At 43.7% G+C, this 72,089-nt stretch overlaps 2 protein-coding genes and 3 pseudogenes across 4 annotated transcripts; 1 reads left to right on the plus strand and 4 right to left on the minus strand.

The window, feature by feature from the left end:
• The first annotated feature begins 9,840 nt into the window (after positions 1-9,840).
• LOC127776957 (uncharacterized) lies at positions 9,841-15,838 on the plus strand (annotated as a pseudogene).
• A 6,626-nt stretch (positions 15,839-22,464) lies between these two features.
• Positions 22,465-35,860, minus strand: LOC127776074 (uncharacterized). 3 transcript variants are annotated; one of them, XM_052302396.1, is made up of 10 exons: positions 33,026-35,860; positions 32,849-32,952; positions 31,678-31,747; positions 29,053-29,859; positions 28,300-28,502; positions 27,639-27,762; positions 25,770-25,976; positions 24,157-24,415; positions 23,888-24,063; positions 22,465-22,910 (listed from the first exon to the last, which is right to left on the minus strand). In XM_052302396.1, exons 1-8 carry the CDS (start codon positions 35,834-35,836, stop codon positions 24,272-24,274), a joined length of 4,470 nt encoding a protein of 1,489 aa, XP_052158356.1. In that variant the 5' UTR covers positions 35,837-35,860; the 3' UTR covers positions 22,465-22,910; positions 23,888-24,063; positions 24,157-24,271. The 3 variants fall into 3 exon arrangements, with proteins under 3 accessions (XP_052158356.1, XP_052158354.1, XP_052158355.1); XM_052302394.1 differs by having other exon boundaries at positions 23,888-24,034; positions 33,026-35,859; XM_052302395.1 differs by having other exon boundaries at positions 22,465-22,915; positions 23,888-24,034; positions 33,026-35,859.
• Positions 35,861-38,707: 2,847 nt separating this feature from the next.
• Positions 38,708-46,030, minus strand: LOC127778024 (phosphoribosylglycinamide formyltransferase, chloroplastic-like; annotated as a pseudogene).
• Positions 46,031-53,552: 7,522 nt separating this feature from the next.
• LOC127776958 (agamous-like MADS-box protein AGL61) lies at positions 53,553-54,185 on the minus strand. Its single transcript, XM_052303502.1, has one exon. The coding sequence runs from the start codon at positions 54,183-54,185 to the stop codon at positions 53,553-53,555; it is 633 nt and encodes a 210-aa protein (XP_052159462.1).
• An 11,323-nt stretch (positions 54,186-65,508) lies between these two features.
• Positions 65,509-66,711, minus strand: LOC127777735 (agamous-like MADS-box protein AGL61; annotated as a pseudogene).
• Between the last annotated feature and the right edge of the window lie 5,378 nt (positions 66,712-72,089).

Genomic DNA, 72,089 nt, shown 5'->3' on the forward strand with positions numbered 1-72,089 from the left:
ACAAACTCTAAGATACCATAAGTCTTTGCGGCAGACTTTTACCCAAACGTATCTCTAAGAAAATTACATAAAACATCCTAATTAATAGATACAATTGCCTCCTCAGGACTCTATCCATGTGCGGCAATCACCTTGAAGCACCTCGATCCAACCCGACATCACACATCAAGTTGTCTTGTCGGGATCGGCTACATCGGCTTACCTAGCCCGACTCAGACTCAGCCGATCTTATCATAGCCGATCTGGACTCCAGCCGATTCCTGCTCTGTTATCGAATTCGATCTCCGCCTCCGACTTTGCTTCGATCTGATCTTCTTTCCCAATGCCGATGTTACCAAATTTGGTTGTTAACACATGCCCCCCAAGTCAAGTCTGGAATATTTGATAATGTTTCGGATTTTCTGTAAATCGACTCCGAGCAAGTTTCGCACTTTGTCGTTTTCCGACCATTATTGCCATGCTTTAAATACTAACCGTCACCCTCGAGAAATCTCACACCGTGACTTCCGTTTTCACCGCTCAAGCGAAACTTTATCCTCTCTCTCTCCGGCGATTCCTCCGACGCAAAAGCGACTACCGGGCGACTTCGTCTCCGGCGATACCTTCGCCTGCAGCGATGTCGTCTTCCACCAATCCATCTGATGCGCCATCAGCTGAGTATGCTGAGGTAAGTCCCCATCCGCTATATCCCCTTTCTTAGCAGCAGATCGATTTTCTCCTATATTATACCGCTCTCTTTCTCTCGATTGTCTTGGATTTGTAGCATCTCTCCAACCAAGTCGCGATTCACAGCCTTTCGCACAAAAACCACTATTTTCTTGGCCCGATCGGCAATCTCGACCCCACTGATTTCATAATTGGTGAAACCAACCGGATCCCCTTTAGGCTAGCCAACCATAACCTGGGTCACTGGAAGAATACCTTCAAATCTTGGCCATCTCTTGAAAAACCTATACCTGATAAGAGCTGGATCACTTGGTACCAACGTGTATCGGCTAGTAAGAAAGTTCACTGGGATAAGATTGGAATCGGCCAAGCGCTTGCTCTCACCACAGCCAATTCTGCTAAGGATGAACATCTGATGACTGCGCCACCTACTTCTGGTCAAATACCATCAATGCTTTCTTATTCAACTAAGGACCGATGACTCCAACTTTAATCGACATCACCATGATTACTGGATTAGATGTGACTTCATCGACTAACCCCATGAGCATGAACACCAAGAACCAATTTGACTTTAAGACCAAAAGCATAGGTGGCTGGTCTGGCTACGTGGCAGCATATATGGGCCAAGGATCTGTTACCCCTCGAGAGCATGTAGCTTTCTTGCTCATGTGGCTAGAAAAATTCCTCTTCTGTGGATCCAGTTGTGGCCCTACAACCAACTGGCAATTTGTAGCTGAAGCCCTAGAATCAAAGAAAGAATTCCCTTTGGGAAAAATTCTTCTCGGCTATCTGTATCAAATGTTGAATAATGCATCGACTAAAATAGCCGTCGGCTCAATAGTCGGAGCAGGTGGACCATGGTGGCTACTGCAAACTTGGTTAAATCTGATAGTCATGAAGGTTGTCAATCGGCCCTCTGTAACAGAAGCTGAGTTCTCATTGCCAAAGCCAATTGTAGAAGATGACGGAGAAGAGCGCACCCATCGCAGATGTATGTCATATGGAGAATATGCATCCACACCAACTGATGCTGGAGCAAACTTATCAGCCAAGCTGCTCAAGGACTGGTTCTCTAGCTTCTACGAAGGTTTTAAGAAAGATGCACGAATCTGGTTTCCTTATGAAGACTCAGTAGATCTTGAACTTCCATCGGATTTTAGATTTGAAGATATTAATCATGAGAAATTCCAAAAATCCAGAGAAGTTCTTACAGCTGCAATCAGCCCATGTATCCTTCCTATCGGCATTGATCAAGGGAGAAATATCCAAGTCTCCTATGAGTTCTATCACCCAATGAGCTCGACCAGGCAACTTGGATTGGGCCAACTCCCAATCGGCTTATTCTTTGCCGACAAAATTCAGTGCCGAGGACAAATCACGTCCACTTTAATGATGGATCGGCTACTTAACCTACCAGGACCTTCTCTGGGTAGCATTGAAAATATTGAGTTGGCAGGATTTAGAAGCAAAAACTTTGACAAATGGTGGGGTGAATGGAAGCTGCATCTATTTCATCAATCGGCTACTATGTATATGACAAATCTATTCCCTGACATCATACCTCAGGTAAACTTTGTCATTACTAGACTGCTAATCAGTTAGCCGATTCATTACTTGAATAATCTTTTGCTCCTGTTTTGCAGACAACAGAGTCCTCCCCTCCTCATCAAAGTAACAGTGGCAAGAATATTGAATATGCTTCAGGTTTAATCCCGAATAGAGGTGGATTATCTCCCCCTGTCATCGGCTACCATGCCCCCAAGACTTCAACTCTCCTTCACGGCTTAACTAGGGAACCAGCCAATGCAGGCAAGAAAAGGAAAACCAGATCATTAGCTGTGAGTACCTTGGTCTTAGCTCCAAAGAAAAAAGCCAAATTCAAGAAAACCAAGCCGACTGATAAGCCGGCTGATGATCTGCCCACCTTGGATCCATCTATTGAACAAGCCTTAGATGAAGAGGAAATTGGTGAAGATGTTGACTAGGCTGTAGCCGAGATGAGTGACACAGAAAGAACTCCATCGGCTTCACCCAATCAAACGCCTCCAACTCCTTCTGCCCCCGTTCATTTTACAAGAGTAAGCACCTCTTTTGACTTCTACTAAAAGTTCTTCCCTCTTCGGCTAATTGCCCATAGACTTTGCGGTTGTAGAAAAAGAAGACTGTTGTGAAGAAAAAGCCAGCAGCAACGATTGCCAAGTCGGCTCCACTAGTAAGATATCTTTAATTCTTTTACTTAATCAAACTCAACCGGCTCTATATAACACTTGTCTATTCTACAGCCCCCTCCTTCTTCTCCTCCTGTACAACAATCATCAAGTGACCAGACTCTATCGGCTGCGGGAAGTCATCACATCGAGGAGGAAGAACAACCAGTTGCTCCTGCTATCCCAGTAAGTTTTCCTTTGTTTCAACAATTAGATCGGCTATAATTTACCCAACTCTTACTCCTTCTGAAATCTTTTCTGCAGGTTCTAGCCGATCTCTTCTCTTTTGATATCAGAGATTACCTTGATGAAGCAGAAGAAGATATTTCAAGCAAAGCCTTAGCTTCCCTATCCGATGATGTGAGAAAAACACTAGAAGATATCTCTCATCGGCTAGAAGCATCACTAGATAACTTGGTGACCAACTGCGGCTCGATCCGGGCGAGGTTCACAGACATCCAAGCTCTACTCCCGGATGACCTAGCCGATGCTCTTACTCCAGCTGTTTACCTCGAGCAACATCGATTCAAGCTGGAGAAGACTAGGCAGAGATTAGCCGATCGCCGGGAACGCAAAGACATTGAAGCTAAAATCCAGCACAATCGGCAGCTTGTGCATGTAGAGAAGTCCAAGCTTGATCAGTTGTCTAAAGGCCCGATCAAATCAAATATCGATTGGCTTGAAGCTCGTAAGATTGATCTCATGGCACAGCTTCAAGAATGCAACACTGAGTTGGATACGGAGCACAAAAAGCTAGCCGATCTCCCGCAAGATATTGAAGAACAGAAGGCAAAGCTAAAATCGGCTATCAAGAATGTCGCTGATATGACCAAGTCCTTGAAAGTTATCCCTGGAATTGACGCTCAAGATGCCCAAGCCATAGAAGATGTAGAACATATTAGGCAGAAGGCTATATCGGCTATTAAGCAATACTTATCCCAATAACTTTTGTGTAATAGAACTTAGAAATTTTTGTAATCGGCTAAGACATTCTAGTACTTTATTATCTTGACAACCATTTCGCCGATTAATATGACTTCAAAATTCGCTCAAAAAATGTGAGCATTTTAATATATATGTGCCCCCCCTAATTTTACAATGTCAAAGAGCATTGATAAAATTATAAAAACAACTAAGGGCGATATAACAATATCGACCATTGTACATCGGTGAATCACAACCGATTACATCAAAAACCACTAAGGGCGATATAACAATATCGGCCATTGTACATCGGTGAATCACAACCGATTACACCATGAAAAACAACTAAGGGCGATATAACAATATCAGCCATTGTACATCGGCAAACCACAACCGATTACATCATGAAAAACAACTAAGGGCGATATAACCATATCGGCCATCTCAAGGCGATGTAAACACATCGGCTGTCATGCATCGGCAATACGAGCCGATCATGCGTTAACCCAAACGCTTGGGTAATATTTCTCCAAATATTTGCCATTGAGCGCTCGCCCATAGACTTCACCATCAAGCCCTTGCAACATATATGCTCCCTTAGACATAACCTTATAAATTTGGAACGGTCCTTCCCAGTTCGGCGACCACTTGCCGAATTTACTATCACGAGTACCAATTGGCAAAATCAACTTCCATACAAGTTCTCCTTCCGAAAAATCTTTAGGTACCACTTTCTTATTATAATGCCGAGCAACACGTTCCTTATCCTTGGTAACCTTCGCAAGGGCTCGCAATCGTGACTGAACCAGATCCGCCTTCTCATCAGCCATAAGGTTGTAATACTCATCGACTGTTAAATCGTTTTGTAACTCCGTTCGACGAGAGCCGATTCTAACCTCCCATGGCAAAACAGCCTCATGCCCATAAACAAGTTTGTGAGGAACTTGAATCGATCCATGACAAGCCATCCTATAAGACCACAATGCTTCGGCCAACCGAGTATGCCATTGCCGAGGATAATCAGAAATTTTCCGCTTAATCAATTTGATCAAACTTGTATTAGACGCCTCGGCTTGCCCATTAGCTTGTGCATAATAAGGTGAAGAATTCAACAATTTGATACCCACGCTATCGGCAAACTGAACAAACTCATCGGACACGAAGATTGAACCCTGATCGGTAGTAATAGTTTGAGGAAGACCAAATCGGTAGATTATATACTCTTGAACGAATTGAATGGCATCCCAGAATCAACTTTCTTCAAAGGAATTGCCTCTACCCACTTGGTGAAATAATCAGTTGCCACCAATATAAACTTATGTCCTTTACTCGACGGTTGGTTTATCATACCAATCATATCAATTCCCCAGTCTCTGAACGGCCATGGCTTAATAATAGGATTCATAGCCGACGTCGGCGCTCGCTGAATTGCTCCAAACTTCTGACAATCTTGACACCCCTTATAATATCTGAAACAATCCTCCAGCATTGTCGACCAAAAGTACCCTGCACGCCGAAGCAACCACTTTATATTATGAGCCGATTGATGAGTACCACAGATTCCTTCATGAACTTCACTGATTGCAACCTTAGCCTGATCGGCACTCAAGCACTTAAGTAATACTCCATCAATCGTCCGATAATAAAGCTCATCATCCAACAGTGTATACTTTAATGCCTTATATCATAATTTCCTAGAAGCCGATTGAGATGGATTATTCAAATATTGATGCACATCGTGCCTCCAATCATCGGCTGTCATCCCTGCAATTTCAACTTTAACATCTTTGATCATCGGCTTATACCCCGACGCCCCTTGTGCTAAATCATTAGCTTCAATATTTTGTTCTCGAGATACATGCTTTAAAGTAACCAGCCAAAACTCTTTCATTAGTTCCTGGCACTTCTTATTATAAACCATCAATGTATCATTCTTGCATTCATATTCTCCTGCCAATTGACTGATTACTAGCAAAGAATCCCCCATAATTTCAATGGTATCGGCTTCAACTTCCTTGAGTAATTGCAACCCCTTGAGCACCGCCTCATAATCAGCTTGATTTTTAGTCGCATATGGTTTAATAGTATAAGCAAACTCGAAACATGCCCCCCTAGGGGAAATTATAACTAGGCCGATACCACAACCATGAGTACATACCGATCCATCAAAGAATAAAGTCCATGGCACTATTTCAACCGAGCCGATTGAATCATCACGATGCTCTACAATAAAATCGGCTATAGCTTGTCCCTTAATCGCCTTCGGCGATTCATACCGAAGATCAAACTCGGTTAAGGAGAATATCCACTTTCCAACTCTTCCCTTTAATATTGGAGCCGATAGCATATACCTGACTACGTCGGCTTTGCATATAACAGTGCACTCGTTAGATAATAGATAATGACTCAGCCTTGTACATGAAAAATACAGACACAAGCATAACTTTTCCACAGGGGAATACCGAGTTTCAGCATCCAAGAGCCGTCGACTGAGATAGAATACAACTCGTTCCTTCCCTTCCAACTCTTGAATCAAAACTGAGCCGATTGACTTCTCACCAGCCGATAAATATAACATAAACGGTATTCCTTTCTGTGGAGGAATCAAAACAGGAGGAGAGCTAAGATATTCATTAATATTATCCAAAGCCATTTGCTGCTCTGCCCCCCAAGTAAACTGCTGATCGGCTTTCAACCTCAATAATGGTGTAAAAGGCTCTAACCTTCCAGACAAATTAGAAATAAACCTTCTAACAAAATTTATCTTGTCGATCATCTCTTGTAGTTCCGTCTTATTCTCCGGAGGCTGAATCTTCTTGATCACATTAACGCTCCTTTGAGTTACCTCGATCCCCCTTTCATGAACAAGAAATCCCAAAAACTGGCTGGCCGACACACCAAAAGCACATTTTGTCGGATTCATCTTCAAGCCATATTTTTTGGTTCTCTCGAAAACTTTCCTTAAATCGGCTATGTGGTCCTCTACTTCTCTAGACTTAACAACCACGTCATCAATATAAACTTCAACTAACCAGCCGATTAAATCATGATATATATAATTCATGGCCCTTTCATATGTTGCTCCAGCACTCTTCAAACCGAAAGTCATGACGACTCACTCAAATAAGCCGATTGCACCAGGGCATCTAAAAGCTGTCTTATGGATATCTTCTTCAGCCATAAAGATCTGATTATATCCTGCGTTCCCATCCATAAAACTCAAAATTTTGTTCCCTGATGCAGCATCAACCAGCTGATCGGCTACTGGCATTGGATATTCGTCCTTTGGTGTAGCTTTATTCAGATCTCGAAAATCAATGCACACCCTGACCTTGCCATTCTTTTTAATAACTGGAACTATGCATATCGGCAAGGACGGATAAAACCAGCATCATAAAATCATTTAATCTCAGCTTTGATAGGTTCGAGCATGTCGGCTTTACATCTCCTCGGAGGTTGCTGGCGTGGTCTAACCCCTGGTTTGATAGGTAGCCGATGTTCAATAATCGATCGGCTGAGTCCAGGCATCTCATAATACTCCCAAGCGAAGCAATCTCTAAACTCTTTTAAGAAATCTATCAGCTTGGTTCTAAACTCTGGAGATAAATTCTTGCTAATAAATGTCGGCCTTGACCGATCGCCTGGACCTATGTCTATTTCTTCCAACTCATCGGCCGACATGAAACCTTGACCTTGCTTGTCATCGAGATCATCTACTGTATCCTTGGTGTAGACATTTGAACCCTCCACGACGCCCTCAAAGTAATAGCTTGGGTTCTCCATCTTCAATTGGCTGTATATCAGAATCGGATACTTTTAGAAAATTTCCATCCCAGACTTTTCCAGATAAACAATCAAGGCCATCCATCTCCCAAAGGGCTAAATCGGCACTGGCAACATTAACTGACCTGTCGACTGGCACGATCTCTATCTTGTCGCCTTGCCATTGAATCAAGCATTGATGCATAGTTGAAGGAATGCAACAATTGGCGTGAATCCAATCCCTTCCAAGCAACAAGCTGTACGAACCCTTCCCATCATTGACAAAAAACGTAGTAGGAATAGTCTTACTGCCGACTGTCAGCTCCACATTTAGGACACATTTGGTTTCCGATGGATTACCACCAAAGTCTTTGAGCACCATATTTGTCTTGATGAGATCCTCGGCGTTCCTACCCAACTTCCTGAATGTAGCATAAGGCATCAAATTTACCGCGGTCCCACCATCGACCATCATCTTAGACATCGGCTTCCCATTGACGTAGCCATTTACATACAATGGTTTAAGATGCCGATTCTCTGTCCCCTCGGGTTTCTCGAATATTGCCTGTTCTGGTGACAGAACCAATTTAGCCGATTTCTCTTCCACTTCATCGACATCGGCTTGATCGATCCTGAATTCAGCTGGCAATGTAAAGACCATGTTAATTGGTGCCGCTACAACACTCTTCCCTTTGGCAACCTTTTTGCCTCATCAGCTGCAACATCATCGGCTACAGGAACCTGATTCTTAACACACCACTCCAGTCTTGGCTTTGGTTTCCTCAGCCGATGGTTAATTTCTTGTTCAACCTCCTGGAGGCGCTCCCTGTTCCTCAATCTTTGAACCCTTTTCTTCTGATTCTTCGTGAAAATACCAGAAGGACACCATTGATTCTTCCTGATTACCTCATCCTCTTGGCCACGATCTTGATTCATCGGACCCAATCTTTGATGAATAGAAAGTCTTGCCTGCCTCAGCGGATTAACCCTATTATATGACCGGTTCGAGCTCTCGACGATATCACTGACCCAGGGCAGTTTTCGATAGATGGCAATCTCATCCCTTCATTCCAGCAGAATCTAAAGAACTCACAACCCCAATGAGGATCAAAACCATCATCGTATTCTTCATAATGCTTCTCCTGCTGCTTGTCATACTTCCTCTGATATTTGTTGATAATCTTAGCCGAATTTACTTGAAAACCCTTTGCACGGACCCTATCGGCTGTTTGACCAGTATGCACCATATTAACAGGAAAAGGACTACCATCGACTTTCATCGGCTTTTTGGAATCATCAAACCTAATCTTTCCCCCCTCAATGGCAACTTGAATTTGCTGTCTAAAAACCTTGCAATCATTAGTAGAATGAGATCCAGAATTAGGCCATTTGCAATATCTCTTTTTGCCTAATTCCTCAGCCGATGGGATTGTATGGCCAGCAGGAAGTTGAATTTGCTTCTCTCGGAGTAGTAGATCAAAGATCTTGTCAGCTTTGGTAATATCAAAGTCATACTTCCCCTCTTTTCCAGGACTTTTTACCCATTGGCACGGTATGACCTTTTTACTCCTCACCCATTCGGCTGTAGCTATTTCAGAATCATCTTCCTCATCATCCGACCCATACATGTATGGACAAACTTGATTAACCTTCTTAGAGCTTTTCCTGACTTCCGCCGACCTATGCTCATGCAAGGTTACCTTCTGTATCAGATGTGATAAGCTATCAAAGTCTTCAGACGAGAATTTCTCCCTGATTGGAGCAATCATACCCTGGAAGGCCAAATCGGCTAACTGAGCATCAGTTAAACTCAAGCTAAAGCATTTGTTCCTCATCTCCCTGAACCTCTGAACATACTCATGCACGGGTTCATCATGTCGCTGCTTAATCGCTGTCAAGTCCGATAACATCATCTCATGAACCCCACTGTAGAAGTAGCTGTGGAATTGCTTCTCCAAATCGGCCCAACTATTGATCGACCCATATGGCAAAAAGGAAAACCAAGTAAAAGCCGATCCAGATAAAAATAACCTGAATAACCTAACCTTTAGAGCATATACAGCTGATGCTTCACCACACTGAGCTAAGAATCGGCTAATATGCTCATAAGTTGACACACCATCTTGTCCCGAAAATTTGGAGAAATCCGGGACTTTGAACCGACTGGGAAGAGGAACTCTCTCAAACCACTCAGGGTAAGGCTGCTGATACAAGCTTCCAGTATCTTTTGGTTTAAGCCCAAACTGTTCCCTCATTACGTCGGCAATCACATCGGCCCATGGTCGCTGCTGAGCTGCTCCTTGTGGCTGTTGCTGCATGGGGTCAAACTGACCATACTGAGATGCGAACTGAGGTTGAGCCAATCCCCCTGGCTGATATTGGGCTTGCGGGGAAGGAGGCTGATATTGATAACTCAAGTTACCCCCTTGGTAATTATGAAGTTTTGGCTGGATATTGCGCACCAAGTGCTCAGGAACAACCTGAGGCATTACTGTGCCATCCGGCTGTAAATGGTGAACCAAATGCTCTGGGACGACTCGGTTTACAAAATGTTGTACAGGCTGACCTCCAGGCGCTGCGAACCCGGCCGATGCGCTTACTGACCCTGGGTGCTGAATCGGCTGAACGATTTGCTGCCTCAACGGAGTCTGTTGGATCGGCTGCAGAAGCTGCTGCCTTGGTGGTGTTTGCTGAACTGGTTGCACGACCTGTTGCTGGATTGGTTGCATAGCCTATTGCTGGATTGGTTGCACAACCTGCTGAATTGGGGGTGTTTGCTGAATCAGCTACTGTTGTTCTGGATCAACCGCATGTTGACACGGCAAAAACATAGCAGCAACCTGATCTTGAGTCGGCCGATTCGCAACATGCCCACTATGCTGTGGATGCTCCCTCGTTAACAACCGAGGGTTCATCGGCTGGCCTGGCGCCATGGCTGATGTAGCAGGTAAGGGAGTTGATGCTGGCGCCGTCGGCTGAGTTGTGGGTGCAACGGAGGGAACTGCTTGAAAAGATGGCTGAACATCGGTGATCAAAGATCAATAATTTGGGAAGACACTTCCTTGCAAATAAACTGGGCCTGCAGCCTGATGCTCAGCTATTGAACCATCGGCTATTGTCTTCATCATGTTTGACAAGGTATTGACTAATACCTCGGACTGATTGATCAAAGCATGATGCACAGCGTAATCAACCCGATCTTGGAAGTTATTGAAAAAATCTTGTGCCACTTCACTATTCTGATTAAGATTTCCTCCTTGTGGCCCCTGAGCACCATCACCTTGAACGCCATGAACTCCTTGAGAATTGTCGCCTTGATCGCCTAGAGAGCCGTCGGTAGCACCTTTAATACTCGGCTGAGCCGAGCCGCCTGGAGCTTGTTTCACTTCTCCATCTTTAGAAGAACCGGTCCCGGGACTATCAGCAACCACTTTTATTTTATACTTCTGAACAAGTGTCCCCTTGCGGGTCTGCATGAATGAGTTCAAGAACTGATCCCGTGCTTGCTGCAACGTTGCTTCAAACTCTTCCTTCTGCTCAGGTGTGAATTTCTCTGGATCGATCGGCATGACGTTTTCTTCAATGATGTCAGTCAATCCCAACTTTAGCGCCTTGCCTTTAACGAAACTTGGGCTAGATGGTGGTGGTGGTTGTTTCTCGGCCATGAAGAAGAATTGTCGGCTGACTTCTTACGAGTCCCACCAGGCATGCCAAAAGCGTGTTGACAGAAAACAAGTGGCCTGGGAGATCTGCTTAACTCCAGTGCAAGTCCAAAGCTCGCCTTCGAATGTATAAGCATGCCAGTTGATTTGATCCTGTAATCAACAAGAAATAGAAGCAAAGAAACCGCGGTTAAATCTATAAATGATAGCTGATCGGCTAGGTGCCGATGACATATCATTTATCTTTGAGCCGATGTCATATGTATATCGATCGGCAGTCATGAATAAGTAAGAAGGAATTAAATCTACTCGATCGGCTGTAGATATTAACAATATATACTCCTTATATCGATATATACTTAAATCAAGTGATTGGGATAGATCGGTCGCCATGCCGAGACAGTATAAATCACTTAGATCAAAATATATATCAATAACAGGACTATATATGTTTATAGCATAGCCGATCAGATAGATCTAACATGTATCGGCAAATACTCCGATACTACTCTATATCAGGATATTAAAACAGGTTTAATATATCAAATAAAGGCCTAATATACTTAGATACAGCAATATCTTGACATAAAGGGCAGATTTAACATGTCAATGAAGCATATAGAGCAAATATAGTTAAATCAGATAAGATCGGCTGAAACTCCGATGCTACCCTAATCAGCAACTAGAAAGCAGGCTAGAGATTGATATTCTAAGCACAACTTAACATATCAAACTCAACTGATGTAGCATTAAGTATGAAAAGAAGAACAATATCTAGACAATCAAGCTGCAGGAAGTCTCATAGAGTGGTAGATATCTTACATAATCTGAATCAACGTCAAAATCTAACCTAATCGGCTGCCCTCTTCGATAGATGTTAGCCGATTGTAGGTTAGATAGCGATATTGCCAGAGATTATGTAAGATATATGATAACTCGACGAATTACATAAACAATATTAGAGTGTCATAAAGATGGAAGCACTAATTCCGAGAATACAAGTCGTCATAACAAGTTTTTCCTCTTGTTGAAGATCGAAACCGATGCAGCTCAACCCGAAAGCAAGAACTCGTCGAAACAAAACTAAAGCAAAAGGGTGGCGATGCGCCGAAATTGTATTGAACGTGTGTGTTAAAAGTTACATAGGACTCGGGTCTATTTATACCCAAGAATTAAAAGATACGTCCATAACAGACATGACTACTATCTCTAACAAACTCAAAGATACCATAAGTCTTTGCGGCAGACTTTTGCCCAAACATATCTCTAAGGAAATTACATAAAACATCCTAATTAATAGATACAATTGCCTCCTCAGGACTCTATCCATGTGCGGCAATCACCTTGAAGCACCTTGATCCAACCCGACATCACACATCAAGTTGTATTGTCGGGATCGGCTACATCGGCTTACCTAGCCCGAGTCAGACTCAGCCGATCTTATCGTAGCCGATCTGGACTCCAGCCGATTCCTGCTCTGTTTTCGAACTCGATCTCCACCTCCGACTTTACTTCGATCTGATCTTCTTTCTCAATGCCGATGTTACCAAATTTGGTTGTCAACAACAGCCTCGAGTTAACAAGGCGTGTATCTATTATGGGCGTAGGATATATGCACGTACGGGACTCGCTGCTTTGGCTTCCCACACGTAGGTAGCTGTCTACGGATTCAAGTGAACGACCAGCGAAACTATTTCTATACCTAATCTTAACTAATTAAAAGATTAGTATTTTTCCAATCGTCACCAAAATTAGTATTAGTATTTTTTTCGTCCGTATGCGCGATTTTTTTTCACTCATCCATGTGCGATCTCCTCCCAAAATTTTGGTTCATCAGTCCACGCGAGATCGAGAGACCGCATCGCTCCCGTCCCGTACGCGCGTACAAGCCCAGAACTATGCACGGAAACAAGAGAAACTGAATCACAAATCCAACAACAATAAAGCAAAACCATCCCAAAATATAAATCACCGGGGCCAAAAAAAGGAAAAAACTGCACAAAAAAAATCAAGCATTGGCCGGCTCGGCGAGGCAATGGGGAGGAGACAACCATCGGCGGCTCGGACGCAGCCCAGTGCGCACGGTCCACCCCTCACCACGGACCACCAAATCCATGGACCCGCGCGAGCGTGGGGGCGAAGAGACGACGGATCCGTGCGGGAAGGGAAGAGGTCGCTGGATCCACCCCTCCCATCGCCGCTGACGGCGGATCCGCGCGAGAGGAGGCTGGAGAGATGACGGGATCCGTCCAGGAGGGGAAGAGTCGCCGGATCCGCCCCTCCCGTCGCCGCCGATGGTTGATCCATGCGAGAGGGAGACGAAGAGACGACGGGATCCAGGAATCGGTGGTGGATCCGCACGGACAGCATCAACGGCTTGGAACGTTGCATGAGGAGGCCTTGCCGTCGCCTCCAGTCAGCCACTGCGCTTCTTCATCTTCTCGCTGTCGCGCTTCTCCATCTTTTGCCGGATCAAGGAGAGGAGGCGCCACTGGCCGCTGCTGCAGCCGGTAGGCAGAAGGAGGCGCCACTACTACAGGAAGGAGGCGCAAGGGCTGAGTATGGGAGGATGTGAGGGCGCACGCTGGTGGAGGCGCTGGATGCCTGGATGACGGCGTGCGATGTGAATGGGGAACCAGTGAGGAGGGAGAGAGACGGAGAGACTGGGATAGAGAAGAGCCTAGAGAGTAAACGAAGAGCCTAGAGCTCTCGCAGCAAAAGAGCTCTTGGAGCTGGCAACCTCCTCGGTAATGAAGTACGAGCTTCAGTTTTTTCATTAAAAAAACTACGACCGGTCAAAGTTCCTTTCTTTATTGTGCTATTGATTTTCGCTGAAAAAAGTTTTTTTTAATACACGTAAAAGTACTTCACAACTAATGATGATTTTTCTTTATTACTTTTATTGTTGACATCAAAATCACTTAAAAATCTCTTAAAGTTTCAGTTTAATACAAATATTTGTTTGAGACTAAAAAAAATATCGACTGAAGAAAAAATAAAAAATTTCCACGAGATAAGCCAAATTAGAATATTTGCGCTATCATCCACATGTCACATGACCTGTCTCCACGTGAGTCCACGTATAATTTTGAGTTGACAGATCGAGAAAGCACGCATGACCACTAGAGACTATGAGTAAATATGCAAAAGTGACTATGAGTAAATATGCAAAACTATTTTTTATCTGCGACACTACTACATGATATATTTTCCTGGACACCGCACCCTTTTGTTTCCATGCAGTCTGTAAGTAGAACCGCATGGAAAAATAAGGGGACAGGCGCCGGGCTATCGCCCGCACAGGAAAACACAGTATCCCGCGTGGGCGGCTTAAGCCAACCGCACCCGAATTTTCACCCGCACGGGCCCACCGCTTTTAACCGCGCCCACACACATCTCCCCCTCCGCCCGCTCCTCTCCTCCCACCTCCCTCTCCCCCACTCCACTCCTCTCCTCCCACTCTCCTCTCCTCTCCTCTTTTCCCCTCTCTCCCAGCCGGCCGGCGGCGCGACAGCATGTGGCGGCGCACGGCCCCTCCCTCCCTCTCCCTTGACTGCGGGTGGGAAGAAGGGCGGCGAGAGCCAGCGGCAGCGGACGACCACGGCAGACCCTCCCTTCCGTCCCCTTGCAGATCCGGTAGAGGGGGCGGCAGATCCGGCGGCGCGTAGATCCGGTGGAGGGGGTGGCAGATCCAGCGGCGCGCAGCCCCTCCCCTCCCTCCCCTTGCAGATCCCGCGGAAGGGAGGCATGGGGGCCTGGCGGAGCGGCAGCATGCGTCAGTGGCCGGCGTGGAGGTGGGGCAACGGCGTCGGCGACCGGCGAATCTATCTCTCCCTCTCCTTCTCTCTTTGTTATTTGTGATTCTTTGTGATTTGTGAGATGCGTTTTTGAGTTCATTTGTTGCTGTGAGATGTGTTTTTGTGATTTGAGAGTTCATTTTTGTTGATGTGAGATGCGTTCTTGTGATGTGAAATTATTGTGTGTCGATGTGCGACTACGGATCCGGCGCCGTCGACCAGAAGGGAGGTTGTCCTCTGCATCGGCAACAATGACGATGACCTCGCCCTCATCGACGTCACCTACCCCAAGCGTGACGTGGACAACATGCAGTGGTTCCGGGAAATCACGCTGCTATACCGTGGCCACCGCCTTTCCGCACCCTTCGTCCTCGGCCTCAGCGTGCTCTGTGGCCACGCACCGCCCAACAACTAGTGCCCATGGGGACGAGAAGGGCGTGCGCGGCCATCCTCGGGACCCCAGCACCCCGATCCGCTACGTCGTGATCTACATCAGCGGCTCCCATGCCTTGTGTACTAGCCCGACTGCAACCAGTCCAAGTACACCGTCAGCGTGCTTCCTTTCCACAAGGACGGCGGAAGGATGGCGCGGCTCCTCGCATTCCTGCACAACAGGCGTGTCACGGTGGCCTGCGCCGGTACGCGCGATGTGATGGAGAAGCTCGCAGACGAGTGGAAATTGGACGTGGCATGGCCGGCGGAGTTGACGAATCTGTTCGTGCACGCGTTCGGCAAGGTGGCCGAGGTGGACGCGGCAAATATCCAACTTTTAACAGTATCATCCCAAAAGTTACTATGTGTAGTGTCCTACAGCTAATTAAAACCATGAAGTCACGATGTCCTGTAGCAAAATTTTCCTATTTGGTTTTGTTACACAGAGGATCTCCTTATCTTCACAATGTTCAGCTCATGTTTTATGAAGGGAGCAATATTTTTCAACTCCACGAATTTTCTTCACATATCAACGCACGGGTATATTCCTATAGTTCTCTCATTTTTTTAGGCTTATCTACTTAGAAATATATATCCCGCAAATATAAAGAAGATTAATGGTCAAGAACAACACGGCTTTGATCAAACTTCAAACACCCACTATCATCCGTCATCCGTGCAACACACGGGCACTATGCTAGTATATATAATTAAAAAATACACAAGGTTTCCGTAAAAAAAATTTCGTCCGTCTTTTTTTTTTCTTTTTCGGTGTTTTTTTCCTTTTTTTGGGTCAGTTTTCCTTTTTTTCACTCCGTCGTAAAAAAACGGCTGCGAAAAAAACTGATCAGACGGGAAAAACCGCATGAAAAAAACCGGGGAAAAAATCCGCGTGCAGAAAAGACGAAAAAACAAATCGGACGGAGAAAACCTGTAAAAAAACCGCGTATTGGGCTTTTTTTTATTTCCGTCCTTTTCACCCTTTTTCTTTTTTCTTTTTTTTCTGTTTTTTTGTCCATCTTTTTTTCTGCTTTTTTTCATCTGCTTTTCACTTTTTTTTCTGGGCCTTTTTTCCAGGCTCTTTCATATATTTTTTCTTCGTTGTTGTTTTTAAGTTGCATTTTTCCGCACGCAGTAAGGATTTGTGCCATGCTTTTTTCATCGCGCGGCCGAACACTAGCGTTGCCGCCACGTTGATCTACCTCTCCATGTGTTCCCTCCTCCAATTGATTGCAAAAAATCAGTTCCCCATTACTCCTCACCATTTTCCTTACGATTTTCCCTTTTAACTCCGCTTTAATTCATTGAATTTAATCTCCTTTTAAAAATTATGGTTTTTATCCTGAGTTTTGTCGCTCCTATTTTAATAAAAATGAAAAGGGGAACTAGTGTATCAAAAACCCTCAACCAATTTTAAAGATTGAGAAAGATTTGATTGGATTTGATGCGGAGGATTTGACCAGATTTGATGGGGAGGATCGGGGACCTACAGCTCCACTTGAAGAAGGAATGAAATGAGCTTTTGGTCCAAAACCAAAAAGTAAATGTATAGCATTCCAAAAATATTTCTACTCGTTGCAACGCATGGGCATTTTTTCTATATATATAAAAAATTAGTGGGTAAGTCATGGATTGATTCATTGGTTACTTATTAATTTGACCTATAAGTGAATTCACGGGTTGACTCACTTACATCCTTAGGTGCAGCAAGCTGAGCCATGACGCGGGAACTCATCGGTTACCTACTTATTTAACATATAAATGAATTTGCGGGTCCGCCCACTTGAATTCCTTTTACTGTCTCTAACATCCTGCAGGCCGCATGGACTTAGCAAACTTCCACAAAGAGTATACTTCACGGCGCGATCAAAGCTCTTCTGTCCACATTTCTTCACAGTATGTGACGATGTGGAATGGAAGCTACCCGTTTAAGAAATCCTGGTGCCTCCATCTCCTAGCACAGTGAACTGCTTTAATTTTTGCATCATGACCTACCTCTCGGATTATTTTTGCCCATTCCCTCGTACCTCTATCTCAGATATATTTGGCGAGTTTTGTACGTATCATGGTTTCTCAGATTTCAACCGTTGGCAATTTGACTTTTTATTTCGTTATCTCTCGTTTTTTCTTTGAGCTACCCCTAGAGTTCCTGGAACTAGCAACTATCTAGGCTTAATTTGGTTGTAGCCTCCATGGAGACTACAGAAGAAGATGCTTGATATTTATCACCAGAACAACACGGTAAGATATGAGCGCGTTGAACGATGAATAGCGATCTGACCGAGCCATCCACCAACTGTCCTTCAGAAGTAGCTTGCGTAGGAAAAGTTGTTGTTACTATGTACTCCTATGTACTGCTCCATGTTAGTACAAAATTAGAACATATTTGGATCTAGCATACATAATTCCCACCATAATTAAAATATAAAAATATCAAGGGGGTTTGAGGTCTGGAGTTAATCTCCCTCCAACCACTTATATATGGGATTAAGCGAACAAACCCTTACTAGGATATAGGAGAGAGATATTGGACGAAAGATATATGGACGATCAATTTTTACATTTAAGACAAAGATTTTGATTGCCATGGTATAAAGTTTATAATCCTGTCTGTAATTTCAGCTAAGAAAATATCGATACTCTGCTGTACGTGAACTAATGGTAGGAAGAGCGATGAAAAGGATCAGTCAGGTCAGACAATGACGAGCGATTATGACACAGCAAATGTGGTTGAAATCAAACATCCTTTCCATGATCCAAACTTTCTTGAAGATATCGGTTATATTAATTCCTTCCAAAATGCCATAAGCAAATCTACAAAACCTGTCAAATGAAAATACGTACATGATCTCTTCTTCCACTGCTGTTCTACGATCAGAGACATCAACTGAAACAAAACTAATATATATACATTCAAATGAGGAAGAAACTGGGTACAAACGAGATCGACGAGAAGCAATTAGTAGCACCAGTGACATGATTAATTCACTGGGTGATGACCTCGTGATTGATTGATTAACCGGGCGATGAGCGTGTGATTAGGCACGTAATTAGAAGAAGAAGCTAGCGTGTGTGTGCATTGATTGCGTCTTCTTCCTCCGATGCTACGGCTGCTTAATTCGGCAGCTGCGCGGAGAGCATCGCGTCAGAGCGCGTGGCGGCGCACGACGGCGGCCCTGACCCTCCCAAGCGCCCTGGCGAACTCCGGCAGCTCCGCCTCCCCGAGCGCTCGACGTTGGTGGCCTCCCACCACCACCAGAACCGCCTCCCCGCGACGTCGCGCAACCGCGCCACCTCCACCTTGGCCTCGTCCGCCGCCCGCCTCAACGCCTCGGGCTCGCAGTCGTTGACACGGGGGCGGGCGCGTAGCAGCGGCTGCGGAGGACGGCGTCGTCGACGAGGGATGACGACGGGTCGGTGAGGGTGTACGGGCGGTTGGCCTCGGAGAAGACGAGGACGGCGACGGCCGCACCGGTGAGGATGGAGAGCTCCGAGGCCTTCCTGAACAGCCCGGCCCGCCTCTTGGTGAAGGTGACGTGCCGCCGGGCTTGTCCTCGATGCGGCGGATCTCGATCGCCTGCCGCCCCTTGCTCGGCCTCCCGCGCGGATGAACCATCGCTCGCCGGCGCGCGGCGGCGCTGCTTCTTCCCTAAACTGAAGGATGCGGCGCGGCGGTGCGGTGATAGCGGCGGCGGCGGCGCGCAAGGAGTTTATGAAGTGGAAAGTGTTGCAAAAAAAAAAAAAAAGGCGGGAGGGAGGGAGGGAGAGGCGGTGAAAACGGACACGGAGAAGATTTGAATTGAGGGGGTGAAAACGAATCCTCCTCGTCAAGGAGAGGTTAGATTTTGGAAAGTTTTCCTAGTCATCCGTAATTCCGTACGGCCTTGTTAGTTTTGGGCGGGGTCGGGCACTCGGCTCGGCTTGGATTAAAGCCCGGCCAACAAAAAAATTGCGTTCAGTTAAGCCTGGGAAGGATTGGATCCAGGCCTACCCCGGCCTTTCCCCTCATTCTGGGCCGGGAAAAACATGTGGAAAATATCCACGAGATGGCGCAGGATGCAGCGCGTGCGGCGGCGGGCGACTCAAAGGCGACGGCGACGGTGAGGTGGCGCTCTCCCCTCCGGTGGCCACCTTATCACCGGTGAGTCTCTCTTCCTTCCCCTCTCCTCTTCCATGTGGGTGGCCATGACCTAGGGTTTTCTTCGAGCTTGTGTTCCTGGCTCACCCCGACAACCATCCTCGCTGCTCGGTACTGAGGATGGGCCAGTGCCGCTACCTGAGCCTGTGTTGATTAGTGAAAAATCAAAAGTGGGAGAAGATAATTTAATTCTAAACATATTGCAATTTAATTCTGCTTCGTTCTCCTTAGAAAATCATTTGGACGATTACTGAAAGTATAGTAGCAATATAGTGGGAGAAGATTTTTAATTAGTATTTGCTGCAGATTTCTTTTAATACTATGGTGAGACATCCTCAAGGTATGTCTCTGAACTTTGGCCACATTTGCTGACAGTAAAAGTGCAATCACTATACAATTTGGGCAAATACTCTTTTTTATGTAATTAAACTGGGTATATACTAGGAGTGGCAAAATAAGAATTTAATTAGATAATTATACTAAATTTACCAGATTGTGTATGAGTGGAAATAAGGACATTATGCATGTTTATAACTTGTGAGGGCTGATGTGTTCCAAGCAACTTCCTAGGATGTCAGTGTGGAATAGAACATTTTTTTTGTTTTGATCTGTCTGATCTTGGATGTTTTATTTTATTGGCTGTTTCCTAGGTCACTTAATTGAAGCATGGGTTTTTCTTGCTCAAGCACAATTTTATCCAACTGTTTGTGGTAAGCATCTAGCTGACCTTGACAACTAATAAGATCTTTGTTCATGATCCAGATGAAACGGGCTATTGTGAAGGTGATGGGGTGAGTGTACTGGCTTGAGGGGTTTGTGAGGCTTATGTTCTTGGATGACCAGACATTCTAATTATGAGAAACGTCAAGGGCCTAATTGTGAGGGTGGCATCCTCACCCTGTGGCATTAATTGATGCTTCTGCTATATTTTTGCATGAATTCAGACATGTTTGTGAAATCATTATCTTTGAGCTCTAGGCCTTGATGATACTACAATATCATTGTTTTAATGATTAATCCATAGTGCAATTCTTGCACTGAGACATCAGACGTGGTTATGTTAGCTGAATTGATGCATGTGTGAAATTGATGCATGTGCGAAATCCCTGCTAAAACGAACGCATGGTTTTAAGTGAGGGGTTTGAAAAATGCAATGGATTCAAACCCCACAGATTGGTTAATATGGGAGGGATTCACCTAATTCCTCCCCAGATAGGTTCTCCTTGGGATTATTTCCCAAGCAACCGAACAAGGCCTCCATGGAAATTGCTCTAGCTAGTCACGGTAATTTTTTATTTTTATGTTTTTACGCGTGGAACGAAACGGTGATGTGAGTGAGCTGCCATACACGTACGTACTAGTGTTCTACTCCCTCCATCCTTAAAAAATACCCTTTTATATCTTTTAATTTACTAGAAAAAATACCCGTGCGTTGCAACGGGTGAAGTCTATTTTATTCTTATTATTGTTTCGTTAAGATAAAATTCACTGTGAGAGTTCACTTAGATATTCCTAGAAAATCATATGATGTAGTTAGGAGTCCGATCGTCTCAAGTTAGCATTCGAGTTTTTTTAAACAGATTTCTTATATGATTCCTTCTGTATTACCAAAAATGAACGATCTTAAAAACCGACTGAAATACGGATATGTATTTCCAAAAGCAAACAAACTTAAAAACCGACTCATACACGGATGACGTATCAAAATACCGGCAAAAACATCTTCAATTTTTATAATAGTAGAGATCTCACAGAGAGTATTTTATAAGTTATAAGGTCTAATATCTTAATACTACTACTTAATATTTTTCTTCTTATTTTAGCCATCCAACCATTTACCCTCTTCTCCCTCTCTCTCCTCCTCAACCATTTACTCTCTTCTCGTGTCGTTACCCTCCTTGTTTTTTCTCTCTGTATTAATGGAGAGTATGTTTTTTATTTCTCGTACTTAATTGCCTTTAACTTTCTAAAACTACTTCTTTTTGAGGGAATATAAATTCTACAATGTTGCTCATATTATTATGTATTTTCTACTTATTATATTTTTTGATAAATACGATATATTATACAGGTTTAAGAAAATTATAACGTGTAAACTTGTAAGAAAAAAATGTAATTTTAAGACATGTTCCTTATAACGTGTTTTTTTCCCCACTAACTACCGCAATCCACAGAATGTAAAAGCAATGCACGACGATTGGATACCCAAACGTGCGCGAGAATGGACGGATGTAAGCGACGACATACCAAATTATACCATGAAAACAACTTTGGTAGAGATACAATTTTTCTAATAGTAAAGATATATTATGTATCAGCCTATTTTATTACTAGGTCCGAACATATTTTGAAATTTATAGTTAATTTTAGAGGATTTCTTCATCGTTATTGTTGCCAACATCTTTCATGATTGTTAAAAGAAGTTAATAATCTACCTAAAATCATTCTTCAAAATTCGAACTAACAACTTCAAAGCCACTTTGAATTATAATCCACATTTGAACCAAGCACAGCCATAAATGATGCACATTAGCTCAATTAAAAGTACATTAAAATAAAATATTTACCGTTTAAGATAAGATTTTATCAAACTATAAAACTTTGGCAACCTATAATTTCTCAAATAATTAGCATAAAAAAGTATCCATATATTTGCTTGCTTGAGAAGTACTATTATAATATCATAAACTTGTTCTCATATAAAGTTAACAGTTAACGGTCAAAGTTTTCAAAATTTTAATTAAATACTATCCAGCCTAAAATCAAATATTTATGCCCAGATGGAATAGTTTATAATCTACTTTTAGTTCGTTTACTTAAGCGTTAGTACTTGTGGACAAACTCCCATGCCTTGGGAGTAACATTCAAAATAATGGACACTAATAAGATCATTAATTTATTGCGAGCCTCTGAAAATTTGCTAAAAACACCTTACTCCTAATGGACACTAATGTAGCATCCCTTGAGATAGATCACGTGATACATTATATCTTACAGAGGTCATGCTACCCATCGATAATAATAGGAGATGTCAACAGTTCATAAATCCTTTTGTTAAAGCTCAAAATCAAAGCCACTAGGTCTATCTACTATATATAACCTCTTTGGGGAAATGTATACAGCCTGTCCCAGCCTGTCCCTAAACTACATCAGGGTTAGCTTCTCTAGGACGTGCAGGTTGAAGAAAGGTCCATGCCCGCCCCAGCGACTTTATGAACAAGTGACTCCTGTAATTCAAATGCCTTTCCAATTTCAACTCTTCAAAGTATAATCTGTCAGCTGATCATGAACTCGTGGAAACTCCGGATGGTTCCAGGAACTGCACTGCAGAACAATTTGCATCATGAGCAGTCTTTTAAATGGGTCAAAAGAGCAGAGCATACACAACTTGATGTTCACTTTATTGCCAAACTTAACCTTACCAAGTTTTGGCTTCACCAAAATTTGGCAAGGTAAAAATCTAAAACATTGCCAAAACTTGCCTCCATTACCAAATTTTGATAACTCTAGAATCTTCCTCTCACAATGGGGCATTTAACTTTTTGTCACTTTAAGATGTGGTAATTAAGGATATGCGTGACATGTGGGCCCTCATGTGTCTATGACATGTGGGTTCAATGGCAAATCCTTAATTGCCACTTGTAAGAGTGGCAAATAGTTAAATATGTCATGTTTTATAGTGATTGTGCTCGTGATACTTCATGGCTACACAACGAACTAAACCTACAAAACATAATTATTGATTGTATGCACAATACAAGTAGCAGAATAAAATAGCAGCTCTACCACCAGCCAAGTGGCACACATAACTCAAAATACGCTTGGAACTTTTCTGGACCAGGGATCTCGTGCTACTACTTTTTTTGAAATTCTAATCTACAAAAAGTAGTACTTCAAATTTTGCACTTAACAGAAAGCAAAAAGGTAAATTGAATCATTGAAAACTAAGCGAAGAAAAAATATCAAGAATGCTTAAAATTTTACTACCTCCGTCCCAGAATACTTGTCATTCTAGATTGTTTAGCATGTGCTAAGGTTAGAAGAAAAAGACTATAATACCCTTAATAAAATATTACATAGTTAGATGTGGAATGGTGGTTGGTGTGACAAGTGGTACTTCTAAGTGGAGAGAAATTTGAATTGGAAGTGGTTGATGTGACAAGTGGTACTTCTAAGTGATAACTATTTTGGGACAATTTTTGAATGCTAGAGAGACAAGTATTGTGGGATGGAGGAAGTACTATTCAAACACCACCGTAGACTTCTAAAAGAAAATACTGTAACTAGAAACTCCACCTTTGGTTGGTACTACTCCAAGGTATATTTCTGCCAATGGAGTAATACATTGTGGCATCATGCAAAATCACTGCAACCCTGAAAGCACGCTGCACTTGGAGCATGTGAAACAGATACATTTTTTCCAGATCCCTCCATGCAAACATCCTGTAACCAGAATGTGGTGCTTCCTTGAGCTTAAATTTGACATACATAGGAACCCCTAAGAAACATAATTTTATATGCACAAGAAATGCTTTGATAACTGAGAAAACAGTGAAGTGACTTACATGGCAAATGATTGTCCGCATGATGGTTCTGGCTAAGCTTTTGAGCCACTTGGATCATATTTCACTACATCAGTATCATCTCAAAAGCAACTCAACAAGATTCCATACTCATTCATCACAGCTGAAATGTACCCAACTCCTGACCATGCCTTGTAAGCTTAATAGTTTTTCCACTGACCCACTGAAGGCGGTAAGAAAGGTCAAGATTATGAAGCAACAGCTTCAAATTATCAGCCTCATCTAGTTCTCTTGTCTTGGTCTGCAAAGGCCAGAACCAAATACACATAATTCAGATTAAAAAAAACAGATAGAAACAAAGATAACATGAAATGGTAAATGGGGGGGAATATCCTTAGTACTCAACTACATCATCATCTCCCATTTAATCATTCCTTGCAGCAAAAAGAAAGCAAATAGGAAGATTTTATACATGGTATTGGCAGACTCTTTCAAATCGATTCATTTTTCCATAACAAGTTGAAATGAAATTTGGTATAAATCAAATGAGTGATTTGGGTATGAGTAGTTTTAGTTTAGTAACTCTTAAAACTAGAATTTTCAAGGACAATATTTTCCTGGAAAAAAAATCTTTAACAAGACGACAGGGTCTAGCTAAAATCTCTACAACCATGCGGAATTATAGAACTCAAGTTAGGAATTGGGACAGTGCCAACAAGGTGATCAAAACAATGCTGTTAGGATAAAATGTTGCAAGCTTCTCAGGAACTGGCTCCTTTGTTTCCTCACAGCTCCTTAGGCAGATAAGTTTGTTCTCTAACAGCTTAACTTATAGATATAACAAGTAAAGTGCACATGTTATGGTTTGCACACTTTGTGAATTTGTTTTAAAAAAAAACATCCAGTTTTTAAAAAGAATATTCAGAAATATTATCACTGTTCACTGTACAAAGAGCTATATGTATCTTGGGAAATATAACTTCCTTTTTTATATTTTACAGAACACAAATATTTTTGCACCAATTTTGGCATGCTCACAATTTCTAACATATTGTTTGAAAAATTTTTGAAGTGCATAATGTACAGACAATCACGGTTGTAGAAGAGTAGAAGACACAAGTTCATAAATTTTGAATTGGTTTTAAATATAAAGATTTCAGCTTATTTTCAAGTATTGAACAGTTACACAAAAAACATGATCAAATAACTAGTCTAGTAACCTTTTTTTAGGATAACTTCAAAACTTCAGTTTGGTTTTGAGGGCCTTTGAATGAACAAATGAACACCTAGTTCCACCTATAGTTATTCTTTGAAAAAAAAACTTTGAATAGTATTATGAAATAATCCCACGCCTGCTAGTTATCACTTATCAGGATGACTGAATTCCAATATAACTTATCACGATGACTGAATTCCAATTATGATCATCAAAATTACTAAGCACAGCTAAAGTAGATCCAACTGAATGTAGACCTTCACTCCCTCAGCGCATGTTTTTTGAGTGCAGGTGCTGGGGTAGACCAGTCCATAAGTGAGAATGAAAATTACAAAATAGATGAAGCTAACGGTATAACTTAGCTTTTGACCAGGATTAACAATAGTTTCAATCATCCAAAATATAACATGATCAGAGAAGATAATAATAAAAAGTATACCTCTGAGTTTTGATGTTTATCATGTCCTAAAATGCTTGAAATTATACTTAGACGAGCTGAATTGGGTGAAAACCCTTCCCATGGAGGAACATAGATAAGCTTTGTGCATTGGATAGGAGTAAGACTTCTGCTGAGTCTCTCCCACCAGGCATTGCCTAGTGACCACCATCTAATCATCAGTCCGTTCTCAGAAAAAGCAACAAGACCCTAGCAAAAGAGGAGAACATACTGTCAAAATTTACAAATATAAATTCCTGCACATACATATTCTCATAATTATAGCTTCAAATAAAGCTTATATATCATTTAAAACAATCTTTGCCAAAAACACATCTTTTTATATATAAACAGCAAATAATAATCAAGATTCATGTTTCATGCAAAGAGGTACACATGCCAGAAAGCCATCTCCAATGAAATATGATTTTTAGACACATCCATAAGCAATACTCCTTAGAGATAATTCAGGTTTTGCATGGCACAGACTTGGCATAATCGCCTTAGATGTAGCACAAGAATTAGAACAAAATCCATATCATGGGGCATGGTGTTCTATTAGGCAGGATGACATGGTGCAGAAAACTGATATTTCACCCAAAAAAGGACATGGAAAAGCAATAAAGAAATCTCAAACCGAGCTGTCATGCCAAAATGGCAAAATTAAAAAAAAAAGAAAAAAAAAAGATGTGTTTTACAGAAGCAAATAAGTGCAGAACTCTTATGACCTTCTAACTTGGGTACCAGCAGCTGGTAAATAAGGTGGCTTATTTCTGAAGTGGTATATGAAAAAAAAGTAAATGCTATTTCAAGGTAGCTTATTAGATAGTCTATTGGCACAGATGTCGTAAAATGCTTCCTATAATCTCTGATAATCCATCTTTATCATAACATCTCTCTCGTTGTTACAGTATGTGTAATAAAATATAACTGTTTGGCTAACTCCTGTGATGAACGACAATAGGACATCAAGCAATTGGTACACGAGTACCAAACCATTTAGCTTTGAGTTCATATAGAATTTAGGAAAAAAAAGTGCAAGTGAAGTCTCCATCATGCACAGCCCTGTAAGTTTTGAAGTTCCAACTCTAAAGTACATTAAACAAAAAGTTTTGCAATGAATAATTACAGCTGGTTTTAGTTTTCTAAAATATTTTTTAGAACCATTGGCAGAATTTTCTCTTTGTTTACTAGCAGCGTAGAGAAATTTCAGAAGCACTTCACATTTAGAATTTCAGAATTTCTCGTGTTGATTCAATAATCAATATCCAGACTTTTTGCACCAATCCACTGCATTTAGCTATTGCGCTAGATATTTCATCCAACAGGAAACAGGGGTAATTATCACAAATAATTGAGCAAAATGAAAGCATTGTATCTTAATATGTGCGAGCAGGTTTAAATTGGTGATATTAAAAATGTTACTCTTGAGGTCCAAAAGTATGCTGTTTCTTACGCTCTATGGTCTATACAACACAGCAGATTATTATTGCAATATGTCAGTTCAAATAACATTGAAATTTAGAGATAAAATTTAGTAATAAAAGTTTTAAGAGAGTTAACAGCACATATACCATCACGCAAGCTGTTTTGCACTGCATGTAGGATATCAAATGTGGGTTACATCCAATCGAATTATGTATCATGCAAGTGCAACTCATAATATTTTTTTGGAACATTTTAAGCCAAAGATGGTAAAGTAACTTTTTTTACAAGAAAAATGATTTTTGTTCAGCTGGATAGACTGGGGAGTTACTCCAAATACTTTGGGAGAAACTTAAGTTACTATGCTGCAAGTAGAATAAGATCGCATGTATCAATTTATGTATTTCATTTAGACCATCTGATTTTAGTAAGTTCGTAGTATCAAACCTCTCCCTCCAGTGAAAAACTCAAAGCTGTTATCAGTATAGTTGCCGTTGTATTCGATGATCCATCAAGCAAACTTGGAAGACCTGGTGGTCCACTTGCATCAAGAATCCTTATTTTCGTGACACTGCCAAGAAAAAAAAAAGGGAAATGAAGAAACTGAAGATGAATAAAGTACACAGAACCCTCTCAATCCATGTTTATGGTCATAGATCAGTAATAGTACTAGATAGATTAAGATTAAAACCATTTGCAGTTCCATGGAAATCAAGTATACTACAGAAAAAAAAATGCTTTTAATGAAGATCAACTATTTTATGCTCCTACAATTATCAAGAAAAGCATAAACACATAAATTCCAGTGACATTATTAATGTATATATATGTTGTGAAAACAATATGCCATCAGTGATACAAATATGATAGGTCACTGATAAAGACAGAAAAGAAAAAGGAAATCATGGTATACCAATGATAGGCATAGGCTGATTTGAAAATAACACAAAAAATTATTAATCACATAAAATGACAGGTCAGGATGTTCTGATCACAACCAACAGGTAAACAAAATAGGTAACAAGTGAATTGTTATACTGACGGACAGAAATTGCACAATTTAACAGGTTCAACAAAACAAACTACTGCAGCTTGAAAGCCTTTGTACCTTTCTATGTCATAAACTCGGATTGTGGCATTATGTATCTCCCCAATAGCATCACCAACAGCTAATCTTGTCATCGATTCATTGAGGGCAACCATAGGAAATACCCGTGCGATTTCTCTCAGAGCCATCATTGAGTTAATAATGCAAGCTTTACGCATAATTAAATTGCTTGGATCCATAGTGTGTAGGACGTAGCTGATTGCCTGCATGATCATTTAACAATAAGATATACGGAGGAATGATTCAATTCAAAGCATCTTGACTATTTGAATGAACTAATGAAAAGAGTTAAAGTCCAACAGTTGCTTAAGCCCAGTGGTATCACCTCAGCTCTCTAGCTCAACTAAATGCAGGTTGCAATACTTTACCATGCTCTGAACTCGCCACCTACGGGCTACGGCCTTGTGGGTCATAAGCATTAATAAGAATAAGTAGCTAATTTTTCTTCCTCTTAAAAAGAAAAAATTCAGTTAAGTCTGCACATAATGAATGACATATTCATGTCAGCTTGTTAAAAACAGCCCCTATTTGTTTTCCCGACACATCTGAGGTCTACAAATATCATGGTGTAGCAAAAGCATTTTGAGGTTTAAATACAAACACATTATTATGTAAAATATCAAACAAAGCATATGACTTCTCAACAAACAAAAGGCTTGCAATGTATTAAAAAAGTATGTTTATAAAAGGTTGGAAGCCACAATGCATGTTAGCTGCATTAGTCCTCTCAAATAAGGGAAGAACATTTAATACCTTGTCAAGGTAAGGAGCCAAGGCCTTTGGAGAACCTCGAACAACTCGAATGAGAGTTTTAAGTGAAATTACATGAACAGGTGAATCAGATGAAGTAGCCCAGATTTGGCTTTGTATTACGCCAAAAAATCCAACTATGTCAGCCATAGCCAAGCTTGGCAAGAGAGTACCAACCAATGCCTCCCGCATTGTGACAGCAACTGCAGTTTTATAGACAGCATTGTTGGAAGGTGCACTGCTTAGACATTCAATTTGGAAAAGGACATCACTCAAAAAATGAGTCATATCAGTGCCTAAACATACTTTCCATGTGCTTTCCATTCCCTCTGCTAGAAGTTCAGCTGCCGTTGAACTATAACGATCATTCATCGACATAACTAACTTGATTAGTTGATTAACAACCAAATGAGCAAGCTTAGGTTTCACGATGCTTGGGTACCAAACAACCAAAGCAGCTGCAACAATGATATTTGATGCCACTGCATCCTGACTTGTTCCTCCAATCCAAGATAGCCACTCTTGATTTTCAAATGATTCCAACCATGAGCTTATCTCAGAAGTATCACAATCTTCTCTCCCAGCATCTTCATTATCCGCTTTTAACTGTCCATAACTAGATACAGAGGCACTCCGAATTGCAGTAATAATATTGTCCATCTGATCAGATGTAGGCAACTGGGAATCAAATACTTTGTTTTTCTGCAAATGGAGGGGTTTGGGGATAGAACGTGGAGCTGCACAGTGAAACAGGGAGCGTGCAGCCATTCGCACATGTTCAGAAGGATGTTGCCAAAAGCTCACCAGAAGCTGTAAATCCATAAGAATTGCATTTACTTGGTTATCCATTAGGCACTTAGCAGATTCTATTTGCAAGCACATTGCTCTGCTTTCATGTACTTTGCAACAAAATAAATATGCAGAAAAACAAACAAACACCAAGTCAAATAAGTTCATTTCCCTAATATCTACAATGAACTGGAAATAAGCCATGAGGTGCCAGGTTGGTACTCATGGATAGGTTGAATAAATGATCTTTTCAAACCCTTGTATAACAGAAGCAAGTGATGAAATACGGTCACATCTATGATCAGCACAGTTTACTGATCAGTAATTTCCAATCAAATGAATGTTTTGAAATATGTCAACATGATAATGTCAGCCAACAATGGCCACGCTAAGATCTGACCTGGATGCTCTCGACAAGCTAGTCACAAGTCAGTGAAGCCACAAACAATAAAGAAGTTGAATTTTTTCGATGCAAATTCCTCCCACTTAATTGTTGCTGTCGAAACTACTATGGAAGTTGGTCATGAAATTCATCAAATATGGGCATTTCATTCTTAAAACATATATCAGGGATGGAGCCAGAAAATTTTCACTCAACAGAATACTAACAGGTGCTAAATATGAAATCTTCCCATTTTACATGGAAAAATGTGAACAATAGGGAGTGTATAGAGCCCTTATCTCTCTACCTGACCATATCTGCAACGGAGACAAATAAATTGTATAGAGCCTAACCTTTATTTCTTCTTTCTTAATGAAATAATACACAGCTCTGCTGCATTTTCAAGAAAAAAAATGGACAAACCTTTTGCAGCGTCTATGTTAGAACTACCGTTCCTACAGAATGTTGTTACTTATTCTGTGCTGCATTTTATATGCTCTACAAATTACGATTTACACCTGCAAACTCCTACAAAATACATGAGCTTTCTTTATAAAGGATAAATGATACTGCTACCCTAAGCAAATCCACAGAACACAACAGTTGCAGCTTTACTTAAAAAGCACATTGCCATGTACATCACATGAGCTAAAGGAATATGTCATAGTATCAGAATAGACATTCACTAGTAAGGTTTTGCCATCTGGCATTGTAAAAAAAGATGAGAAAATCTATTCCTTATTTACTCGGCATTGAATATGCCTCTGTTCCTTCTATGTCAAAGTAGAGGGAACACAATGGCATATAAAGAATACAACTTAACTCGATAGCGTAATCAAACGTGATCAAACACAGAGGGAAGGATTTCTTTTTTCTCAAAAATGAATACCAGTCACAGATTATCCCTATCGCAGAAGAGTGACGAGGAAAATGCCTTCATGTCATCTGTAAAAATATAAGATCCCAACCACACTACTCCAATCATTTCACAGGAAAGTCATACCATGTGGCCAAATCTAAGTACTAGTTAATGACACTTGAATGATTACATAATATGTCCCTTTAAATGGCATACTACATTACAACTTACCTGACCTATTTTACAGCACTAAATCAGGGTTCAACAGCTGAAATATTGTTTTGTGTAGCAACAGTATCCAAGAATAGAGGGGCCACAGTTTGGTCCTAGAGAATTAGGTACCACCAGCTCATCTAACATTCAATATGAACCCAATGAAACTAGGAAATCACACATATAAACTAAACCATCTCGCCTCCAGGCAGAATCACATACTCAGTTATTCACAGATACTGTAACTCAATTTTCTAGATGCAAATGCAACAACAGCAATATTATTCTGGTTTCTTCACATGAAGAGACCAGTGTAGAAGTTCTGTTTTCAAATTAAAAAATAGATTTTGATAACAACGGTAAAACAGAGAAAGAATAGTAGAACCTGAAGGGATGGAGGCTTTATATCCGGTACTTTCTCAGCAAAATTCCTTGTATAAAATGCTGCCAAGGCACTACAACAGAAACAATGAGTGGATATCAGAATGGTGAAGAAAACAAATTTTTCGTGCATACTGCCACATTTGTAAGAAACAACTAAACATACGATTATATCAGAATTGATGGGACAAACCCAGCTAGATCTTGAACAATATGAAAGCTGGCTACCACCTGTAAGTCGAATTATGCTACGACAACACCTGATAATTTTTTCATGTAATTAGTAACTTGTGTTCACAATTTTTACTTCTTGACAAAGTGTAATAACTTGTGGCTACAACAAAGTGGTTCCTCCATAACCATTGGATTGTATCAGCTATTCTTAACAAAAACAGGAGCATATACAGCATCGCAAAATTGCAGTAGCAAACGTTTTCTTTTCTTTATGATTTAATGGAAAACATCAAGGAATAATGACAATAGTGCACTTTTATGCATTTAATCAACAATTTCATTGAATCACTGACATGAAAGAAGACACTTCAAAAATGTACTCCCTCCGTTTCAAGTTATAAGACGTTTTGACTTTAGTCAAAGTCAAACTGCTTTAAGTTTGACCAGGTATATAGAAAAAATTAGTAACATTTTTAACCCAAGACAAATTTATTACGAAAATATATTCAATTATATATTTGATGAAACTAATTTAATATTATAAATATTACTATATTTGTCTATAAACGTAGTCAAACTTGAAACAGTTTGACTCTGACCAAAGTCAAAACGTCTTATAACCTTAAACGGAGGGAGTAGTAAACATGAAATTTTCATTTGCACAGCCACTGTTATCTAGATAAGCATGGAACATGTGCAAAGCAAACAGGAAGAGGTTTATTAGCCTTCATGGAACTTATGAATTCCTGAATGAACTAGTTCAAGAAAAAAAAAATCATGACTGAACTTGTTAAAAAAAATTCCTGACTGAACTACAGTGAGAATCAGTACACAGAATATAGATACAAACCTTGCTGAATACTTCACACAATTTAGTATGTGTAGATTCATTTAACTATGTTTTCTATGTAATATTTGAGAATATAATATAAAAGATAACAATCTTGCACAGTGTAGGATATAAACCCAAATTAGAAGAAAAGGAACAGATTTCTCAGTACCTGCTAGCATTTGTACAAGATCGAGATAATGTTATCATGCGTTGTGCAAGAGAAACTATGCACAATGATCTCATCGCACAAAATTCAGATGATGCCTTCCAAAGCTGAAATATAGAAAATAGCTTGCTTAGACTTCAGGTGTCTTTACAAGCAAAGGGGATGTCCAAAACAGTTTACCTCGAGAGTGGCTTCTTTTCCTGGGAACATCAATGTAAATGAACCTCTATCCCCCACCACCCCTGTAGCTATATGACAGCCTTCTGGCTTGCAAACTTGCATTTCATCTACAAGTAATTTGTCTAGCTCATGATCAACACCCCATAAATGCAGAAAACAGAGGCTAAATCGAAGTAAACGCCCTTCCAATGATTCTCTAGAAGGGCTGTCGATTACATGCATTCCAGAAGTATTATCGCAAGTTTCAGCCTGTATAGAATCATTAACATTATCCCTATAAAAATGATCTCTCAACTGCCTATCACTATTGTTGTTTGCCATGCCTTGTGTAGACATGATTGCTGTGAGATCGAATCTCAGACTTGCAATGCCAGGATATGGGCAAGAGCACTTTATGGGGTGTTTTCTTCTGTTGTTTATGCACTGACCGGAGGCAACTTTCCCTGAACTATTTCCATGGAGTTCGTGTGCTTCATCTGTAGCTGACATCTTCCCCATAACATCAGATGCTGCAGGGACACTTACAGTCACAGAATTTGTATTTGCATTGTGATGGTTTGTTGATACAGATGATATACTAAGACCCTTTTTATTTGCATGAGACTGAAGGAGGCTTGTGTCTTTGAAAATTGGAACAAGTAGTGAAGATGCCGAAGTTGTCCCTCCCAAGATGCTGCCAGTAACTGCATTCTTGGATATGCCTCGGCAGAAGTGTTCAAATGTTGATTGAGACGATGTCCCTGTAATAATTCTCTCTCGAGCACCTGTTTTCAGATCCCAGATATATAATACACTACCTGAATCATTACAGGAGTGGAGATTCCGGCATAAACAAGCTATGTACCCTTTTACTCCATCCCATGCTACCATCGATGGGTAACTAGGATGGCCAGGAAACATCCTTTCAACTCTCATGGTTTGAAGAGAAACAAGAGCCACAAGGCCATCTTCTCCAACAGAAAGAAAGCAATCATCCCAAGGTTGATGAGTCCAAGCTGGCGGTAACATGATTTGCTTAACTGGGGCAACATGATGATGCATCACAGAAAGGATGGTGCCAGCATCCAGATCCCAAACACGAATTGTAGAATCAAAACTCCCTGATATGAGCACTCGGTTAAAGGTTCTGGAATCAGGTTGAGCATGCATGTGATGTGCAGCCAAGCAGAGAATTGCTCCCGTGTGTCCCAAAAAGAATCTTTCTGAAATGTGTGGGTAAATTCCTCCACTGCCAAATTTTGCAGCTGGTAATAGGTTAAGAAAACGGATTACTTCAATATCACCATTATGGAAACCATAAACCACAGCATATGGAGTGTAGGAATCCTCAGAAAGTACCATCGAAGAAGACACTGTCCCTCCATGCCTTCCCAATCCATTGCTGTTTGATGAGCATATCAGTGAATTTATGTCCACTCCATTGTTTGATTTGCAGAACGAATGAGAGTGATCTGATCTAAATTCTTCTCCCTGAAGACCACCTTCTCCAAGAATTTTGCTCAAAGGTGGTTTCTCTATGTTATTTGCAATATTCAGTTCCAGATGATCCATAGACCATATGGAGACAAATGGTTTCCACAACAATGATCCAGCAATCTTATAGGGGCGAGATTCCACCCTGATAAGTTGGTTGCCGGACTGACAAAACTGAACTAAGGAACCATCTCCTCGCTCCGACACAATATCAGGAATTTCACAAACAGCTTTACACCCAAATGATCCAGTACCAACCTCAACCCTGTACACTATGGCACCACCATTTATAATCCACAACACCAGGCTCCTGACCACATTGCCATTCTCCGAGCCATGTGCTCCCCACTCCCCGCCACGGAGGAAGAACCCTCCAACAAGCCAACCCTTCATGCCTGCCTCCCCTTCCTTGCAAAGCAGATCACTCGGTAGAGTCACCTCACCCAGCACAACACCCTCGGAGATGCATTTCAACAAGCAGCTGTTCTTCATCACCAATGCCACCACTTTGCCATCATCAGACAAAGACACAGCCTCCACCCTTCCATCCACCGCCTCGGCGGATGTAACGCTGGACGCCGAGCTCGCGCTGAGCCGCCTCGGCGAGTCCCCCTCTACGGCCGCGCCCTCCGCGACGGGAACCACCTGCGCCCGCCCCTGCGCATCGGCCAGCACGACGCTGACGGAAGCATCCTCGACGCCGGCATCGACCGCGACAGCGATCGCCCTGGGCGGCGCGACGGAGAGTGCGCCGTGGAAGGCGGTGCGGAGGACGACGAGGGTGCGGGCGTCGACGACCACGACGGCGGACACGTGGCGGCCCCCGTCGTCCGGGGCGTGGCAGAGGATCGCGACGCTCGCGCTCGACGATCCAGCGGAGGAGGAGGAGGGAGGAAGCGGCGCGACGAGGGAAGGGGAGCCGGCCCAGGGCGGGAGCGAGCGGCGGCGGAGGCAGCGGAGGGAGGCGGAGACGGAGGCGGAGGAGGAGAAGAGGGAGAGGACCCCCGCGGCGCAGGAGGCGAGGAGGCATGGAGGGGAGGAGGGGAGTGGGCAGAGGGAGGTGATGGCCGCGGCGTGGGCGCAGAGAAGGGAGGAGGGGTGAGGGAAAGGGGAAGGGGGAGGGAGGAGCGGCCAGTGGAGGATGGTGCCGTCGGCGGCGCCGGTGAAGAGGGCGGCGGGGGTGGCGGCGGCGGCGGTGATGTGGTGGGACGGCGGGGAGGGCGACCAGAGCGCGGCCACCGAGTGGCACTTCATGGGCGGCGAGGGCGACGGAGAGGAGGGGAGATCTGCTCGGAGAAGGCCGCCGCGGGTAGCCGCCTGATCCCTCTCATGACTCATTTGCCTGCTGCTGGGTTGCTGGCACTGCTGGCCCCTCTGAATTTTTCTATTGGCTAATAGTATCCTTTTGAAAACTAACTCGACAAATAGGAGTAGAACTTTATAAAAATTGAACCCGTAGAGAATATGGGTACGGGTCTCTATATTCGATAAGAGATAGTAGGTGGGTTAGATCCATGTATTATGTAATAGAATAGGACTCGGTTGTTATGTGTGTTGTATGTTAAAACATAGTATAGAGCCCCGATCGAGTACTACCATTAGGAAACTGATGTTGTGTTCGCCTATGTTACTCTTTGTAACCTATATAAGAAGGACAGGGAGCCCTCCGAGAGGGCATGAACACATATAATCATAATCAAATTGTCAGATCAATTACACCCGACGGATACAATCCGCAAATAGGGATAGGATATTACCTCTCATTGAGAGGCCCCGAATCTGTCTAAATCCTTATATCCGTATCCATTCACTTTTAGGTCCCGTGCACTACCCCTTTCATTATTGCCAAATTCTAGTTTCGATAAAACAAAAACTCCACACCAAGAATATTCTTGAAGTTAAAACTTTGGTGCCAATGATTTTGTTACATATTTGTCGACAAAAATTCTTAAATATACATATTATAAAATTTTATATAACTTGTATGGAACTTTCACAAATGTTAAATTTGCTTTGAGATTTAAGCAAGCTTACTTTCTTTGAGATTTGAGCAAGCGAAGAAGAAGAAAAATCACGATGAGTGCACAAGTGAAGAGATTCAATCCTGCAACCTCTGCTTCACGGAAATAACGTAGGTTGTTTAAAAATTATGTACAGATGTATTTACATGTAAGGTTTTGAAAGTTACATACAACTAGCATTGTATTTACATGCAAGTAATTACACTGTATTTACTTGTGATAAATTTTTAGGAGAAGTTTTGTCAATAGATATATAAACTAATGCCAAATCTCGATGTTGTGATACTAAGGCTATGCTCAACATTAACATGGCCAGGGATCAATACAATCTCATTGTCACTAATATCTAGATAAACTACCCCCTCCCTCACCCACCCTTCTCTTATAATCATGTTGATGTGATATGACGTTGGATTTTGTGAAACAATTAAAAACATAATATATCTTGTTTCATCCCTCACACTACACAAGATTGGGAGATGAGGGTGCACACCCCTCCCCCTTCTTCCCCCACCCTATTCCTCTCTTCGTTCAAATCATATTGATGCAGTGTCATGTTTCAGAAAATTCATAAAGAGGACTTGAGATTAGGGTAGTACTCACCTCCTACTCCTCCCTTCCTTCAAATGTGAGAGAGGTTGGGTGTGGAGGATGTCGGCAAAGAGATTTGGGCCAACCCAATCAACTTGGTCAACTCATGGGTGTTAATGTTTTATTGTAGGATTATTGGCATTGAGACCTTAACCTCATCATTAATTACACTAGCCCAGAGTTTCAGGTTAGTTTGCCTTCAAAACTTTTACCATCAATTTTATACTAGCTTATAAATCTAATTAGTTTGTGATATTATAAAATTCTGCCAATCACAACTGTTAACATGTATCATTGGGGATAAAAGTGAATGGCACAAGAATGTTACATGGAGGCCCAACAAAAATGTCACATCAAAGATACTAGTGTTTCTATTTTCATGTGATAGTGTATACATGATGATGAGTAGCCATCGTAGCTGAGAATTCTGAAATATAGGCATCCACAACCATTATCTTCAAACAAACACAGCTTTACGATTCAACTATAGCCCCCCATCTTCCACAGAATTTCAAATTGAAAAGGGAGACCAACATAAGAAGCAACTTTTAAGGCCATATTCATATTCTTTTGAGAAAGAACCCTTTCTCCCCCCTCCCCCAAGCATGTTCCCCAACATGCAAAACAAAGTGGCGGGTTAACGCTTGATTAATTAAATATTAACTTTAAAAATATAAAAATATGATTCAAAAGCAACTTTCTAGAAACCTTTTTTTTTCAAAAAAAACATAGAAGTTGGTGAGATTGTGTTCTTTTGTGAGGGTTGAGAACCTTGCCCCTAGTATGCATAATGGAACAACAAATTAGCACATGATTGATTAAGTATTAGCTAAAAAACTTGAAAATATATTAATATGGTTTTTTAAGAAACTTTCCTATAGAACTTTTTTTTTGCAAAGCACCATTTAGCCGTCGAGAAGCGTGCGCGTTGGAAACGATGGAGTATAAGTTGGGAAAGTATAGCATACAATGCAGCAACCCAAACTCAATACATAAATGTACAAAATGGAGAACATCATCCCCTTCTTCCACCCCCCCCCCCTTATATATAGAAATTTCAGAAGAGAAAACATTAAAATATCATTGATATCTTCTGTTGGACTAAATATTAACAGCTTCAGACCAAAGAAGGTTGCAAGATATGATAACCACGACAATCAGATTACACATTGAAAAATTGTGATCTAACTAGTTTTTCTTGAATGTTTGATTGATTTGGCTCTGGCCATTTACATCAATTCAACAACAAAAATCAATACCAAAGGTATAATGGAACACCCAATCTTGTCACATGCAGCAACCAGTAGGCTTCCTCAAGTCATAACATCAAATATCAAAATCAAATTGTGTCAAGTCAAGGCACATATCATCATTTAATCTTAGCCAGCTTAGCCAGTTAGCCACACGGTTAGCAGTAAGTTAAAAATTGCAAGATACGAGTAATTTGTTTTTGTGTCAGAGTATGGGATATGTTATTTCTCTCAGTTAGTATGATTGACCCTATGCCTTGGTAAAAAAATGGCAGCCACATTTAAAGCCTAATTACTTGGGGTGCAGGAAACCTTGAGGTAGCACCATGGGTTGCGTACTTAGGTACTTAGGTGTACTCATCAGGGTTTGTTCGGCTTCTAATAATTGGGACACCATCTTCCCTCCACACAATTCGGTCATCACACAAGGCAGTAACTACATCAACATAAACTTGATGCTCCTGAAAAATAAAAGTAATAAGTCAGCAAAAGAACAGATGAGATAACAACAATGATAGATAATTGATTTAAGATAATCAAAGGAATGGACCCCGAAGAAATCTCAGCTGAGCAGATGTTACCTCATGAAGGACTCTTGTAGCCAGTTGCTCTAGTGTATCATTTGCTAACATAGACACAACTCTTTGGGCTAAAGTCCTTCCTATGTCATAGTGCTCATCCACAAAGTGCACAGTTGGACCTGAGTACCTGTGTACAGTTAGCAGTTCATGAAAAGATGTAATTTTCCTTGGAGACTGCAAATTGTTAGTTTAGCACCATTTTTCCTAATCAAAAGAAATCAACTTTGTCATAGTTGTGGACAAATTATGCTGACACCTAATTTTTGTGTTTCTGCAAAGTAAGATTTTGTTTTTCTTGGAAACAAACATTAGGTAAACATGCAATGGATAGTAGCTACTTGTAGGTGCTAGAGAAATTACAAATTGCAAAGTACCTAGCTCTAGATGCAACGACTGCTTTATGCACCTTTAAACCATAATAACCCTTGCCTCCAAATGCAGGGAGTAATGAAGGGTGGATATTCCATATAGATCTCGGATACGCCTGAACTAGCTCAACAGGTATAAGTTTCGAGTAGCTAGCAAGTAGAATGGAGTCAACTCTGAGTTCCCTGTTAACAGAAGATATCAATAGGCTGAAAGTCCTGACTACTGAGATATATTGCTTGTCCCAACAAAATAGTTTCAATAGGGAGTATTAAAGAAGCCAATCTTGTAGAATAAGACATGAGTGCATTGGGAGCTACAAAGTGCAGAACATGTAGTGGCTTGTCGTAAATCACAAGTAGAACATTACAGCATATCGGCCGACAGATAATAAAATAACATCTTATCATATTGCTCAAGTGATGCAATAACTTCGCTTATGGACACATCAACAACTGATGAAGAAACATTCTCAGACTAAGTAATATCAACCCAGAGCATAAATGAAAGCACAAGCTCCCCTGGCTAAACCTGGTAGTAACGCATTGGGTTTATGGAACACATAATGAAACCTTTGTGTACTTGTGAACATTTTCTATGAGCAGCTATCTACGCATCTGACATTCTGTGGACACAGCTTAACAGTGAGTATAGAAAGCTCAAATGCTACCCTTCTCAACCTATTCTTGTACAAATTCACTAATTCAACACCTATAATAGATGAAATACGAAACCACAAAATGAAATTTCACAGCGCAAAGATGAGACCAACCTTAGAGTATTCAGCAATTCATTAGTAGATAGCCCCTTCGGCTCTGACTTGGAGTTAGGAAACACAACAACCAGTATGCCACTACACCTCGCATGCTCTGCGCCTCCACGGCCTGCAGCAATATTCCAATTCCACCACATCAAAAAAGGAAAAAAAACATCAATAAATCCCTACCACTTTGATGTCACACCCAGAAATTTAGCCCAAATTTCCAGACTATTTAGTGTATTATATCCCTGTCCAGGAATCAGCCAGGGTACACAAAACGACAAGTAATAAACAGTTCCAAACGTAAATAAAGCGTAAATACTTACAGAAGAGGCACTTAGTCCTCACACCAAAACGAAAGCAGCAGCAGTGGAAAAAGGCGATCCTAGCGGGGCTTTAGCTCCACTCCAGAGGCAAAACTCAACTGGGGTCTGAGCCTTGGTCCTCTAACTTCGTCTTCAGCTCAGAAGCAAAACACTTCTGAAAATGGGGAAATAGCAAGGCTGAGTACAACCACCGCACTTAGCAAGCCACACCAATGATGCAGACGTGCAAGGGGAATACAAGGATAGCTTGTGGCTATTTGCATAAAGGCGGTTGTAAAACATTTTATTGAGCAAAAGGGTAAAACAATTGGTTAATTAAGGTAACATTAAAATCTCCACTGAACAACGCTACACCACGTTGAATAGGCCCAACCCTCCCACCTGAACTAACCAGTGCATTGAGTCAAATTATTAAGTGTGAGACTAATCGCGGTGAATCTGGTCGATCACCCATAACAGTGGGCATGGCTATTCAAATAGTTTTACTCTGGCCAGAGGTGCATAACTGTACCCATAAGACACAATCCACCCGCATGTCACCATGCCATGTCGGACATGTCACCATGTCAAGTGATTGTGACAAAACACTTCACATAACCCTCTCTGACCAAGCACACCACTACTCAGGTTTCACCCCCACTCAATAGGCAGCGGGCAGTCCCCTCTCGTGCCTAGGTGAATCCGGAAGCGACAAAGGCCGTCGCATGGCCCATCCCGCTCCATCACGCCCACCCTTGCCTAGTGTTGGTTTTTCTTAACGACATTACTAGAAATATAATTCCCAGCAATGGCGTAGAAATACTCCTAGTATATTATGGTTACAGAGTTTATCCGCAAGCGCACGGATATAACATTGTAGTATTCCAAAGGTATCGTATTTATTTTATCTCGTGGGAAGATCATGTAGGGAGAACTTGACTAATAATTTATATATTACTTGTGATAATCATATTCTAAGCAGGGGTTAAGATAATCCAAGGGTAGAGTGACACACAAGCATCAGCTACTCATTCTCATAATATATTATCTAAGCTAAGTGGAAAGAAAAGAAAAAGATAATCTATTTCTATACTTCTAATATACATAGTATACATACATTCTAGTTAACTGATATACTAGCTAATACCCTCTATCCGATGCCCTCTTGGTACTTCAAGAAGCCACTCCTGACTGCCGAGTTCCTTACGACAGCTCGTCATGACCATACAACCGGGGCTAAATACAGAGGAATACCCTCCCCAAGGAATTAACTTAGGATTATATACACGCACGGAGGAATACCCGTACTGAGCTGTCACCATCAGCGGCCCACCTCTCATCCGCAGCATATAATCCCAAATAATGATATCCCATAATCTAGACACCACGTCTAAACTACCAGATACTACTCTAATATCATCGTCATGACATAGAGTAATTGCATAAGCAAACATTATACCCGCACCAAAGCATCTCCCAGATAAGCTAGTAGCATATTCAGTATAACATGAATATAATGTAAAGTAGGCATTCATATACTTGGAAAGTATTTCAATACCATAAATGTATATAGAAGAGTATTCTAATAAAATTACAAAGCTTACAAAAGAGGAAAGGAAAGCTACTAGAGCTATACCCGAACTCTTCTGAAGACTTCCAGACTCATGATTTCTACTCTATTCCTATTCCACTAGCTAGATACTACTAAACTAAACTTGAGAGAATATGAGAGAGCTCTTACTTGAGGTGTGTGTTGAAGTGAAGAGAGTAAAGTCCTTATATAGAGGTGGTTATGACAGTTGTGGAAGGGGAATTGTCCGAAGTGCCCTCCAATCGTCATTGGGATGCAATCTTTGACGTCCACGCCGAACCCTGGCCTCAACGGTGGACATGGGGGTTTGGCCGAACCATGGGCTAGCCCAAACCAGCCCATCTTCGGCTGGCGACCCCCTGGACTTCTTCTTTTTGCAGACTTGTGAATTTTGGCCTAGTTTATCATGTCAATTCTGAGTTCTTAGCCCATTCATACATAAGTCTAATTCTCAACATCGCCCGATTGATTTATCGTTGTCTTGATGTCGATTCTCCTCCACTTTATTGTTATTCTCTACAAAAGGTTAGTATACCTAATACTAGTGGAATATTAGTACTCTAACATATATATGTATTGCAAGCATCACTAGTTCTCCTCTATTTTGGTAATATTAATGGTCGAAACTGGTCGATAACGACCGTCAACAAAACCCCCCAAGCTTGAACCTTTGCTCATCCCAAGTGAAGGACGAAAGGAAACAAAGACTTGGTTGTTGATCAGGAGTTGCTACTATGCTGCATATCTCAAAGATACAGGTGGAAGGTATATGTACTCTCTCTCAGATTAAATAATCTTTGGCACGGTGGTTTAGCCTTACCCCTGATTCCCACGAGACACTGCTTCTCCTTGCCTTGGGCGGTTGAAAGACAGAACATCAATTAGAGCACCAATCACCCGATATTTATTCAACTCTTATTCCGGAAGTTTTCAAATGATTTTGGAAAAGAAAGCCAAGTTCCTCAAATAACTCACTCAGTCTCTCCAAGTGTATCAATTTGGATTCCTTACCATTTTTGCCTTTTTGATTCCTACTCTAAGGTTTGATATGTGGAGCTCGGTAGGGATCAAACATGGCATACTTGCATTCACATTTATTACTAAGTCAAAAACTTAGACTAAAGCAAATAACTAAACATAATCAAGATCAAGATCATGCAATGTGTGTGTGGTATACGATGAAAATGGTACATGAGGAAAAATAAAGAAAATGCTTCTCCTTTGTGCTTATTTTCTTCTCCCAAAAGTCCTTCTTTTATTGATTAGGAGAGGCATGGCTACACATTTTTATTCAACATCATGCTCATGCTTGTGAGAGCATAACTTTATTATTATTTTTTTTCAAAACCATGCCTTTCCCTCCTTCTCTTTTCTTTTTGAAAGGACTTTTCTTTTTTTTAGGAGAAGAAAGCACATGAAAGCATGGAGAATTTATTTTGGTGGTAAAATGGAAATGGAATGGAATATAGCTTAGCTCCCAGTGTAGGAGTTTAGCATGTGCATATATGTGGATGTATGATCTTGATCATAGAGCATGAGAAGTATCTACACAAGCCACAAGAGTTTGACAAAGTTCAATGGAATGGCAAGCAACCAAAATGTATATGGTTTAATCATGATGGCACATTTTTGGCTTTGGTAGGAATTTATATCAAATGAGAAACTCTCAATTTTATCATTTTGAAAAACAAAACATCCGGAATTCAAGTCAAATTAGGATAAGGATCATAGCAACTCTTATTTACTATCTCATATCTTATAACAACTTAGACTCAGATCAGCAAGTGCAACTCATTTGTTTGCAAACGATAAAACATTTGTAAAGTAGGATCAAAATGCTCAAGGGGAATGTGTGACTTGCCTTGCTTCTTCAAATCAACCTTCTGAACTCTGATCCTTGCGACCGTGAACTTCTGAAACAATGGAACCTACTCGCTGGCACGCAAAACGTGAAAAAACTCTAATAAAAACCAAGTAAAAAGTACATGAAAGGAAACAAACAGGTAGAGCTCAATTTTAGATGAATTTTGCAAGTTGAATGGCTCAATTTGGAGTTCGTATAGATTAGTTACGAATTTTAGAAGTTTTAAGCCATTTAAATGAATTTCTATAATTAAACTCGATTTAATGTGCAATTATTAACCATCTATGACGTCACCGAGGGGAATGGGTGGCGCCGGCAAGCGGGACCCACCTGTCGGTGACTCAAGGGAGACGGGTGCACGGTGGACCGGGTCCATGCGTGCACCGGCCCGCGGGCGCACCACGTGGCGGCCACGGCAGACGGGGTGGGCGAGGTGGCTCCGACGTGGCGCCACAGGAGCACCGACGCGGGGCGGCACAGGGGGCGCCACGTGGACGACCCAGATCGGTCGGGGTGACCATCGGATGGCCACGAGCAGGCGTGGCGCGGCAAGGGGACCGGGTGGCCTGGTCGAGCAGGGCGGCGGCGCTCGGCCCGACAATCGCTGGCGGCGAGCAGCGATGGCAGAAAAACGGCGGAGGGCGGCGAAAAGGGAGAGGGGAAGCTCACTGAGAGGACGGGGGAGCGAGGCGAAGACGAGAAGGCGGCCGGCGACAAGGATAGGAGGCGGCGCTCCTCGGGTTGGTGTCGGGGACGGCGCTCCGGCGACTCCCGGCCGTGGCAGAGGTGCGGCCGAGGACCGGCGCGACCTGGGGAGCAAAGAGGAGGGATTAGGGGAAGGAGACGCGTACCGGCATGGCAAGGAACACCAGCCGAGCACGACGTTTGCGGCGAGATTCACCAGGGAGCGAGGGGAGACGATTACGGCGGCTCTCGACGGTGAGGAGGTGGTGGCCAAGGGTCTCCTCGTCCTTGCGGAGCCGAAGGAGGCGACGACGCACCGCGAGGAGGTTGGGAACGGCGGGAATCGGCGATCGGAGACAGCAAATGAGGCGGCGGCCTCTGGTTGATGGCAAAAGTGGAGCTCTGGCGGTGGACTGGACAAACGAAATGGTGGCTAGCCGTGCTCTTGTGACGGCAAAGCCAATGGCGCAAGTGACGAGCCGCGGCATCGGTAGCGTGCGGCTGGAGCGCGGTGGAAGAGGCGGCGGCTCGGCCTCACGGTGCGAATAGCGCTGCGGGGGTAGAAGGGGAAAAAGGAGTGGAGGCCGGGGTGCGGCACGACACGGCGCAGCGCAACAGTGGCGGGACCGGCGATGGTGGCCGGCTGGAGATCGACGGCGAGCAGCGGCGGCTCGGCTTGGTGTGGGGAGCGTGGTAGGGGGCGCGGAGAGAGAGAGAGAGTGGGGAAACCGGGTGGGGAGGCAAAGTAGACTTCGGTGAAGGGAAGGAGAGGGCCAAGCAGCTAGCTGGGCCGAGGGAGAGAGAGAGGCCCGAGAGGGGGAGGGGTGCGCGGGCCGCGGGAAAGGAGAGGATTCTTGGGCCGGAAACGGCCCAAAGACAAGGAAGGCAATTATATTTGTTTTTCATTTTATTTAAATGAGTTTAATGAACTTTATGCTTTTAAAATTACTTCGTGAGCTTCAAAAATTCGCGGGAAATTTCAGAGAGTTCATTAGGGCACAAAGAACATTACAAAATATTCTCGGCCAATGATTTTTAAAGGAAAATTTTAATTCTCCCATTATTTCACTTGATTAAATTGCTTTAAATTTTATTTAATTTTTAGAAAATGCATTATTTAATGATTTTTAATCCCGAACGAAAATCGGGACGTTACATTCGACCACCTCACGACGCAAATACTCAAATCAACCACATTGGTGTTCACCTCTTCATGCAGAGCGGCTGTGGATAGCCCTGAAGTTGGAGCCCCAGCCGGACACGAACATCGTGAGTCTATTCTTCTTCTTCCCCCTCTCCTCCATCCCGACACTCCCGGCGTCGCCGCCCTTCGTCCTCGCCGCTGCGTAAACACAGGAAACCCGATGGATCAACCGCTTGCAGCGGACACCGCGAGATTGCAGCTTGGGAGACAGCGAACCCCACCGCTCGAGTGCTCCTCTGCTGATTAACTACTAAATACTGTTGGATTGGGCGAGCAATGCAGGCTGGAGGCGGTGGACGTGATGGCCGCCTCCATTGGGGAGAATATGGTGGAAGCAAAAGCAGGCTGATGCTCGCGAGCGGCGGGACGAGGATGGGAGCCGAGGCCAACAGGGAGATCAACTAGGGCGCGACCGCGCTAGGAGTAAGAGGCCGAGGCCGAGGCCCAGGTACTTTGGGACGTGGCCGTACGCGCTTATAGTAGCGCATAAAGTCCATTTATGCTCCCTCAGCTGTAGGCAAAGTCTGAATGGTTAACCATTAAAACCGGATATACTATACTCTCTTTACTATTAAAACAGAGTCATCCTCTTTTTCCTCCTAAGACTGTTTGGATAGCGATTCTATCCTACGTGATACTTCACCCTATGTAGTAGCTAGCGTGTCATTTACGTGACAATTTTATCAGAACAAAATATAAAAAATCTACAGGGCCTAGGCTCGATAGATGTACCACTAGGAAGGAGCTCCTTGGCCCCACCCAGCCTCAATCCGCTGTGTTGTCACATGTTTCGGGCAACGATGAGGAAAAGGTAGTGGGCTGGTGGCGGGACAATCTATACGGGCAGCTCCGCCTAGCCTGAACGAGGAAGTGGAAGCTGAGAATCTGGCGATGGAGTTGAAGATGACACTAGAGCTGATTTTTTTACATTTTGGTCCTTTTCAAAAACTTAGTTTATAAATAGACACCTAGAAAAACTTACTACAGGAATGATTTTTTTTTTGTGTGCGTTGACGGCTGTTAAGTACCAAATTCTCGCTGTAAATACCTGCATAAAACCATAAATACAAAACATCCAACATAGTGGTGGGGTTTATTTATAAAAAATTCCACGAGTGTTGATGTATTTTCATATGCAGGTGACAAACCACTAAAGTTGAGATGAAATATACATAAAGGACGAGAATATAACTTCCATATCCAAGCCCATGGAGTTTTGAGCCCACAAACCCAATAAGATACATTTATCTTGAGCCAAACTTCGGTGGAACATTGTTGGTATTTTTTTACGATCACAGATAGAATCCGCAAGTGCACTGATATACCAATGTAGCACTTCCTCTATGGAGTATTCCAAGGGTATCGAATCCAAGGAAACGTGTGTGATTATCTCTTCCTCCGGTTTATCTAAGGACACAAGATAAATATGGGCAAAGGGTAAAGAGGATTTCCTAGTGAGAAACAATGTCTGAGGAAAGCTTAATTTTAATCCTAACGCAATACTTCAAGCACTAGCAACCCGCTATTCGCTGATGTCGCTCTACTACGTACCTGGACAGGGAGGACTTAAGTGCTCTTGAGGGCTGTCACCACCTCTACACCCACCTCTAACGTACTATGGGATACGCAACAACCACTAGAAATTAATTACCCAGACACCGCATCTACGCAATTAATAATTATACTCTAGTGCCAGCTAAACACTAAAGCAATCACTATATAATTAGGAACTAACCAAGAATAATTCTCACGAAGCAAATCTCAATTACTTAGAATGATATTTCTATTAAACCAGAGTAATTAACAAAGTAAAAGAATAAGGAGAGGATTACCAACAACTCCGGGATTCCTCCAACTTCTTCTACTTTACTATCTCCTATTCCAAGTATACTATAGAACATGTAAATAACCTAAAGTATACTTAGAGCCTCTTGTAATTTAGCTCTACATCTTGGTGTGTGTTTACAAGGAGGATGAGAGGGATATTTATAGGTGGAGAAGTGCCTTGGGAGAGTGGAGATCCTCCAAGCATCCAAAGAGCATCTTCACTCTTGTGTTGCCAAGTATCCATACTTATGATGGTTTCTACCAGTGAAAACGGTCATAACAGTCATTGGGAAGCGGATTGCTACCGAACTGGACTTAGGCAGAGCCAACGGCCTCACTGAGGGTTTGGCCGAACCCGAGACGGCTCCATTCACTCCGGTTTTTGGCCTGCACATTCATTTTGGGCCCCTCAATCCGTTGGTATGAATGTTTGGCCCATTTGGAGGTCTTTGATTGGGTTTTTGGGTCCAAAACTCCTTAAGTTCGGATACCAGTTTGATTCTTCTCCTCCTTCATGTATATTTCCTCTCAACTTAGGTAGTTTGTCACCTGCATACGAATATACACCAACACTCGTGGAAATTGTTTGAAATAAACCCTACCACTATGTTGGATGTTTCATATTTATGGTCTTATGCAGGTATTGACGACGTTAATTTGGTACTTAACAACTGTCAACAAACATATAGTGGGACCTACATGTCATAACACCAGAGAAGGAGCTGGGCTGAATGGCCAGTCAGGTTCGAATGAACCCCTGGTTCGGCCAAACCACCAGCTGGCCCAACCAGGCCCATTTTTCACCAGCTGATAGTTATCATAATCCTATGACGGTTGTGGCCGTTAATACCAGTTGAAACTGTCATCAGAAGGGATACATGGCAAAGGGAGAAGGAAGATGCTCTTTGGATTCTATGGAGAATATTCCTTAGCATCTCCACTCTCTCAAGTCACCTCCACACTATAAATACCCCTCTCCTCCTTCATTCTCACACACACCAAAGCATGAGCTGAATTATAAGAGGCTCTATTGTACTTTATTGTATACTAGATTAAGTAGAGAGTAGAGTAGAGTAGAGGAAGTCAGAGGAATTCTGGAGTTGTCGGCAATCCTCTTCTTATTTGTTTTACTCTATTAATTACTCTGCTTTAATCGAATATCATTTTAAGTAATTAAGATTTATTCTGTGAGAGTTATCTCTTGGTTAGTTCCTAATCAATGTACGGGATCATTGTTCACTATAGTCCATTAAAATATAGTGATTGCTTTAGTGAGTTATAAACACTAAAGTAGTTATTAACTACGTAGACGTAGTTTCTGGGTAGTTAATTTTTGGTGTTTGCTTCATCTCTCACAGTAGGTTTGAGGTGGGTGTGGAGGTGGTAATAGCTCTAAGTAGACTAAAGTCCTCCCTAGATCGGAGGGTATCCCAAATTTGTGGTTTTCAACATTCGTTCGGAGGGTATCCCAAATTTATGGTTTTCAACATTCGTTCTTTGGATTTGCTCATTATAGTGATATATGTGTGCAATGTACTTGGTAGTGTCACAATTTTTTTAACTATATTTGTGGTAATGGGGATTTTTAGATGGTTTTGTTGGATGGATGGATGAAAAAATAGACTTAGGCATTAATGACTTATTAATTTGATGGACCAGAGGCTTTAAGTTAAATTTTTAGGTTTGAATTATATGAAGGGGAGGCGAATTTGGTAGCATTATAGAAATTTATTAAAGTTAATTAGAACTAGGTTGGGTTGTATGATGGAGTATTTGTAATATTTTGATGTTTAATGCACTAGTAAAGTTGTTGGTACTTTTGGATGTGGATTAAATATTTTTCGTGAAGTAGTAGCTTTGGGACAATCTAAGTTATGCATTGGTTATAATATGTTAGTTTGGACTACGTTTAGGAAGGAAGATGTAATTTTAGTTGTAAAGCCACATTTTATTCTTTGGTGTAGATGGATCGAATTGTTCATGTTTACTATGGTGGTAGAGTGGTGAAACCTTACGTTGGTACACATGTTGAGTTTAAGGATATGTCATTGAAGACCATTTCGTTTCCCACCCACCCAACTCTATATAACTAATTAAGGTCACGAGTGAAAGAAGTTCTTGAATGGATCGACGATAATGTGGAGATTCGTTTTTATAGGAGGTTTTCGTTTCCCACCCACCCAACTCTATATAACTAATTAAGGTCATGAGTGAAAGAAGTTCTTGAATGGATGGAGGATAAATGTGGAGATTCGTTTTTATAGGAGGTACGATGTTGTAAGGGTATAAGTATATATTAAATATGCTAGGTCAGTTGGAATGGTAAATTTACTTTGATTTGGTAAAAGAGTTGGTATGAGAAGGCTTGGATGGACAAGGAAAGCGAGAAGACTTGGATGGGCAAGGAAAGAAGAGGGGAGAGATGACCATCAAAGAGACGTTGCGGTAGTGATCTAAGTGAACATATAAATATGAGAAGACTTGGATGGGTAAGGAAAGCGAGAAGACTTGTATGGGCAAGGAAAGAAGAGGGGAGACATGACCATTAAAGAGACGTTGCGGTAATGATCTAAGTGAACATATAAGTACAAGAGGGGCTTGATCTTAAGTGAACATTTTTCGGAAGATCTAAGTGAACATATAATTCATACCTAAAAATTTAACCTAAAGCCTCTAGTCCATCAAATTAATAATTCTTTAATGCCTCCATCTATCCATCCAACAAAACCATTTAAAAATCCACATTACCACATATATAGTTCAAAAAATCATGGCACTACCGAGTACATTGCACACATATATCACTATAATAAGCAAATCCCAAAAATGGATGTTGAAAATCACAAATTTAGGCAAAAAAAAAGTTCTAGGGTTACCCTCCAATCTACAAATTCAACCGATTAAAATTAAAAAAAGATTGGAATTGAGGAGTATACCTTTCTCTTTCTCTTCGATTTCCACAAAAAAATCCCACGAAAAACGACTTCAAATTGAGTGTATTTGATGAGTAGATGTGAGCGGGGAGAGATAGGGAGAAGGGCTTCTCTGTGTGCTCGGGCTGGGGGCTTGGCAAAAATGAGTGGGGGAGGAGAAAGTGGGTGGGGCCCGTGCAGGTTAAGGGGCGGCCCACCTTGGGGGAGTGCGCCAGCACGGCTAGCGCCGTGATATGTGGAACGGTGCCAGTGTGGTTGGCGCCCCTCTTTGCCACGTCAGCCCAACCACGTGCCCTAGTGCCACACTGGCATGGTGACGGCACCAGGGTGGCTGGCGCCGCCATGATGGAGGACGACGCCAGCCTCTCTAGCGCACCAAAAAAGACCATTCCTGTAATAAGTTTTTCCAAAGGTCTATTCGTAAAATAAATTTTAAAAAAGGACCAAAATGTAAAAAATTCAGGAGACTGGAGGGGGACGACACTCGTAGAGGAGAGGTGAGCTCTGGGCCAATCCCGTAGCTTGCCGGCCCGTGTGGTGCCTTGATGTGCGCCGGCCCTAGAGCTCACCGGCCAATGCCGCCTTGGAGCAAGGAGTAGGAGTAGTGGGGATCCACTCCGTCGCCATATCCACGGGAACGGCTCGGCTCGGATCCACCCTGCTCATCGCTTGTCTCCTCAACTGCTTCTACGCCAGAATGGAGGATTCAGAAAATTAGTTCGTTGGTGTCAAATGTTTAGCGGTGTCATAGTATACTAATTATACTTGGATCATAATGTCATAATATATGGATAAGCAATTTAAGCATAGGTTTTGTTGAAAGTCATCGGTATCACCTGATACAGGTCCATACACTGTGGATTCGTCCCCGGTGCTAGATCGATCGCTCTCATCACCTCCTTGCCACCATGACGACCTCACACCGTACGTACACCGTACCGAGACTGGATACAAGCTAGCATGGACAGTGATATGTTTATGGTGTGATAATATTGGCTAAATCAACTTCCGCTCAAGTCTCAACTACGGATGAACGCCTATCTGTTCTTGATTTTATGGCAGAGAGATTAATTGCTTCAGGTGTCGTGCATACATACTGGGTTTGTTTGATTAAAAACTACTAGTACTCCCTCAGGTTAAAAATAACTAGGAACAAGTACGAATTACCCCCCTCAACTATCGCAGCCGACCGAATTACACCCCTAAATTAAAATACCAGGCATTATATACCCTCAACTATTTATACCGGACAAATAACCCCCCTCAACGCTGTTTTGAGTGGTTTTGACTTGAGCTTGCTCACGTGGCGCCAACGTGGCAATCCAGTCAGCGAAAAAAATAAAAAAAACCTGGGTCCCACCTATCATTCACCTCAACCGAATCATTCCCCGTGGTTCTCTCTCGTGCATGGCCCACGCGGCAGCGGCCAGCGGCAGAAACGGAGCACGCATTCTCACGGCAGCCGGCGCTGGAAGCGGAGCACGCCCGCGCGGCAGAGGAGGCGAAGCACGCCCAGGCAGCCAGCTGCGGAGCCGTGGAGGAGGAGGTGGACTAGGTGGCCGGTGGCGGAGGCGGAGCGTGGCCGGGCGGTGGCTGGCGGAGGCAGAGACCGAGGATGAGCCGCGTCGGACTTACGCGAGAAGGCTGGGGAGAGGGGCGACGCGGCGGGGTGGCCGTGGAGGCCGGCAACTACGGAGGCGAGGGCGGCGCGGTCGGCGGCGAGGCTGAGGCAGCTCGAGATCGCGGGTGAGCTCCATCGGCGCGCGCCGCCTCCCCCATCTCTCTCTCTCTCGCTCTCCTGACTCCCATGTTCCGTCTCTGTGCAGAGGTGAGGGCGAGGAGCAGCAGGCGGATGGCGCTGAGGACATTGGAGGCAGCAGGCTACAACGACGAGTTTGCCGCCCATCCTTGTTGTCCTCATGCCCGGTTACTCCGACCGCCGCCGCGTCCTCCGCGCGCTCGCGGCGCCGCCCTCGCCTTCACCTTCATGCCGCTGCCGGCACGCGCCGCTCTTGCCTCCGCCTCCATGCCGCCGTCGGTCAAGCCGCCGTGCTGTGTTGCCCCGTCTCCCGCCGCCACCGCACGCTTCAGAAGAGGAGGGAGAAGAGCGCCCGTTGCGTTGCGCTCTCAGGCCGGCCGCCGCGCGCTTCCTTAGAAGGGATGGAGAAGAGAGATGGGTGGGGATTCTGACTAGTGGGCCCTAGCGATTCTTTTTTTAAAAAAGGGATGACTGGACTGCCACGTGTGCTATTTGAACCCTAAACCGCTTGCAACAGTGCTCAGGGTGGTGTTTTGTCCGGTATTGAAAGTCTGGTTTTTCAAGTTTAGAGGGGTAATTCGGTCGACCGTAATTGTTCAGGGGGTAATTCGTACTTTTTCCAAATAACTATAGTTCTAGACAAGATTGATATCAAACTTTAATTACTTTGACTATGAATAACTTCTAATATATTTGCATAGAAAAATGGAAACTACATGTAATAAAATTATTTGTTGATATTTTCTCTTTATATTGTAATAAAAAATAGTGGCCAAAGTTAATTTTTGGAGATAATGTTATTGCCCGAAACGACAATTATTTTCAACTGCACCTGCACGAAGTACTACCTCTGTTTCCTCATGTGTGGATGTTGGTTACAAAAACGTCACAAAAAAATTGGAGGGAGTAACAACTGGCAGGCAAGAAAGTAATTATAAGTAAGTACAAGTTAATTGCAAATTAGTGATCAATGATTTTTTTGAGTTACTCATCTGCACCCGCACCATAATTATAACTACTAATGTTAACAATTCATTCATTTGCAAATACAAGCACCAGCAAGCACAAATGCATAACAATGTTTTTTTTTTATCAAACCATTCATGGCATCAAGCAAGCTAATTAAGAAAAACATTTTATGGGTAAATAAGGACAAGCTTTAGGCTTTAGCTCACTTTGAGTCTTCGATCATGCAAAATTTACTACTAGCTGCTTCTATGAACAAAACGGAGCATTAAAACCCTAAACCCACATGCAATTAATTAATTAACCAGCGGCGCCGCTAATGAGGTTTTAACAGCATGCGATAGTAACACACCTAAAAGGAATAATCCGAGACATCTAGCTCAGGAACTTCTTCTTCCTGCTCCGGCGGCGGCGGCAGCGGCGTGGCTGTGGAGGCCAGCGTGCTGGCGTGGCGGCGGACGCTGTCCCTGAGCCGCTCGAGCGCCCTGACGAACTCCGGCAGCTCCGCCTCCCCGAGCGCCTCGACGTCCGCCTCCCACCAGAGGGTCCTCCCCGCCATGGCCTGCGTGACCTTGTCCCCGACGTCGCGCATCCGCGCCTGCTCCGCCGCCACCTGCGCCTTGGTCTGCTCCTCCGCGCGCCTCAACGCATCCAGCTCCTCGGGGTCTGCGACGACGACGTCGTCGCCGCCGCCGCCGCCGTCTTCGACAGCCGCGGGGGCGGGGTCGGCGCCGTCGGCGTGGAGCGGGTCGAAGCGGCGGACGACGGCGTCGACGGTGGGTTGACCGAAGGCGAAGACGTTGCCGGCGGAGGAGAAGGCGACGACGGCGACGGAGGCGCCGCAGAGCGTGGACAGCTCGGACGCCTTCTTGAAGAGCCCGTTGCGGCGCTTGGAGAAGGTCACCTGCCGCCGCCCGCTGTTGTCGATGCGGCGGATCTCGATCCTCTGCCTCCCCAGGCTCGGCCTCCCACGCGATCTCACCATCGCCCTCCTGCTGCCTTCTCCTTCTCTGTGCTGCTCTTCTTTGCGCTCTGCGCCTCAAAACCTCGACGCCGTAGATGCACTGCAATGCGAATGACGATGGAGGACGCGATCGAGGAGTAATAATTAGTGCAAGTGTTTCCAAAAATGGGGCGGGAGGAAGACGCGACGGTGATTCGCGAATTCTTTTTTGAAGGAAACATGATGCGTAACTTGCGTAATTACCGGTATCATGATTTCTACTGCCATATATAGTTATATATACTGGGTGAGGTCCTGTGAGGAGACAGGCAACGATCGGTAATTACCCTGTCAATTTCTCCCCATTTTTATTTATAATAATTAATTAAAAACACTTCTATATCAATATATCTTAATCTTAATCTCTATCTCTACTACTTAAAAAATTGAAAACGTTTCCGTCGTCCGTAATAATGAAAAAAGGGTTAAAAAAACATAAAACAAAAAAAAAGAAAGTCCGATTCAATTTAACGCTTCATGCGAGTCCGCATCAAATTTGGACCCAACTCCTGAAGAAAACACTACTACAAGAACACAAGAACATATTTCATCAACAACAATGACAACACAAGAACATCATAAGCTCAAAAACACCGACGCTGGAAAAGGAGGGTGCTGCCGTCGCCATCAAACCGCCGCCGTCGTCGCAGGGATGTCAAGCTGCCGCCACCTCCCCTCCCGCTAGATCCGGCGGAGGGGAGGGCGCCGCCCCTGCCCGCCACCATGGAGGGGGAGGGGGAGCGGCGTCGCCACCGGTGGGAGAGGGGGAGGGGGAACAGTGTCGCTGGCGCCATCATTTTGAGAGAGAGAGAGAGGTGTCGTTGCTGGGACGCCGGGCCGCCGCTGGGACACCGGGCCACCGCTGCCTCCCCTCCCGCTAGATCCAGCGGAGGGGAGGGCGCTGCCCCCTGCCCACTACCTCTGCTCCTCCCGAAAGGGAGGGCGTCGCCGCTTGCCGCTGCCTACCACCGTGGGAGGGGGATGGGGAGCAACGCCGCTGCAGCGGACGGGAAGAGGCGCCGCTGACGCCGTCGTTTTAAGAGAGGGGGGAGGGGAAATGATTTCAGAGTTAGGGTTTGGGCTGCTGAACTTTTATATAGATCCAAATCAATAGGGACCGAAGATCATATCGGATGGCTGCGGCTTCTCCCGCGTCGGGCCGCAGTTCCTAGAAAACCACACAATTGGCTGCATTGTGGGCCGCATATACACTCCGCACAGAATAAGTTCAATTTAGGACCCTTAGGGCTGAGTTCTTTCCTTCTAAGACTACTAAACGACGCATTTTTCACAAAAATTATCTATATGAAAGTTGCTTTATAAAACATATAATCTATTTTTTAAATTATGTTTTGCTAATACTTAATTAATTATATATTAATAAACTATCACGTTTTCCGTGAGAGTACTCCCTAAGAAAACGAAAATGGCTAATCTCTACTACCTAAAAAAATTGAAAACGTTTCCATCGTCCGCCTAAAATAAAAAATAGCGAAAAAAGTTCGATTGTATGTAAAAAGGGAAGAAACAAAGTGCAGCAAAAAAAAGTCCGATTTTTATCCATTTTCATCGTTTATACGTTCTCTATCTCTAATCTAATCTAATCTAATCTAATCTAACTTTCCAAATACCTAAATACCTATACCTAATCTTCCGGTGAAATTTTCGTCCATCCTCACCTATTTTTATCCGCAACATCCCAAGTCCAACACACAACAAATCATCTAGAGTCCACATCAAATAACACTTCACCTTCGGTTACCCTGAAGAGTACGAACGGGAAATTTCAATTCGCGGGCTGAAGAATAAATGCTGTAATTATGTCTGTATTATCAAAATTAGCAATTAAGCTCTAAAAATTTGAAATATGAAGAATTAATTATGTTTGTAATCAATTACGAAGAATTTTTTAAAAATAAATCCAACCATATATTTTTTTCACACTTATTTTACTTGTTAATTAATTTAATTATACACCTACCATTTAGAAAAATCCAAATTTTTAAGGAAATTTGTATTTCAATTAATTACATAATGTAATTTTTTTCAACTTTTCCTCAATTTTCTAGTCTTCACACTTTCCGTAGCAACCACAAGCACTTTTGCTAGTAATTATTAATCTTGATAACATCTTTTTGACACATATATCTTTTGAGAAATAAATTCAATATCATACTCCGTGCTCAATCACACTAAAGCATATCGCTTTCTAACTTCATGGTCAAATTTAGTTGGTAGCGAAGCCTGATTTGTCAGCCTATCCTGCCTCCCCAATCGAAACTGCCAACTGACCTCTCGACTTGGATAACTGCCACTACTACAAAAGTAATTTTTTTACGAGGCCCCATCTTTTTTACATGCGGACCATAGCTAGTGGCGTATGCAAAAATCGAACAGCATTTTCCCATATGGCTGCTTAAGACGCCCATATAGAAAAATCGATTTTTCCATACGGGCCTCTTAAGAGATCCGCACACAAAAATAAGGTCATTTTTGCATGCGGCTCACTTAAGCGCCCGTATGAAAAAATCGATTTTTCCATATGAGCGTCTTATGGAGCCATATGCGAAAATAAAATTTCAAAAATTTTAAAAAATTGAAACTAGTGCATCTCACTCATATGATCTCCAAATTGGATGATTCTTTTTCCTAAATGTTTCTAAAATCATGCTCTATCATGTTATTGTATTTTTACTGCTATTATTTTGGGCACTTTTTGTGTTGACTTTGTGTTTATCAATTAAAATTTGAATTTCAAAACTTTTTAATATTTTGAAGCAGTAAATGATTTTAGTTGAAAAAGTCATCAACAACAAAGTTGTATAACTCATCAAGATCTATAACTTTTATTTTGGTCATTTCTTCATCCGACAAAGTGATAGTAACATTTTCACAAAATTTACATATCTCGCTTATAGTTTATAAAACTATATAAGAGATATGTTCATTTTGTGAACAATCTTACAAATCACTTTGTCGGATGAAGAAATGACCAAAATAAAAGTTATAGATCTTGAGTTATATCACTTTGTTTTTGATGACTTTTTCAGTTGAAATCATTTAGTATTTGAAAATGTTATTTGAAGTTGTCATAATTTGAAATTTAAATTCAAACTGTTCAAACAAAGTTATATAGAAACATGACCAATACAAAAGTTGTAGATCTTGATAAGTTATATAACTTTGTTGTTCACAACTTTTCCATTTGAAATCATTTACTATCCAAAAAATTATTCGAATTTCTTATATTATAAAATTTAAATTTTATATAGTTCAATCAAACTTGGATGGAGAGATGACCAAAAGAAAATTGATAGATCTCAACGAGTTCTACAACTTTGTTTTTGACAACTTTTTCATATGAGTTCATTTAATATCATAAAATTTGATTCGAAATTCTCATATTTTTAAATTATTTTTAATGACTATTTTCGCATGCGGTCCACTTAAGGAGCCGTATACAAAAATCTATTTTCGCATCCGGCTCCTTAAGTGGTCCGCATGCAAAAATATATACCACCCCAACTTTTTCATCTCCCTCCACTCCCTTTTCCCTCCCACCTTCAATTTTTTTCTAACTCATCTCCCCCTCTCTCTTCCCTCTATTTTTTTTACCCTCCCCTCTCTCTCTCCTCTTCTATCCTATCCTCTCTTTCTTTTCTCCTCTCCCTCTCCCTCTCCCTCTCCAAGAGCACCGATGGGCGGCGATGGCGTCGGTGGGCGGCGGATCTGACGGCGCCGCCCTCGGGAGGGCCGGATCCGCCGCCCTAGGGAGCGGCTGCGGCTACGGCGATGGCCGGCGCGCAGCGGGGGCGGCGAATCCGGCGAGTGGGCATGCGGCATCGGCGACCTAGCTCGGCGAGTGGGCGGCCTCGGCGACCTCTGGCCTTCCATGACGGCGGCGGGAGCGGTTGGCAGCGATGCGGACGGTGGGCATCCTCCCGCCCGGATCTGGCGGCGGGAGCGGTCAGCGAGGATGCGGGTGGCGACATGGTCGGTGACGGGGGACCTCCTCCTGCCCGAATCCGGCGGCGGCAGGCCTCGAACCGCCCGGATTTGGAGGTGGGGGCAGGGGCGGGAGCGGCCGACGACGATGCGGACGGCGACATGGTTGGCGGCTGGGGTGGCCGGCGGTGGAACCGATGTGGGCAGTGGCGGGAGCAGCCGATGACAATGCGGGCGGCGACGTGGTTGGCGGCGGCGGACCTCGGGCCGCCTGGATCTGGAGGCGGGGGCGGGCGGCGGCGAGAGCGGCCGGCCGGCTAGGGTTTCCTTTTTTTTGTTGAATTTTATTATGTTTCGTGATTTTTTTCTCTCTTTGCATGCGGTCGGATTAAGCGCACGCATGCGAAGATCCGATTTTCGCATGCGGTTGCCCTGGCCGCATGCGAAGATCGTGATCTTTACAGACGATTTCGCGTACGTGGTCGGACCGAAAATCGTTTTCGCCCGCATGGAAAGACCACTTCTAGAGTAGTGTGCAAGGCATCGATCTGATCCGGCGAGCATTGCTATATATTACCTCTTAATTTTACTTACTTTCGATTAATCTTCCTCTCACCAATATGCTGCTGGAGCTTCAACCTGCATAGCACAAGATGCAAAGCAGATCCCCCCACAGTAACCCTAGTATATATGCTTCTCTTTTTTCTTGATCAAAATAAAATTGTATTTTCCTTTTTATTTACTCAATTATCTTTTTGCAGCAAACAACTTTCACAACATCTGTTCATTTCTTTCCAGTTTACACTGTATGTTTGTTCGAGTATATGTATGCACCGATTGGGTGTAACACTGCTGCACAAGTCATCTTTACCTCCGGTTCATAAGTGCCAGTTCTCCCGGTTATACATCCGGGAGTCCAAATTCGGGACTAAAGATATCTATCTCCTCCGGTTTGTAAGTGCCTGTGGAGATTATGGGTACCCCATACCCACACGGCATGGTTATCTGACTGTTATAAGGGATAGCTTATATCTATGGAATTTGTAACAGATCATGACTTGGATATTACGTTTCCATGTATATTATGGAACGGCCTAAAGTCCTGGTTTGATAAAATTGTAAAGTAGATTTAGGAAACCGATACCGTATTGGTTAAGGTTTCTATCTTGTAATCCTGACCCCCATCCTATATAAGGTGGGCAGGAGGCCCTCTAGGGGGCATGAGACAAGCTTCATCACCGACCGGCCGCCTCGTCCACCGCCGACCGGTGTCACCACCTGCACGGCTGGCCTATTATGCCACCGTTGTTGGGCGTCTACGTCTTTACCGACCGGCCGCCTCATCCGCCGCCGACCGGTGTCACCGCCTGCACGGCTGGCCTATTATGCCGCTGTTGTTGGGCGACTATGTCTTCACCGACCGGCCGCCTCGTCTGCCGCCGACTGGTGTCACCGCCTGCACGTCTGGCCTATTATGCCGCCGTTGTTGGGCGTCTACGTCTTCACCGACCGGCCGCCTCGTCCGCCGCCGACTGGTGTTTCCGCCTATACGGCTGGCTTATTATGCCGCCGTTGTTGGGCGTCTACGTCTTCACCGACCGGCCGCCTCGTCCGCCGCCGACTGGTGTTTCCGCCTGCACGGCTGGCCTATTATGCCGCTGTTGTTGGGCGTCTACGTCTTCACCGACCGGCCGCCTCGTATGCCGTCGACTGGTGTTTCCGCTTGCACGGCTAGCCTATTATGCCGCCGTTGTTGGGCGTCTACGTCTTCACCGACCGGCCGCCTCGTCCGTTGCCGACTGGTGTTTCCGCCTGCACGGCTGGCCTATTATGCCGCCGTTGTTGGGCGTCTACGTCTTCACCGCCGGCTCGCCTTCGCCGCCGCCGACTGGTGTCTCCGCCTGCACGGCTGGCCTATTATGCTGCCGTTGTTGGACGTCTACGCCTTCGCCGCCGCTGACTGGTGTCTCCGCCTGCACAGCTGGTTTTTTATGCCGCCGTTGTAGGACGTCTACATCCTCTCCGACCGGCCACCTCGTATGACGCCAACTGGTGCTATCATCTTCACAGCTGGCCACGTCGCCGCCACCGCTAATAGGCGTCATTATCTTCAACGCAAGCTGTCTACGTCTGCTGCCGACTAGTTTCTTCACTCCCATGGCTGCATGATTATGCCAGTGTTGATTGGCCTTATCGTCTTCATCGCTAGTTGTTTCTTCTGCTGCTGACTAGTGCCCTCGTCTCTACGGCTGATTTATACCGCTACCACTACTGATGGACGTCATCTCCTTCATTGCTGGCCGCCTTATCTGACGCCGACTGGCTTGTTCGCCTCCACAGCTGCGCGTCTTCGGTACCGGTTTGCTTCTGTTGCCGCCGACTTGTGTTCGCGTCATCACGACTATGCAACTTTGTCGCCATGGTGGAGCGGCTTCATCTTCATTTTCTTCAGCACCAGCAAACTCTATTGCCTTTACTTTGCAAGCTTTCCTACTTCACCAACCACGACGTCTACAGGAGCTTCGACATCTCGGCATGCGTCACCAAATATGATGCCGTGTTATATTATTACAGCAAGTGGTGTTCCAATCTTCAATATTTCTACTCAGACATCTTCAACATGATCTTCACTGAAGCAATGACTACTCGACGACAAGAAGCTACAGTTCTTGACTCTATGTTCAATTGTTTCTCAACTAACCAAAGAGTCGGGGGCTACACAAATACAAGACTCTCAAAATTCGACAAGCTTTATGTCAAGATGAAGCAATCAATCAATCAACGAGTCAACTCGGGGAGTTATTATCTTCGTCTTCGCTTCAGAGCCAACATCTAATTTTAGCGACTCTGATTATTACACCGGCAATTTTGGCTTCTTCACGCCGCCACAATCTACTCCAAATTTCTCAATTTTGAGATTTAATTTACATGTCTGGGAGTTTGGAGTCATCAACCAATCAACTCAGATCAGATTCAATGAGTTGAACAACAGCATATACTTTCCTCTAAGTGGAGCATCTGCAACAACTATAACACCAAGTTCTACTGACGTCTTTATAAATCAAGGGGCATTGCATCAGTCTTCGTTATGCACACGCTCGCATCAAGGAAACTACTCGAGCTTCAATATCTTCTCAACAGTTTGATGGATTATTGTCACTGACATCATCACCAGCACCTATATTTCATCAGCCTTGATGTCTCCGTTGTTGCTAATGGGTGACTACGTCTTCGCCTCTGGTTGTTTTCATCATTGCCGACTTGTTATTTCGCCTTCATGGTTGGCCTACTACGCAACTACCGATAGAGGATCTCATCGTTATCATCGGCTGCTACAACGCTATTGACTGGATTACCGACATCGTCATCTTCATCAACATCCTGTCAAGCCTCTTCAACATAGCCTATTCTACTGCTGTTTGATGCGCAACTTCGTTATCATATTTGATCATCTCTATTGTTGCCAATCGTCATTACCATCGGTTGCATTTGTTGTCGCCGACTATTTTCTTCATCTTAATGATTGGTGGATTTCGTCATCGCCTTTGATGCGTGTCTATATCTTCACCGTCGGCTTGCTTTCGTCACCACCGACTGGTATCCTCGCCTTCACGGATGGCTTATTATGTCGCCACTAGTAGGCATCTTCATCTTCTTCACCAGCTGCCTTGTCTGTCACCGACTGATTATTTCGCTGCCATGGCTACACAACTTTATCGCTGGGCGCCTTCATCTTCATTGCTGGCTGACCTGACTGTTGCCGACTGGTTTCTTTGCCTTCACGGTTGTGCAACTTCATCACTTTTGATTGGTATCACTATCTTCACTACCACCAATATTTTTGCCACCTCTGGTGGGCAATATTCTCTATATATTGGTCGTCTTGTCTCTATGCCAACTGCGTCAGCTACCATCAATGGACAATTGTGACTACGACAAAAGGACACGCTATATGCTCAGGGGCTTACTAGCTCAAACACAAGTATCATACCTTCAATTTGGACTTGTTCCGGATACATTCAACATGGATTCATGGTCATGAGTTGATTTCTCCTGCTCAACTACTGGACCACTCATTATTCCCTATAAGGGCTATCAACTGAATACTTGCGCCAGTCGGGATTCAATTTTTATATCTATTTTGGAGTATCCCATAAGGGATAATCACTCAGATCAGAAGCTATTCATAAGAGCTACACTTGGTCTATATCACCCGGAAGATTTATTACTCGGGAGCATGTTATATGAGTCATCCTTTAAAGGGTGTCGAAGGCATATTTTTTGGCCTAGGCCTAATATGTCTGCAGCCCGTATTTTTAGGTGTGGCCTGTCATATTCTTTTAGGGACTTAAGGCACTTTTTGCTTAGGCCAAAGTGCGTGTGATCAAGTGCCCAATACCTTAAAATCCTTTTATACCGCAGTTACTCAACTTTTTAGGAGTTGGTACAATGCATCTTAAAAGGTGTCAAACAGTAAAGCTTTATATAGCTGCCCGCTGACTCTTTTATATATAGTCAAGGCACTGTTTGGGTTTATCAAGCAATTGATTGGATACAATATCATTGCTTTTTGCCACGTAAGTGTGCATTTTTATTGACCAATATTATGGCTTAGGCTGATTATATATCTTGGTCATTTTCCAGGCGGTTGGTAAATTCTTTATGAGTTTATTTACTCGGATTTTACACCACGTATGCCATATATTTCTGGGTGTGGTGAAACCATGTGTCTTTTAGGGACTTAAGCACATCTGTTAAAGCAGTGTGCGCATGGCGTATGTCCAATACTTTGGAAATTTCTTTATTCACATCATTCAAGCTTTTTTATAGCTGTTTTGCTATATGACTTTTCAATGATGTTGTCAGCTTTAGGTTGCACGTATTATATTTTACAAAGCTGTCGGTATATCACTCGGGTCATGTTATTCGGAGATTCACACCGCATATGCTGTATATTGATATCAAGTCACTTGGTTGACTATAATTATCGAAAACCACTCAGTTGGTTGGATTATTTATTCCTTGACTATATGCTTGGTTTGTTCAACTAACCACATAGTCGGGGGCTACACCTATTAGGTGCATCTAGTCGATGCACCTAAGTCTACATTCAATTTTTGTTCAGCCCTCCGCAGTCTTCAGATTTGGTAAAAGTACTCGGGGGACCATGGCGAAGATGATTGAAGCACTCGGCTTTGGAGTAATCTAGTTTGAGAGAAGATTATCTTTTCAACTGCGAAGGTCTCAGGGGCTACTGTGGAGATTATGGGTACCCCATACCCACACGGTATGGTTATCCGACTATTATAAGGGATAGCTTATATCTATGGAATTTGTAACAGATCATGACTTGGATATTACGTTTCCATGTATATTATGGAACGGCCTAAAGTCCTGGTTTGATAAAATTGTAAAGTAGATTTAGGAAACCGATACCGTATTGGTTAAGGTTTCTATCTTGTAATCCTGGCCTCCATCCTATATAAGGTGGGCAGGAGGCCCTCTAGGGGGCATGAGACACAATCAGATCGTCAGATCTATAATACACCCGGCGGATTCAAATCCCCAAACAGGAGTAGGGTATTACCTCTCATTGAGAGGGCCTGAACCTGTCTAAATCCTTTGTCTCCGTATCCATCCACTTTTAGGTCTTGTGCGCTACCCCTTTTATTATTGCCGAATTCATGCTTCGACAGTGCCAGTTCTCCCGGTTATATCGGGAGTCTAAATTCGGGACTAAAGATAGATGTAAAATAACCGGGACAAAAGTTAATCTTTAGTCCCGGTTGGTGTTACCAACGGGACTAAAGAGGAGGAAAGTGGCAGTCCCGGTTGCCACCTTTTTTTTTTTTGATTGTTTCTTTACTAGATGCATTTTTTCCTTCTATTTTCTTCCAAATCGGAGAGGATCTATGCATATCCCCCAATAATCAAATCCCCAATCCCCAAATCAAAATATAACATCTCAAATCATATATACATTCACATCACACATCCTAAAAAAATACCACAGATCAAATACATCACAGATTGCATCTCAGATAGATACAATAAATCATAAATTCTAAAAAAAATTACACATCTCGATGGAATCACAAATTGCAAAAAAAAAACAAACAAACAAATAGGGCGCCTGCCGCCTGCACGCCGCCGCGCGCAGGCCCGCCTGCCACCGCCCTCCGCAGCTGCCGCCGCTCGGCCACGCCAGCGCCCGCCGTCCACCGCCGCTGCCCTCTGCAGCCGCCGCCGCCCTCTGCAGCGGCCACCGCTCGGCCACGCCGGCGCCCGCCGCCCTCCGCCACCGCTCGATCTACAACGAGAGAAGGCAGGAAGGAGAGGATAAGGCAAAGAAAATAATAAGAGTGTAAAAATAGAAGATGAGGAGGATAAGTCATAGGGATTATATACGGTACATCGAATTTTAGTCCCGGTTTATGTTACCAGCCGGGACTAAAGATCACAAACCAGGACTAAATATAAGATCTTTAATCCCGGTTTCCCCGGGAGGCCTGACAACCTTTGACAGCCGGTTGGTGTTACCAACCGGGACTAAAAACACATAGTCCCATTCTGCTTATAAAGCGGGACTAAAAACCATCGTTAGTCCCGGTTTTTATTGGAATCGGGACTATTGTGATTTTTAGCTGACTAGGTAAAGATGGTTTCTCCGGTAGTGTAACTAAATAGGTTCGCTCTTTTCAGTACTTGAAAGTTTGTTGAGGTATATGTATGCTCCTCGCACGCCAATATTTTTAGTTTGAGTCAGACCTCAAAAGTTCATAGAATTCCTTCGGATTAAGTTTCAGTATTTTTAGCTTAATTTTAAATTAGTTACTGTTGTTCTCGTTGACAAAACTTACCGATTCAATCAATTGTCCGTGAATTACTCTTTCTCGGTTGGGACAGTAGCTACATGAAGTTAATCGATCAATGTGCATTTTTTTTTCTATCCTCGATAATTATGGATGTATGGTTGGTGATAACTAATTAGCTTCAGTACTCCCAATAGAAAGACTCATCAGCACTTTTACTTAGCATAACTGAAGCTACTATCTGCTACTACTAAATAAATAACTAGATTTATAAGCTATGACAATTTGCAGGTTGTATTTTACAATTGCTTGAATTCTCTTTTCAGTAAAAACTTGCTGAGGTTTCATTTTGAATAATTCAATCGTTATATATAATGTTCCCCAAGGTATTATTTGCAATGACATACAAATGTACATTACAAAATGTACTGTAGCAACGTGCAGGGTATCATCTAGTTTTTATGTAACAAGTAGACGCACAAATGCATTAATAATTTCTTTTAATCAATACATTATTGACAGCATCAAGCAAGAAAGACATTTCTTCCGTCGCATAATTAAAAGCTCTTAACATACCATCATGCTTAAGTTTAACATTATTGCAGCTGCTCGATCTCTAAACAAAAACGGAGCAAATTAAATGGCAGCCCTAAACCCGCTTGCAATTGATTAATCAGTGGCACCTAATTAACAAGCATTCACGGTGTAATGTCTAATTCAGTAGCTTCTTCTTGCTGCGGCGAGTCACAGCGTAATGTCTAATTCAGGAGCTTCTTCTTGCTGCGGCGAGGCGGCGGCGGCGGCGGCTTCGCGCCGGAGCGGCGGCGCACGACGGCGCCCCTGAGCTTATGGAGCGCCCTTTCGAACACCGGCAGCTCCGCCTCCCCGAGCGCCTCGACGTTTGCGGCGTCCCACCAGAACCGCCGCCTCCCCGCCGCCATGGCCTCCGTGATCTTTCCCTCGACGCCGCTCTGCCGCGCGTCCTCCGCCGCCACCTCCGCCGCGGCCTCGTCCGTCGCCCGCTTCAGCGCGTTCAGCACCTCGGGGTTGTCGCCGCCGTCGTCCGCGAAGACGTCGCCGCCGGCGTGGGCGTGGGAGGTGGAGGTGGAAGGCCCGGCCACGACGTGGCGGCGGAGGACGGCGTCGACGCTCGGCGAGCCGAAGGCGAAGACGTTGCCGGCCTTGGAGAAGGAGACGATGGCGACGGACGCGCCGGAGAGCGTGGATATCTCGGACGCCTTCTTGAAGAGGCCCCGGCGGCGCTTGGAGAAGGTGACCTGCCGCTTCTCCTTGCCGTCGATGCAGCACATCTCGATCTTCTGCTTCCCCTTGCTAGTCCCCCCTCGCGGCCGACCCATGGCTGGCTCTTGCGTCGACGGCGGAGGAGGCTGAGGCAGCGGCGGAGAAGACGGCGGCGGCGTCGGCGGTGCGGCTTCTTCCTTCTCTGCGTGCTCTGCCCTCGAAGGCTCGACTCGATCAATGCAATCTGCAGGTTGAGGAGGATAGGATTGTTAAATAGTTAAATTGTTTCCAAAAATCTTGCGGAAATAATGTTTCAAAAAAAATCTTGCAGGAGGAAACCGATTCGGACACGATAAAGAAACATGCCAACTTTGATTTTTTTTTTTTACTGCCATGTATACGTATTTTGTATATTCGCGATTTCCAAATAAAGAAACAAATCTGGAGACGGCAAAGCTCGCCGCTGCCCTTCATCCGCCGCCCTCCACCGCCGGGCATAGAACCAGCGACCATCGAAGCACGGAGCACCTCTTTTCCTTTGTTTCGCTGACTCCCCGTGATTTTTTTTTTATAATAGAATATAATATCCCGGCTTTTGCTCAAAAAGAACTACAGCCAATTATTGGAAAAATCCACTCCAGAAGAGAGTGTAGTTCAAGACAAGTTGAACACACCAAACAAGAGAAGAGAGGACCCAAACTGAGAAAAAACAAAACAAAATGGGGAGCTAGAAGGCCTCGTCCAGGCCTAGGACTGAAATTCGAAGCCAATGCATAGACCAATGACAATATCCTTGCACGAAGAGATTTCTCCAAAGCGGTGCCCCTAAGGAGGATACGACGTGGATCGCCGCCACCGCTCGTTCGGAACCGAAACAAGGTTTTCACTCGGAGAATATGGTAGGGAAAGGAAAGGGGTACGCTAAAACAACGCCTCTAAGGAGGGGAACGACGCCAAACGGCGTCGCCGTTGTCAGCGGGCCAAATGGCTCGGCAAGGCTTTCGCCCGTGATTCCCTATCCAAACCCATACCACCAATCCGCACAAGAAGGATCGTCGTCGGTCAACAACATTGTCCCTTCAGCGATTCGGCCAAGACCACCGCCAACAATTGTTCCCGCCGTCGACGGCGCGCCCACACCCGGACTCCTCCTTCCCCGCCGCCAGACCCCTTCCCCGCCTCCACATACCGCTGCTGACGACGACGCACCGTCAGCCGGATGATGGCCTTCAACCATTGCCGCCATAGGTACCATCGTCGACGGCCGCCACCGCCACTGCCACAGCGACCACCGTTGCCAGCCGCCACCGTCAGCCACCATCGCCACCGCCACCGCCATGGACACCCCCGTCCAGCCACCACCGTCCAGCCGCCACCGTCGCTAGCCAGCGCCGCCAGACGCCAGCTGTCCAGATCCGACCGGGGTGGCACGGATCGGAGGTGCAGCGCAAAACGCGGGTCGCCGGCATCATGGAGGAAGGCGTCACGGGCACGGCGTTCACAGCCGGAGCATTGACGAGGGCGCCGCGCCTCCCTCGTGGCGGCGAGGTTCTCGACGAGGGCCGGCGTCGCGGCACGCGCTGCCGTCATCACCAACTTCGTCACCACCACATCTGCCACCATCGCCGCCGCTAGCCACCCCCCTGCAGGTCCGCGGAGCGGCGCCGGCGTCGACCGAGCCCGTCGCCGGTCACCCCAGCCAAGCAGGGAGACCAGATCAGGTGACGCCGTCACCCGTCGCTGGAGCCGTCTACAGTCTTTTCGTGTTCGCTTCATCTGCATGCGTTCCTTATTTTCTGATCACGACAAGTACTATCGCTTTTTTAGATTGTCCCAGTGGTAGTGCCGCTGCTGCTATTGTTGATGCAAATTATCAAGACTAACTTGAGCTATTAAATTGTGATTTGTGGACTATTTATAGTCTTACACTTGTGTATGCTTAATCTATTCGTCAACTGGAATTATCTATAAGAGAGAAGTGCAAAAAATTGTTATGGAAGTCAGCTGCGCTAGCACTCAGTCTTATATTGCTATTTCCTCGCAAAAGTTCCTTAATTTTCTGTATTTTAATAATATACAAACATATATATATCAATGTTATAGGATTGCAAAAAAACCAAACAAACCTACCAGAGAGGGGTGAATGGTAGAAAACCAAAAACCACAAACTTTTAGCGGAAATAAAAGTTACCCTTAAATTGATGGAGATCTTGACGTAGTCCTGTCGCCGCCGGTCAGACAGCTCGCACTCTGCCGGTCTAACCACCGCCTTATCGTCAATTAAACCGCCCCCGTGCGGTTAGACCGCTGACTCGCCTCCGGTCAAACCGTTGGGATCTATAAAAACACGTATTGACGAAACACTTGAAAGTATATCAACTATATTAACTTTATTGCATCAATATTTGTTTACAAAGTGCATCTAGAGAACTCCTCTCTCAACTCACGAACTAGGATTGAAACATCAAAGTAAACCCTAACTTTTATTTCCCAAAAAGTCGATATCTCCTAGCCCTAACCCTCATCTATTTATACCTAAAATCTATTACTCAAAGTAGATGTAAAACTTCTATTCACAGTAGAACTCAATTCCTTAATTTTCAAACCCTTTACAGTTTACCAAAACCTGCAGCCGCACCACACCGAGTCGGACTCGATCTCCTCGCGCGTGAGCCTTCACTGCTCGCTGCTGCTCCCTGAGCCGACTCGGCTTTGCCCACCAACCGAGCCGCTGCTGTCGCCTGCCATGCCGACTGCACATGCATGCATCGGCACCAGCAAGCATAACCATCGAGCCGCACACATGTATATCACGCATACATGCATGCACGCAAGCCACGATACAATATATACTGCTAGCCACAGTACACATACATATATGCATGCTACACAGTAACCCGAAGCACTGTAGCACCATATATACCCCTCCTCAATTTATTCCAATCTCCTTCGCGAACACTGACGTCTGCATGCAAACCTCGTGAAGTCCGCTGCAAAGATCTCACTCACACGATGTCCATCCACCGTGTGCCATCTCGTATCCAACTTTGTCATCCGGTATCCTTAACCATCTTGACCGAAGTTAACCTCCAAGAGTCCTAACTCTAGTCACCTTCTCACATGTTATTCTGACCGCACTAGCATCTGCTCCTCCCTAAGCATAGTCCCGATCCTCACCATTGACCAAGGCTGATCTCAAGTCATATGCACACAATCAGACAAAACAACCGTTTCTGGACACATATATCACAACCTACCTAACCCACATTAGTCACACACACTCACACCAACATCCACACATCTTTTCAAATCAATTCATTAAATAAATAATTTGTAAAGCCAATTATTCATCACAAATATTAATCATGATAATAATTTCACAAATGCATCCTAGTATCCATGTTTTTTAGAAAACGCTATATATCTGTATCCCATATCGGTATCTGTATCGCCTATCGGGGTAACATAGGCAAGGGTAAATTAATTGGAGAACCTATTTCGTTTTTTTTTTTCAAAATAATTACGTCCTCTCCTAAGCGGATTGAACAAGTCGGATTGGTCACCCACTCCGACGCGGATTGTCACAGATCGCCGTCCCGCCGCGGCCGCCGTACGAGAAGCAGCGGCTGCTCTTCCCATCGATTAGAGGTTAATACTTCGCTCGCCTAATCTTGAATAATGTTTTTGATTCAGAAAACATTGTGTGGTTATAAGGTATAACTAGATGTTACCGAGTTCGTTCATTTTGTAACTTTTTGCTCAGTACCAGGTACATTTGCAGGCCGGCCGGGCTCTATGTCAGATGAATTTTCTTACTGCATTATCGGGTTTAGTTGGTCGTTCTGAATATGGTATGAGCAGAAATGTTTTGCGAAAATAAGATTTGGTCATTCTGAATATGGTATGAGCAGAAATGGTTTGTGAAAATAAGATGTGAATACTCAAGAGTCTCAAGGAATAAATGCAGATTTGCTCATGCCACATTGCCGCTGTTAATGGATGTCAATTAAAGATCACTATGTTCTACAATTTGCAATTGTCAAAAGTGCACTGTCAGCATATTTCTTCTTTATTACATACATTACTTGTTTGAGAATGCTCATGGTTCTCCATATGCATTCATTATAAAGGTCACATACTCACATTAGTTCAGGCAGGGAAATATAGACACTACTACAAAATCGATTTTTCGTGGCACCACCTTTTTTTTTTTGTCTGGCGGTTATACGTGGAAACCGTCAGCGAAAATATTAAAGGGATTGAGGGGCTACGGACCGCCAGCAAAAATAGATCTTCGCTAGCGATCGGATTAAGAGGGCCACTAGCAAAAATATAGCTATTTTCGCTAGCGGCTCACCTAAACAACCGTGTGCAAAAATTGGATTTTTCTAGGTGGTCCTCTTTACCGGCAGCCAGCAAAAATTTAATCTACACTGGTAGCTGTTGAGCACCGACTGGAAAATGCATTGCACGGTATTAAAAACCGCATCCCCACCCACCCATCCACCACCAACTTTGTCCAGTCTTCTCTCCTCTCCACTCCTCTCCTCTCCTCGGATCCGGCCCAGGAGCTGTGGCCGGAGGATGGTGGCGGCGCTGGCGAACGACGACTACGGCGGCGGCGGCTGCTCCGGGCGCGGCGGCGGCTCCCTTCCCCTCCCCTCCCAGATCCAGCCGAAGGAGGGAGGGGGGAGGGCATTGGCGACAGCGGTGGCTGCTTCGGGCGCGGCGGCGGCTCCCTTCTCATCCCCTCCCAGATCTAGCCGAAGGAGGGAGGGGGGAGGGTGGTGGCAGCGGCTGCTGCTGCTTTGGGTGCGGCGGCAGCTCCCCTCCCCTTCCCTCCGAGATCCAGCCAAAGGAGGGAGGGGGGAGGGTGGTGGCGGCTCCCCTCCCCTCCCCTCCCAGATCCAACCGAAGGAGGGAGGGGGAGGGCGGTGGCGGCGGGCAGCGGCGGCCACGGCAGCGGCTGCTTCTGGTGAGGGGAGCTCGTCCATGGCAGTGACAGACGGAGTGGCAGCGGCGAGGGGAAGCTCGTCGATGTGCTCATTGAGATTTGCTTATTTTTTGTGGAATTTGTTGAGATATGTGGATTTGTACTGTGACAGGTGGAATGGGAATGGGTTTTGTGGAATTTGTTGAGATATGTGGATTTGTACTGCGACATGTGGAATGGGAATGGGTCTTGGATTTGATTTGCAATGTGAAATGGTTGCAATGCGGAATGGGAATGCATTTGCTCATTTGCTCTTTGCATCTGGCGGTTAGAGAGAAGATGCATTCTTGTATTTTCAATTTTTTTTAAAACCAAAGATGAGCTTCGCTGGCAGTCGTCTAACACGTACACCTGCAAAAATGGATTATTGCCAGCGGCACGCCTAACACAGTCGCCAGCGAAAATCCATTTTCACAGGCGGTCCGTGTAATACAGCCGCCAGCAAAAATCCGTTTTCGCTGGTGGTTTAATTCCCGCCTGTGAAAACTTCTATTTTCTCTGGCCTTTGCTTTGTAGCGGCTCCAAATTCCGCCAATGAAAACCCAACATGGCTGCCATGAAAGATGGTTTTCGTAATAGTGGGAGGAACTCCGAGTAGGGGGGAAGGAATTACTTGAAGTTAAGTTAGTTAATAAAGCCAAACCACGAAGATATGCTACAAGTTTAAAATTATCTTTGAGGCATAGTTGGCATGGAGCTGAAGATTCCGTCGAGAGCTGTTTCCCGTTTCCATATGATTAAGTGCAGTTTCCTCAGCATTGCAGAAAGCTTTCGATAGTGTGACTTAATTTCTCTGTCAGAGTATTGCAATATGCTTCACTGTCATGCCAAAGTTTTTCTTAGTTTATGGATATGTTCATATTTTCTTTCTTCATGAATGGCACGTCTCATAGT

The sequence above is a fragment of the Oryza glaberrima genome, chromosome 6, assembly GCF_000147395.1.
Source record: "Oryza glaberrima chromosome 6, OglaRS2, whole genome shotgun sequence".
NCBI classification, from domain to species: Eukaryota; Viridiplantae; Streptophyta; class Magnoliopsida; order Poales; family Poaceae; genus Oryza; species Oryza glaberrima.

Excerpts from the sequence above, each read along its gene's own strand:
- LOC127776074 (XM_052302396.1), bottom strand. The coding sequence starts at position 35,836 with ATGAGTCATGAGAGGGATCAGGCGGCTACCCGCGGCGGCCTTCTCCGA. Across the intron at positions 31,748-32,848 it reads TCTTGTACAAATGCTAGCAG|TGCCTTGGCAGCATTTTATA; the intron begins GTACTGAGAAAT and ends TTTCTGTTGTAG. Across the intron at positions 28,503-29,052 it reads TGGCTCCTTACCTTGACAAG|GCAATCAGCTACGTCCTACA; the intron begins GTATTAAATGTT and ends ATGATCATGCAG.
- LOC127776958 (XM_052303502.1), bottom strand. The coding sequence starts at position 54,185 with ATGGTGAGATCGCGTGGGAGGCCGAGCCTGGGGAGGCAGAGGATCGAG.